At 31.4% G+C, this 72,089-nt stretch overlaps 1 protein-coding gene across 1 annotated transcript; it reads right to left on the bottom strand.

The window, feature by feature from the left end:
* Positions 1-23,283: 23,283 nt before the first annotated feature.
* LOC134716552 (QRFP-like peptide receptor) lies at positions 23,284-61,774 on the bottom strand. The gene is made up of 2 exons (XM_063579563.1): positions 61,410-61,774; positions 23,284-24,101 (listed from the first exon to the last, which is right to left on the bottom strand). Exons 1-2 carry the CDS (start codon positions 61,714-61,716, stop codon positions 23,284-23,286), a joined length of 1,125 nt encoding a protein of 374 aa, XP_063435633.1. The 5' UTR covers positions 61,717-61,774.
* Between the last annotated feature and the right edge of the window lie 10,315 nt (positions 61,775-72,089).

Raw genomic sequence — 72,089 nt, 5'->3', positions numbered from 1 at the left:
CAGTTTGGTGAGAAAACATATTAATAATTACAATTACAGAATAAGATTAATCGAATTAACTTTTGCCTGCTGGTCAACTACAGAATAAAATTATTCAAATTCATATGCATTTTTAAAATGTATTGTATTTGCTTGTACTTCTTATGGAAAATTAACGTGTTTTTATCTTTGTTATTTCTAGTATTGATTGCAGACGTAACTAAAATATTTTATCTTCAGTCTGACATAAGCTAATTCGTAGGTTTTATGCTGGTTTTTATAGTTCATTGAATAATTCTTTGTGATGCATTTACCGAGGCATTTACTTTAATTGAGAGTAAGGTGTCTATTTGTTTTTTTTCTATATTAGATCATTTATTTATAGTTTAGTTTAAACATATTTTATTATAAAAAACAAATGAATAATTAACATGTTTTTCAACTTAGTTGTGTATTCTCCATACTATAAACGAATAAACATTATATTTATATAGATAAATTATAGAAAAAGATGTCACATTGAAAGATATTGTTTTTGGCTATAAAATATCTGATAAATATTACTTTGGCTTTAACTTTCTTATAACTATTACTGGGTTTTCAATTTATAAATCCTACTATGGATCTGATCATAAAATGAAAAGACTTGATGATTTTTTTCTATTCTTTAGAGAATTTACAAAACGAATGTATTTTTCAAAGTAGTTGAAAGAAGATATTTTTTTAGTTAATGTTAAGAATCATTTATTAGATTGATGTTTTATTAATTAATATAATAGAATTGAAATTTATATGTATGCTTCACAAGGAGCTTAGACTTGTTGAAGACAATGTAACAAGCAACTGATGGAAATAAAGGAATTTTAAAAATTAAAAAAAAACAAACATTACATTTATATTGCAGACACCATAAATTTGTGATTTTCTTATTTGCATGAAGGCATGCAAAATAATTAAATAAATAGCAATAAGTGTTAGGATAATGTTTATAAACAAGAAAATAATAGAAACATCTCAATGGATATCAATTGTAGTTTATAATCCTTTCATCTATGATAGTTTTATTTATATTTATAAAAGATAGATTTTTTCTGGTCAACATTTAACTTTGTGGAATTACTTTTAGTAGTTCAATTTTTATGACATTTGATTTGAATGGTGTGACAGTCGGTAAGATATGAAATGTTAAGATACACAAAGGCCTCATCCACAAAGGGGCGAACATTCATTTTGATAACAATGCTTCTATCCAGTGTGATGTGTAAGTATTGATTCGATTCCCGATCAGTGAAAGTTTTAAAATAAGCCTTTGAAGATATTTTTTTATTGAATGCTATTGAAAACTTTATAACAACTACGTAAGTTTGTTTGCCATTTGCCATAATATAATTATACGGTTTGCTACTGACCCCCTGCGGATCCATAAGGGTGAGTAAAATCCACAATTATGTGCCGAATGATCCAAAGGAGATCAGTAGTGGACAGTGTAACGTATAATATATAGATAAACATTTTGGCATTTTAAATTACTCATGTCGTACGGTGACCTATAGTTGTTAATGTCTTTGTCATGTTGGTCTCTTGTGGACAGTTGTCTCATTGGCAATCGTGCAACATCTCATTTTAATAAGCTAGAATTGTGTATACATTATGATAGATAGTTTATCCGAACCAAGAACACGACGGATGTTATTATTAAACTGGCTAAAATTTCTTTTTGATACTGTCAATATAAAAAGGAAGATGTGGTATTATTTCCAATGAAACGACTCTTCACAAGAGACCAACATGACACTAACTTTTACAATTATAGGTCTTCAACATACTGATTTATCTAAATGTAGCGAAAAAGACAGGTCTGTGATCGACAACGTGATTTAATAAGTTGGATAACTGCAAAGTGCACGACGAAGGCAATATCAAATGTGGTTACTACCTGATAACTTATCATCAATCTTAATTCTGCTTCTTGCACATGACGTTTATTAACATTGATAACAATTGCCGCACATTATTTCTTTATATAATTGACTTACCTCTGTTTTAACACAAAAAAAGTCGTCATATAAATCATTGATTATTTTTTATCGTCTTTAAAAAATGAAGAAAATAAATTATTTTCTTTCATGAAAAGTCAGTGAGTTTATAAAATGTGCTTATTACACAATTCAGTTTCAAAGCATTCCGTAGTATTCCTCGATATTAATAAAATTAACGGTTCCAATTTTCCTGCAGGATATGCGCATTTCGACAATACATGTCTCGTCAGTGATGCTCGTGGCCAAAATATTTGAAATCCAAAGCTTATATAAAAGATGAAGAGCTATAATCCAAAAGTTTCAAAAAGAATAGCCAAGTCCTTGGAAGGAATCAGAGCTTTGAATTTTGTAACAGCAAATTTTAATAACACAGGAAGCCGTATTTTCATGCCAGTACAAAGTGGCTACTGGGCTGGTGATACCCTCGGTTACTAACATTCCACAACCAGAGTCATTGACCCTGTGGTAGTAATAAGAGTAATGGTTTCAATATTCCGGCACAAGATGCGCATTTCGACAATACATGTCTCTTCAGGGATACTCGTGGCCATAATATTTGAAATTCAAAGCTTATATAAAAGATGAAGAGCTATAATTCAAAAGGTTAAAAAAAATAGCCAAGTCCTTGAAAGGAATCAGAGCTTTGAAAGAGGGACATGCATTCTTTAATTTTTATCAATTTCTTACAATTTGTAACAGCAAATTTTAATAAAAAAAAATCCGTATTTTCATTCCAGTGCCAAGGTACTGGCTACTGGGCTGGTGTTACCCTCAGGGACTAACAGTCCACAACCAGAGTCATTGACCCAGTGGTAGTAATACAATTAATGGTTTCAATATTCCGGCACAAGATGCGCATTTCGACAATACATGTCTCTTCAAGGATGCTCGTGGCCAAAATATTTGAAATCAAATTTTATTATTAAAAGATAAAAAGGTATAATCAAAAAGGTTCACAAATTATAGCCAAATCCTTTAAAAGGAACCAGATCTTTACATGAGGGAGATACATTCCTTAATTTTCAATAATTTATAATTTTTGGTTACAGCTAATTTTAATAACATAAGAAATCCGTTTTTTTTTATGCCAGCACCGAGGTACTGCCTATTGGCCTGGTGATACCCTAGGGGACTAACAGTCCAACAGCAAAGACATTCACCCAGTAGTAGCAATAAAATTAACGGTACCAATTTTCCTGCACCAGATGCTCATTTCGACAATACATGTATCTTTCGTGATGCTCGTGGTCAAAATATTTGAAATCCAAAGCTTATATGAAAGATGAAGAGCTATAATCCAAAAAGTGCAAAAAGTATAGCCAAATCCTTTAAAGGAATCAGAGCTTTGAATGAGGGAGATACATTCCTTAATTTTTAATAATTTCTAACATTTTGTGACCTCAAATTTTTATAACACAAAAAATTCGTAGTGTTATGCCAGTAGGCTACTGGTCTGTTGATATCTTTAGGGACTAACAGTTCACCAGCAGAGGCATCGACCCAGTGGTAGTAATACCATAAACGGTACCAATTTTCCAGCACAAGATGCGCATTTCGACAATACATGTATCTTTCGTGATGCTCGTGGTCAAAATATTTGAAATCCAAAGCTTATATGAAAGATAAAGAGCTATAATCCAAAAGGTGCAAAAAGTATAGCCAAATCCTTGAAAGCAATCAGAGCTTTGCATGAGGGAGATACCTTCCTTACTTTTTCATTTCAAACTCTTTTAACAGCAAATTGTAATAAAACAAACAAATCCGTATTTTCATGCCAGTACCGAGGTACGTGCTGGCTACTAGGCTGGTGATACTCTCGTGGACTTACAGTCCACCAGCAGAGGCATCGACCCAGTGGTGATCAGTGGTAGTAATAAAATTAACGGTATCAATGTTCCTGCACCAGATGTGCATTTCGACAAAACGTGTCTCTTCTGTGATGCTCGTGGCCAAAATTTTTGAAATCAAAGCTTATTATCAAAAGATAAAAAGGTATAATCAAAAAGGTTCAAAAAGTATAGCCAAATCCTTGAAAAGAATCAGAGCTTTGCATGAGGGAGATACATTTTTTAATTTTTAATAATATTTTGTAACATCAAATTTTAATAACACAAAAAAATCCGCATTTCCATGAACATTCTCATTAAAAAATTGAAACCCAAGGAAATATAACTTCTGGGAACTGTGTTCAGCTATAAGACAAAAACAAACATGAACGGAAAAGAAATTGCCAACGTTTGAGATTAGACATATGGCTACTAGCGACCTGTGTGTATCATTTAGTTATTACTATAATATTGACCTGTATCTTACACCTCGCCCTAAATATTTATTTGATCAATTTGTTTGCCTCAATTGCTTCATTTTTTAAAAGACGTTTAGTATTTTAAGCGCATTATTAACAAGAATAATGCAACTATATAACGACTTTTAATGTGTAAGAAGATGTGGTATGAGTGCCAGTGAAATATTTCTCCGCTCAAGTCACAATTTGTTAAAGTAAACCATTAAATTTAATGTTCATTTAACTAAATTGTCCGTCCTTTACTGTCATAGAATAATGAATGTTATAAGATTATAATTTATTTGCGCGTTATTACTTTTAAACTGACCTATATACATATATATGTTCCGGACCATAAGAGTATCTGGACCATACGCGTATGGTTATGACCATATGGGTATATACTCATATGGTCCGACCATACGCGTATGGTCGGACCGTACGCGTATGGTCGGGGTAATCAACACGTATACTTTAAAACTCTTCATTAGGTGTGACCCTTCTGATTGTTACGTCACTAAAATGTCATTTTATGTATATTAAAAAAAAATATTTAAAAAAAACAGCTTCGCAGAGTTAATATTTCTTACTATTTGTAAATACAATTATAAAAAGATGCCAAAATTAAATGAACATATTGTACAAGGAATTTTATTGTTTAAAGTAGGTGACATCACCGGCAAGGATCATGATATTTTTTAAGACATTTTAAAGTAAAATATTAAAAGTGTATGTTTCTTTATTTTTTCTATTCCTTTTTTCTATACTTCTATCTAATCTTAATTATAACACGGTAAAATAGCATTTAAGAGCCATGAAATAGCCACTGTCTTTATCTAAATTGATCTGTGAAATTCATTTTACGATATTGGAGATCTAGAGTTTCTCAAAAACACCGTTGACACATCGGAATTGTCCGAGTCGATATCACTGCACGCAGCCAAAACAAGCAATCTCAGAAAAACTACATGTATGGTACCGTGTGAATTTCATTTTAAGTATACAAAAGCATACACGAATACAATTAGCGATGAAAACTAAGATCAACTGACTGTGGCATCAATATTTAATGTTTATGTAGCTTTTGACATGGAAAAATTAATACATTTTTTTGTAAACACATTTGTTTTTAAGATAAAGTTTATTGTATTATTTCTATTGTAAATTTGAAAAAAATACCTATATGGTCCAAATACTCATATGGTCCGGCCCGTTAATAACCAAACGAGTATAATACTCATATGGTCCGACCATACGCGTACGGTCGGACCATATGCGTATGGTCGGACCATATGAGTATACGCATATTGTCATGACCATACGCGTATGGTCCAAATACTCATATGGTCCGGAACATATACATATAAACGAGTCTAAATTAAAAACTCCTTTCAAACCTATGATTGCGTTGGATAAAAACTGCAATTATTATACGTGTGCATGTAAAACACATTTCGTTGCAGAAGGGTCTATATATATAGATTCTACCACTGCATCGATATAATTGAGACAGTTAAATTTTCAAATTGCCGAGCGTTTTAAATATTTAAAATTTAACTGTCGAGAGTGAATAAATATCGTATTACACGAAATTTGGTGGTGGAATCTGTTTCTCGAATGATTTTCTAACATTTTGCAGGCAAACTTATTCATTCTTTTCAACTGATCTGCACAACGAAGTGTTCTTTCTATGTGACGTCACAGGCATGGTCGTCTTTTCTTCATGCCGCCACAATAGGAATTTCAGAGGAGAGCAAGAAAATTCGACGTCATGATCGGATTTTAACCAATGAAATACTGAGATCGAACGAACCACACGTTGATTAAATATTTTTTTTACAATGGGTGCAGAAAGGGATAAATTGACGAAGATTTGAGAAATATATATATCATACATCTCCCTAAATAGTTATCATACTCAAAATGAGATTGCCACTTTTTATTTTATGGCTCAACCCATCATGTACTCAAAATGAAACACGTTGACAATTCTGCAGAAGTCTCGTAGACTTTATAAAATACAAGTAGCGTATCCCATGTATTAATATTCAATAAACCTAATATTCAAACAAACACGAGAAACTGCCAAGTATAAGAGGTGTATTTTATTAAAGTTAGACAACCACTGTATGAGGTTAAAATCCGTAATAATACCATAAAACATGAAAAAGTTGAACATATCTGAAGATTTAAAACCTACGCATAGAATAAACAACTGCCTAAAAGTAACATTTATACAATGTACATAGAGCGCGAAATAAATCCTTTCCAAAACAAGTACAAATTACTTTTAGTCGATTTGTGAATAAAAAGGTATGAGTTTTTTCTTGTCTTTATAAATTCAACTGCACCCGGAAATTCCTATCACATGAATAACTTATTTTAGATCCACCCAAATTCTTTTTTTTAAATTTTGATTTTATTTCTTTTTTCGTCCCTATTTAGATGATGTTTCTAAGATGATATTTAGACAATATACGTATAGTGTCTTGAAATATGAAATTTATTTGTATGAGGCTTAGAAACGGGAAAATGCGAGGTTCTACCGAGCATTTTCCCGTTTCGTGCCGAATACAAATAAATTTCATATTTCAAGACACTATACGTATATTGTCTTTATACTGAAATCGAAAAAAAAAATGAAAAATGAAAAAAACATGTAACAAAAATTGTTAAAAAAAGTGTTTGGAATTTCCCTCTTGGGGTACCATTTTGGGGTATTTCCCTATGAGCGTAGTCCAGGTGGTAAGACATTGGCGTATTAAGGAATTAGAAAGGGAAAATGAACTTAATTAATAGCATTTGATAAACATGATATATAAATAACCAATTTGAAGACATAAAAAGTTTAAATTCAAAAAAGTTTGACCATTGTTACTTTACGTTGTCATGGTCGTGACGTGATGTTGTTGATGAAATACAATAAGGAGGCGGGGCTTATAGGTCAATTGGGGTCATTGACGTATAAAGCTAACGTTTATACGTATAGCTTTATCTGTACAGTAAAATAGCTGATTGCAGTATAAAGAGTGATAAATTGCTCAAAACGTAATGATGCATTTAATGTCAAACATGTTTGTGTTCGACAAAGTGATTCAAAAGTCCATTTCAACCAGTGGAAAGTACAAAACGAAGATAATATAAAATGTGTTTTCATCTGTCAAGATACTTCCAGTCTCATTTCCGACTCCTTGACGTTACGTGTGTATTAATATTGATCACAAATGTCGAACTTGATTCCTTTTCAAACCAGACTACTTTTGTTTTACAAAATAAATCATTGCTTCAATCGTAGAATATTTCTTATTTCTGTTTCGGAAGGAAGTAAATGCATTTCAACATGCCAAGCACTTTAAAGAAAGGTTTTTAAAAGGTCAGTATGCTTGGCTTTAGTTTTTCTACTAAATTAAATGTAGAGTCTATAAACAACCAGGTCATAGTTAGTATTAAGTTTTGGATGTACCAATTTTTTTTTACCTCGGTCATTATGAAAGAGCTGAGACATTAATGGTCAAAATGCGTATCTTATGGAGTAAAAGTTAAATTAAAACCGTTTATGTTATTCTAACATTAACATTTCGTTGTCGTGTTCGTGCTTTATATAAATAAACTTATTCGGTATTCAAGAGGTTGCAGCTCCTACCCCGATTTTGTAAAACGTCGCCAGTCTCTCAGTAGAAAGTTGATGAACCAGGGGTATGTCAAAATTGTGAGTTTGTAATTGGGTTATGTTATGTATTTTGTTCCCATGAATGGAATTATGTTTAAGTGTGATGATTTACATGTTCTAACCGTGTCAGTATTTCTTATAAATCAAACTGTATATAAACCGAAACATCATGTACATATAAATAAAATACTGATAAATAATCTTCATTTTCACATGCAAATTGAAAAACCAAAAAAGAATTCAAACCACAAACGATACGACATAACCCTATGTCAACAAGAATAACACAGGCAACATCATAACTAAATACATGAATGTTTGCTGTATAAATACCGAGACATGTCGAATAGCACTGCAAGTTCTCACTCAAAACTCAAAACAATCATATTCGGGAAGGGGTCACGTTTTGTACTTATAATTAGCAGACCATACGACGTTGATGTTTGACCCTTACCTAAGATGTGGTGAACGAGTCGTTGAGTTCAGAGTTAATATGCAAACAGCTATCATAGATATTGATGTTAATAGGATATGTCGGTTAAGCTTTTTTGCATTAGTCTTTATCTGTCTGTAAGTCACAAGTGTTCATACAATTGTACAGGATTTCACATAATCATCATTGACAAAATAGATCTTAAACAAAGAGGAAAAGCAAATCAATTTACCTTCCAAATTACATGAAACAGTTGAACTCGTCCTTGTTCGCAGTAACCCATCGAATTAAATTATATAAATTGAATTGCATATCGTTGAAGATTTTGAATTATAAAGAATGAACTTCAATTCATTATTATATCACTCTTTTACATCATAATTAACATCAAACTCTTGTCTGTAAAGTAGTAGTAAGATGAAAAGGTCGGCATTACAACAAACCTGTGAGATAAGATGATCAGTCAACTAAGAAATAAAAAACATATGAATGTACACTTATACTATTCAAAAAGGAAATTGTATGCTACGTGGTATGATTAACGAGAGACAGTGATTGTGTTGTGAGGTTAACAATGTGTTCGCAATCCCTCATATAAATAGAATAGTTATCAAAGGTACAAGGATAATAATTTAGTACGCCAGACGCGCGTTTCGTCTACACAAGATTTATCAGTGACGCTCATATCAAAATATTTATAAAGCCAAACAAGTACAAAGTTGAAGAGCATTGATGATCCAAAATTCCAAAAAGACATGTATACAGGAAATTAAGAAAAAACGATCTTTCACTCGGAATCAATTAACACAAACTGCAGTAAAAAATCTGTTACGGTTTCAAGCCTAATTAAGCAAACGGTGACAATGCAATCTCATGAGATAGACATGTCTACAAACGTTTGAGTTTGACCTTATCATAACCATATTGAATTACTTCTTAAGGAAAGGCATTTGTGTTATAATATTTATAATAGCAAAATTTGAGCCTTCTTTTGAATAATGTGATTTACTGAGGGTATTGAAAAATAATCATAATTGAAAAAAGGTAAACATACTAATTTTCCAATAGATTACTTTATTACAAATAATTCTTAGTCTTTCTGTGTAAAAGTTGGTCGATTCAGCAACAACTATTTATAATATAACTTGGAATATAATATACCTTGTCTTACATTCATTTTAAGAAGATATAATACCGGTTTTATCAATTCCTTTAAATCAACTGATTTATTGCTTTTATAACGCTATCTATCTCTATTTGTCTCCCAAATAATGAATGATTCAATCTACAAAAAAAAAATATTGTACATACCCCTCCTGGTGGAGTATTAGCAACTGAAGGTATCATTAGCCAAGTAGCCAGTTTGTGATTTCTGGTTTGCAAATACGGATATTGCATGTATTGTTCTGACTGAAATTCGAAATTATAGAATACTGAACTTCTTTTTAGAACAAGAAATACATCTCATGCATGCACATCTTTATTTTCTTCTCCTGGTTGACTATATGTAGGTTCATTTTTGGTTTAGCAAGATCTTCAACATTGTTTTAGGTTTTAAATTTTCAAATATTTCTGGAATCGAGCATTCCTGAAGAGATCTGTTGACGGAAATTTATGTTGTCAATCTTACTACCACTGGGTTGATATTAATGACGTGTAAGCCACGCCCAAGAGTTGTTGTATAAGCCCAAAAGCATGCACTTTGATTCTTGAATGCAATTACGGATATTGATAATTGTTGATTTTTTTCAAAAACTTATTCAAATTAAGGAGAATCTCTTCTTTAAGTATACAATATATCATAACCATTTACCGTATACTCTTACATATAAAATATACAACTGACTGTATCTACCAAAAAAAAAGTAAATTAGTTTAAGAAAATTCATTAAGTCTGGTCACATTATCATACTTTTAAACAAGATCTTGTTGGTTTTGCCGTAATCTGCAACATATTACGATTATAACTGTTAAGTTACTATTTTCATGTCCAAATTACTACTGGCAGATTATTTAGTCTTTAGTTTTATATGCTGATTCTATTATGTGTCTGTTTGTCTATTCATTTTTTAGCCATGGCTTTGTCAATTTTGTTTTTTATCTTTCTGTTTGATTGTCTCTCTGGTATCTTTCGCCCCTCTTTTCCAAAGTTACACATATCGAATAAGTTTTTTGGAGTTGCAATTATCTTCCTGCAATTTCTGATTAATATAGTTTTGGAAAAGATGACATTTATAAAGGCAAAAGTAGTACACCGATGTTCCAAAGTAATATTTGGTTGAGAGAAACTAATCCGGGTTACAAACTGAAACTGAGGGAAAGACATGAAATATAATAGAAAAACAATGACACAAAAGAAATACTAAAATGTAACAAAAAGCCAAACGACATATCGGTTTCGTAGTAACTGCATTACAGTAGTTATATATATATCAATGTGATAAGGCAATGTCTGTTACACATATTAATCCACGAATTGACTTAATTAATATATAACTTAGAGTTAAGTGGATAATTGTGTCATTGTCAATCATACCATATTTCCTTATATTTATAAGAACAATAAATTAATCGATTATACAAAATCAAATCATACAGTTGCCTTGGTGCATGTCCCAATTAATCTCACGTAACATTATATGAACTGAATTGCATCTCGTCAAGGATTTTGATCAATGAATAAATAGTCGAATTCACATCGCAATTAACATCACACTTCCGACTGTCTTGTTGAATATATTAGGGTATACAACTATAATGAGCCCGTTGGATAAGCATCAACCAATCAGTCAATATCATGAGGTTGTATGTCTTGAAAATAAATATAAGAAGATGTGGTATCAGTAGGTTCAAAGATAAGATAAAATTTTGAATATTGAATTGTGTTAAATTGACTTATTAGTAGTGTTATTCTTTTAAGGATGTACACCTCTGAGGAGCCAAAAATTTCTAGAATTAAACTTTTTTTCTAACCCTGTTTTTTGGGTTCATATGACTGTAAAAAAATAATTGGTGAAGAAAAAATCATATGGTGGTGCACTTCTTTCTTTGCCACGGCCCTTTGAAAGTACCCAATTTTGATGATTTTCCCATTTTTCATCAGTTTTTACCTATTTTTGGGCTATAATCATGAAAAAAATCACATTTCCACAATTTAACTTTTTGTCATACTTTCAATAAAGATAAGGGGGACCAATCTGAATAAATTTGAATTACAAACACTATAGGTAGGTGTTAATATAAGAAAGTTTTATCATATTTTGATGCTTTTTTACCATGTTGTCAATTTTGTAAATTTGAGATTTTTCTCCGTTTTAAGTACAAATTGCATATTTATTCAACTTCTTTGTTATAAATGTTTGAAAACATACATATCTAAGAAATTTGAAAAGAAAAAGGGATGTGGGATGTACATGTTTCTGGTAAAATAATTTTTTGTATCCCTCACCCATTTTCTCAAAATTTTGGCTAAAAATACTGACTTGATTGGTAATAAAATTTGAAAAATTGATTACTCAAAAACTACTCGTTGAATATTTTTTCACATAGTTGAGTTTGATTATAAATTTTTTTAAATTCATTCATATTTTCCACTTGTACCACATGTTTTAGACATAATTCCAGAACGAGATTTCAACGAGACTGAACGAGACTGAAATGTCAGAAGAATACATCCTTAAGATGATAATAAGCAAAGTAACAATTTTGCAACTTCATTACAAACTATAAACGTATGGAAGCAATCTAACGTTCCGACCTTTCTTTCTAACAATGGCCATATCTTGTGTCCATATGTGGACCATACCAAAAGAAACCTAACTGTTTGTCATGTCTATCAACTTCTGCATAGATGTTTAAAACTTTAAACAGCACTATTATGATAGGTTAAAAATGAACCTCAACTTTTGACATTTTTATCTATAACGTCTGTTTGTTTTTCTCACATATTGTTGTCTGAATGATGGAATTATATGAGACTTTGATACAATGGAAAGGTTGACCTAATGCAACAACTTTTTGACATCTCTATTTTTTTTTTACATAAGAATAGATTGTACCAAGTTAAGAAAATGACAATTGTTTTTATATTCGTTCTCTGTGTTTAAACGTTGTGCCATTCGATCAAGGACTATCCATTTCAAGTTTTGCTTGAAGTTCGGTATTCATGTTATAGTACTTTAGCAGGTGACTGGCGATAGAAACACGGTCACATTGTTATGTTTCTAACCAGCAATGAAAACTGGAATAATTTTTTGAAATGTATGCTACAGGTATTCGATAGAAATGTTAGTATGCACTAGATAATTGATTTTATCATTCCAATTTTGAAACATAGCGTGCTATTATGTTGTCAACTACAGAAATTGATATCATATTTAGAGTAGGCGGATTGAAATGCAGCTTTGGATCAAAATATAGTGTTTTTGGATCCAAATTATTCCATCACAATATATTTTTCCAGAAATGTAAAGGAAAGAACTACAAAAATGCCAGTTTTAAAATCTTGACACTGCTTCAAACGACTCATCAGCGAGGCTTAAATAACAATGTTGAAATGTCAAATAACGTCAACTGTTGTAGAAGACTATGGACCAAACATTCTGTTTAACATTATTAAAAATTCAAAATTCAAAAGCTCTATTCACCCCTCGAATTACTTGTTAAACGTCCTTGCAGATCGACTGACAAATATTTCATGCATGTTCAGGACGAGCACATGTCAACAATATTTACAATGTGTTATCCACTTGATAGCGATTATATAGCGCCGAAGGGAGGAAAATTTGACAGTACTTTAGTGAACAAACGCGTCTGAATATTGGTATTCGTTTTGTATTTGATATTTTTGGTAAAATGTATTCGTCAGATCGCTGTATATAATAACATTTAATGGGTTGTTAATCATCGATAACAATTGTTACAGACTTTTACATTGTTTCAAGTAAGCCATGGGTCATCAGCCAATAATCTTACATCAATCGCTCACTGATTCATTCTGTTATCGTCATACGGCAACGCAAATGATTGCAAATTCTGTAAAACATTTATTTGAATACTTTCCTTCGCGATGAACGGCTAACTGTTGTCATATCTTGTTGCCTACATAAACATTGTGGAGCACGATCTGCTTACCCTTCCGGAGCACATGAGATCACCCCTAGTTTTTTGTGGGATCGTGTTGCTTATTCTTTAGTTTTCTATGTTGTGTCATGTGTGCTATTGTTTGTCTGTTTGTCGTGTCATTTTTAGCCAAGGCGTTGTCAGTTTATTTTCGAGTTATAAGTTTGACTGTTCCTCTGGTATCTTTCGTCCCTTTTTTAAGACACATATTGAAATAAAGTATTGCAATTTTTCATTAATAAGGTAAATTTCTCGAAAATTTCATATGAATCTGAACAAGAGTTAACATCAATATCGTCTTTAAATCTCATCAAAAGATATCAACTTTAAATTTTGATGGCCAGATGTGCATTTTGTCAAAGAAAGAATTTCAGTGAAGCTCGAAGCAAAGCAAAATCATAGAACGAAAATGAAAAGGGTTATCAGACAACATTTCCTCATGTATATAATTTGAGATGAAAACCTTGTGACCTGTAGCAGCTGGATCTGAAAAGTCCATAAAAATATATTATTAGGATGAGGAAATGAAATAAAAGTTGATATAAAAATTTCGTATAAGACAACTCTTCTTAAATGTATTTTTTTTAATATTCTGTTGCAAAACTAGAAGGTAAGTTGTTGTTTTTGTGTTGTGTTTGTGATTTGTATTTTGTATTTTGTTTGGTGTTCATAATGCATCCACAACATATACTATACTATTGATATAAAACTTTTGTCCAAATTTCACTCCCCTTAATTAATCATCTATTCTAAGTTCCCCACTGTTTATAAAATTAGTTTTGCGAAATTCTAGATTAAAACTTTCTAACTGAAATGAAGCAAATTAATAAGTCTATGTTACTCCTGTTTTCACAGTTTGTCTTACATCATTTGTTACGCTCATGTTGTCTAAGAGTGATCTTTGTCAAATTAAATGCCGTACGTTTATAAGTATTATAAATTTTTACTATCAAACATGCTTTCTTATTGTTTTGAAAAATCATCAAAATATTTACGCGCGTTTATGACTTCACGTTTTCAGAAGAAAAAAAGTTTTAAATTTTACTAGTACTCTGATTGTCATTTATGTTATTTGCACATTTTATTTTTAGCATCAAAAATCGTTTAAATTTAAAAGTTAAGTACTGTCTATATTCATAAGAGCAAGCCAGAAAGTGCTGAGGAAAAAGTGTGATGTGCAACTCTCAAAAACTTTCCTTTTTTCTATCATCATGGGAAACATGTACACAATATGCTATTTTCAAGTTAATCAAACATATAATGCTTTCACATATAGCATTTGTAATTATATTTTGTTATTATAGCATGTCCGTTATTCGTCAATTGAATAGACACGTATTGTCGGTTATATGTTGTTATTGTAGCATGTCCGTTATTCATCAATTGAATAGACAAGTAGTGTCTGTTATATGTTGTTATTATAGCATGTCCGTTATTCATCAATTGAATAGACTGGTTGCCGGTTATATGAAATTCTACCCAATTTGATCTGTTCCTTTGACATGCTCGTTTAATCAGTAGAACTGCCATTCAGAACAAGTTTTGCAATTCCTTCCTTACCATCATTTGTGGCCACGATGTTTTGCCTCAAACACAATAAATGTCTCTTCAGTTATGTTAGGGATCGAAATGGTATTTGGAAGGCCATATATATATGGCAGTCAGCAGGGTTAAAGAACATCAGTTGTTCAACATGTTATTCAAATGCGTTTCGTTTAAATATACTTTTTCATTTTTTTTTTGGTCTTTTGGAAATGTTGTTTGTGCTGTATTAAGACCCTTCTACAACGAAATTTATTTTATATGCACACGTATGACAAATTTCGGTTTTTTTCCAACGCAATCATAGGTTTGAACGTAGTTTTCAATTTAAACTTGTTTACACTTTTTCTTTTGGGCTAATATTATATTTTCCCTCCAGTTTATATGATCCGTTTATCCTAAGCAAGGGACCCTCCAGCTATCAATCAAGTACATGCTTTGTCTGGTCTTCACATTTCTAAACTATATTGGTTAATAGCTACATGCTTAGAGCAGGATTTGCCTATTTCGTTTTGGTAATTCAATTTTTGACAAGACTCTTTTTTAACTTTTACGCAAAATAGGAAAACTTTCTGTCAGGTAACAGCTGCAGTATTTGGATTTAAACAGGTGATTAACATTTATTCGTGTTGTTTCATACGTATTTTCAAACATGTCCTGAAAATGATATTGAACAAGATCTACGTAAGTGAATCATTGAATTGCCATTTCTGAAATTGAATTGTAATCTTCAAGATAAACTCAGTCATAAAAAAACACACGCTTATTGAAAATGTCATTACTTGGCTTACTTCCAATAAACTTTGCTCCAGATGTTTTAAATAAAGTGTAATTTCTAATTTGATAACCCGCTGAAATGAATATTGTTAAATTTCAAAAAAAAATTTCAATAGAAAAGATTGAAAAAATCAGTGCGAACAGTTTATCTAAACAGAACGAAAGCATTGATTTATATTCTGTCATTTAAAATATACTAAAAGATAAAGCCTACTTGTTTTAAAATGAAATATTATCAACCAAGAGAGCAAACTAATTCCAAAGGTTTTAAATAACAGACAGCATTGCTATGTAGTCAATAAAAGCAGATAACAGAAAATTGTTATGAAAAAAAATGAGATCAAGAATGATTTCTTATACAACAAATGTCTACTCACATTTTGTAAATGTATTTCGTAATGCTCAAAAACAAGCAATTAGGTAAAAAAAGAAAGGTTAATATCAGAATGAAGGAGGAATCTTATATTCTTGCTCAATTGAAAGATCGACCAAATCGCCTAATTTAAAATAGCATTTTCTAAAGAAATGAGAAACGTAGATACAAATGTATTGTGCGAGGACAGAAATATCAAAATGTGGAACACACGGATTTCCTAAACATATTAACCGAAAATAGTACCATAAAAATGCCCGATGTTACATAAAGAATTTTAACGCCCCAGTTGCAAACATCTATTTTTTTAGCATCAAAATATTCTCTGCTTATAGAGCTAAAATATAAACATATCAGTAATGCTCGTGCATGTTGAGACAAAAACGACTTTATTAACATGGGTGTCGTCTTTAAACAAAATTACGATTACAAATTAAGTAGAACGAATGTTTGAAATTGGCATAACACAATTTTCACGTTCACGATCTACGAGGTGTCAGTGTTTTTACTCACTAGAACATGTTTTGGCAGTCTTAGCTCTTTAGAAACCAGTGTATTACATCTTGAAAGATAATGAATTTGCATGGCGGGCAATGCATGCATAGTTTACTCTGTCAACATACCTGGTATTGCCCCTCATGTAAAGCATACGACTACATCAGTTTCTTTGTTTCATTCTAACCGATTTACGACAATTGAACATCGGTAAAGTGCTAACGCATTGATATGTTAAGAAGAATGCTAACCAACATCATTGTTTGTTATCTGTTCTTTATTGTGAATGAGGGAGATGTGATAGGGTTACCAGTTTTACCCTACTATACCAGGAACATTGTATTTACAAGCAGATACATGCAAATAACAGTTTAAACAAGGCGTCCGTCGGCAATAAGAAGACCTTAATTGTTAGTTATTGAGTATTATTTGTAGTTCATAGACATAGCTCCACTTCCTTATACAGTTTGAAGTGACAAATAAACATGAGTGCTTAAACTAGCTTAGTATTGTATAATTTTTCCAATTAAAGGTCATTAACCTTTTTAAATGTCACATAACTATATGCTTAGCAAAAAACAATTTCAACTTCCCCAGGCAAAGCTGGTATTTATAAAGTGTTGTTTCCAATTTTATTCTCAAATCCAACAGTAACTATTATGTTATTCTCTTATATTACACCTTCAGGGCATCTGCTACCAAATGTTTGCTAGTTAACTTGTGTAGACATCGACAAAGACAATTCCTTGAGAAAAGTTAAGATAACTTAAGTAGGGAACAGGTTTATAATGATCAGTTGTTTCTTCTTACATAATTGATCTTTCGAGCGATTTTGTGGTCTTACAACAGTTTAAAAGGTTCCAGGATTATCACTTAATACGCCAGACGCGCTTTTCGACAAAATAAGACTCATTAGTGACGCTGAGATCAAAATAGTTATAAATCCATTCAAATACAAAGTTGAAGGGCATTGTAGACCCTAAATATTTAAAAGTTGTGCCAAATATGGCTAAGGTAAGCTATTCCTGGGATAAGAAAATCCTTAGTTTCTCGTAAAATTCATAGTTTTGTAACAGGAAATTTTCAAAAAATTACCATAGTGTTGATATGCATGTCAACACCGAAGTGCTGACTATTTAGCTGGTGGTACAAAATCTATCAAAACTGATTTTGCAAGGGAATAAACACTAGTTGTTTCTTAATGCCGTCTTACATTTTTATTTTATACTTTATTGTAGTCAATGTGGTATAAACAGCACAGTAATCTAAAATGAAACTTTATAAAAGGATCAGGGTTTTGACATGGGTAGGCACTATATTTGTGATTATTGTTGCTGAGTAATAGCGAGGGCTAAACTACAACGAATGTAATGCCTATCATTGTTAAAACAACAATAAAGTATAGCTTGCATTAATTATTTATTTATTTCAAACAGTGGTATACTACTGTTGCCTTTATTTCGATTCTGATTATGATAATTACGTTAATTTGTATCTCCAATTTGTATAAGTGTATAGCACTCTTCCATGAACCTTCCTTTTTTGTTTGTATAGAATGAGATGAAACGCAATATGGTTTTTTTAGACTAGAGGGAGGCACTTTGACCAATCAACACGAACGTTCCTGTATCTATGAGAAAAATGTCAATTACGAATTGTTACACATTGTAATCATTGTATATGTATAGGTTACAATATGTGCATCATTTAATGGTTTGAACGTGTTTTAAGTGAAATATGTTTAATGCATGTTTATTTGATAAATTGTTTTTTGTCTGCAGTAGTCAGTATACGCATGTGCAAGCAAATTTAAATCGGTTTAAATGGGTTTTTTTCAGAAAGCGAAAGAAGCACGTCATATTAGAATTGGTCATTTGGTAATATCAGAGACATATAATACAATTGTATTATATGTCTCTGGTAATATATATAAATTTTAATGTCCCATTTGCTTCTCATAGATAAAATATCAAATGACTTTTAAAATATTATAGGGTTTTTGTATGAATATTGGGGATTATTGTCCCGAGTAGAATTTCATATTGCACGAGCTTGCGATGGAAATTTCAAATCGGAAAGTCCAATATCAAAAGCGTAAACTCATCAAACGAATGGAGAACAACTGAGACAGTCATATTTTTGATATATTCCTTATGTAGAAATTTGTGGGTTAAACCTATTTTTAACAAGCTGAACCTTTATGATGTTGCCTTTATAATACATTTTGTCATTCATATAGAGCATATTGTCAATAATTATAGATTATACTTGAACTAAAGTTATATAACTCCTTACAGTATGTTGAGTCTAATTCTTTTAGTGTTTTTCGGTTTGTACGAATTCAATGTAGCCTTGTCTCTTGTCTTAAGTTAAAAAATGCTGATCAGAAACATTATGTTATGTGGTAAATAAATGATTTATGTGAAATATCAATATATTTGGTCTATACTGGTGATAGTAAATAATATACTTTTAATGTGTTATTTCTGTTATGTCAAGTGATTTTCTCAGTTCTTGAATAATGATAGTGTTTATTTGCTTCTAATCCCTTAAGCTTTACTTATTACATCATAAGCATTTGTAATTAGCTAGCATTGTATGTGAGTTTCATAAACGCGGAAACGAAAAATGCAGATGGATTTGTTTTCGAAATATTAAAGGGACGTAACTCTAAAAGGTAAGAAATGCAAATATTTCTACTAGGTTTAAATTATCGTGTATTAGTTTAATAGCATTCGCATGAAAGAGAAGACGAACGTAAAAACAAACGGCCTTTAGTAACACTGTATGCCCTCTTTACTAATAAGTAACGGGGCATACAAAAAACCAAAGTATTGTTAATATTTTTTTCCCTCCTTTACTCTATTGAGATTGATGTTTGAATAAAGGTTTTCAAACTCACCTTTCAGCACTAATGTGCTATACGTGACGCTCTTTGTATATTGTTGGAGGAAACGGCAGTGTCCAGAGAAAACATCCGACATTTGATATGAAATCTGATACTCGTAGCACATTGAGACTGGGGTCAATGTTTGCCTGCTTTTTTATTTAGTTAAACATACAAGTTGTATGCACCGAAGGATTTTTTGACTTTGTATAAATACATTGTTCATTTCATGGGAGTTTGGCAATATATAATGACAATGAATAACAGACATTAATAAGCAAATAGTTGAATAAGATAATTGAAATTCATGTACTGATTAAGAAATTTCCTAATAAAGAAAAGCGTGTCAAGGGTGATTTAAATATTGAACAGAATGTGTTAAAGCTTTACATAATGTGTGATCGAATTTGTTTAAAGAGCACTAATCAATCAAGATCAGTACCGATGCACTGACTTCAGCGGAATGTATATTTACTAATTGGACAAACCGCCTACCGGTAGTGTTATTGATGAGATATAAATACAACGTTACTATGCCGAAAGCAATGCGCATGGTTTGATTTTATGTTTTAATCTTCATAAAGAACCCGCATTAAACAATTTTATTATAAAACCTATTAATCAAATAGAACGTAATATTAAATATTTGGAAGGCAAAATAAAAAAAAAAAAAATTCCAGACATTTGTTTTAAATACGGGTAAAGCAACCTATGCCTAGGGTAGGACAAATATAATTGTATACAAATAATCCTTTTAATGAACAGTAAATTTACAGCGAATAAACATGTCTATGATATTTCATGTCAAGGAAAAAGTGCTTCTTTTTTTATATTTACTACTAGCCTGTGATGACATCCACGTAATCATAGTCATGATGGTAAACACTTATCAACATAATTATGCATATGACAAACAAACCGAAAGGAAAGCAAGTATTGGCAAGCGGAAGAAAGATACTCTGTTATTTCAAGTGCTTTTTTGTTGAGTTTAATCACTTCAATCATGTAAAGTATTTGAGCATAAAAAATGTGTATACACACATGTAATACGACATTCATATTATGACTATAATACATTTACAGATACTGTTACATGTATGAGTTCGAATTAGATTATCATATTAGGTCGTTCAACCATGTAAATATAAATCTTTAAAAAAAAATAATACATCTATATACGAACTATTTTTGCTAGGCGAAACAAGTATCCAAACAGACATCCAGTATTGACTTTTCCCAAGTGAACTGTTTTTGCTAGGAGAATTTTTTTATCGCATTTTGAAATTAATGGAAAAAGAATGGAAATAGCTAAGAAAAATATGGTTTTGATTTACAATTACTTGGATTGACTAGCGTAACGTTCCAATGCCTAAATTCATTGTTATGTTCTTCTGGTATTTTGTATCATAGTGATAGCCATCTCTTTAATATACTAAATAACTCATGTCGGAAACAAGCCATAAACCAATTCAATGGTATAAGACAATAAAACATATATATACAGGATGAGTTGAATGTGGTATATTGAAATACTGGCATATTTAAGACTTTTAACCTCATTTTTGTAAGAAGTTCACAACAGCGTATTACAGTCTATAAAGTAGCAGATAGCCGCAGTTGAACTCGAAACTTTTACTGGACGTGTAATATCACTGCTGAGGTGTGAACAAAAAGGGTCCCTACCACTCTTTTGTCCTCTTTTGAAATATCAATGATAAAATAAAATCCACGAAATCATTTTATCAGTACACAAGGTACTACTCTTACAACAACAATCTATTTATAATCAAAGCAAGGTTAATGTGCTTTAACTGGTCAAGCAATTCGTAAAATGACAGCTGTCGCTCATTTCAATTTAAAAGTCTGTGATTTTGTAAAGTAATGAATAATTAATACAGGACCTAATTGTGGTTAGGACAAGTGAAACATATTCATTGTTTTCCCATATAAAGGCATTGCATAATTAGAAGTATCAATTATTTGACACGTTCCAAACAAAGATCTGATTATTACCATAACTTAATAGTTCTAAAAGGAGAAAAAAATTGTGACTAGGAACGCACCACAAAGAAACAGTGTATCAATTGTCAGATACATTCTGGGAAGGTGCTTTAATAATCAGATTCTAACATTAGAAAACCTTTGAATCATCTCGTCTTTAGTTACATTTTAACATGCATCTTTAATTTTCAGTTCCTAGATGATATTAAATATAACGTCATAAAACAATACATGTAAGAATGTTCCTCATTTATGGTATACTGTAGTTGTACTCGTTTGCGAACATATGTGTTTGTGATATTTCCGTATATTTTCAGATGTTTCAGGTGTTTGTTTGCTATAAATTTTGATACGCTTTGTACTTATTGTGTAAGTCCCAAAGTTAATTCTATCGCATAAGAAAAAAATCCAAAAGTAATGATATTGAGTTGATTATTTCAAAGAAACTCTTCTTATATTAATCTCTACACACAACAAACAACTACAATTGAATGTTCTTTTAACATTAAAGGCATATTATATTGAATGAATCATTTGTATATTTTGATATATATATATTGTTTAATCTCGACTGAAATAATTCTGACCAATTGATGACACTTTTTGACGTACTACTTTATATCAGTGAAGAATATTAATTTGGCTAAGGACTATACTTGTATTGCTTTGTTAAATAAATCTAATACTCCCAAAGTTTATCGAACTTTACAGTGACTCTTGAATAATAAATTATTTTCAGTGACGCCACAACCACTTCCCTACAGTTTTGAGTACTACTCTAACAGAAATAATCAATTAAATAAAACCGAATGTCATTGTGTATGTTTTGAGAAATTTCGAAAATCACTATATGCGACTATTTGTATTTCTTTTGTTCTTATAACGTGACTCTGTACATTAAAAGATCCCGTCCGTATGATATTGATCTATTATATGCCATTATGATATATTTCTATTATGAAGTACTATATACGTTGAACCACAAACGTCAAAACATTCAATTGCGTAGTGGAATCAACTGTTTTTGGATTCTTATAAATACTATATATAACTTTTGGACTAGTTTAAATCTCGGTTTATTTCTGAAATTTATTCTTACATACTTTCGATTTTTTAACCCTGTATGCTAACATTGCCTATGTAAATTTTAAAATAATTTGTATACACATTGAACGACAAATGTATGTGACGTATAAAAATGTCTGACGTCAGACACTTCAATCAATCAATGTATTCGTAGATAGAAGATGTGTTTGTGTTCTGTTAAATTGTTCCTTTTAGAATTGTTATACGATAATGACTGATGTACCCATATTTAGACTATTTTATTTATTGTGTCTGTTTAATTAACGCATCAATGTAAATATAACGGAATTTGATGAGACTGTTATTAAGGTGTGAGGGTTAGCGCTATAGAACCAGGTTTAATCCACCATTTTCTACATTTGAAAATGCCTGTACCAAGTCAGGAATATGACAGTTCTTGTCCATTCGTTTTTTATGCCTTTTGTTATTTGATTTTGCCATGTGATTATGGACTTTCCGAATTGATTTTCCTCTAAGTTCAGTTTTTTTGTGATTTTACTTTTTAAGTCAATAACCAGTTCTTTTTTGGTTGATTTATTTGTTAAAATGAATATCCCATAACAAATGTTTCAACAAAATGTAAGAAACATGTTCATTTAATTGTTAACTTCCTGTAAATCCGTATCTTCAGTGCCATAATTATGGCAGCAGTATCCGGTATAAATGAATGGACAAACTTGAAAGTTTTCGCTGTAATCGGAATAACGTCTTGTGTTACCAATATCTGGTGATGATTTTTCTGCCATACAAAAACATTTTCGTAACGTTGTCTTAAAAGCTTTCCTAAATTTGCTAGATATCAATCCATAAATAACTGGGTTCCCTGCACTATTCAGATTCATTAAAATTCTCGCAATGGAAATGATATTCGTATAATTAACTAAGCCTAAACTTTCCTTCGATTCGGTTGATCCAAACACTGACCAAAGAGCAATTATTCTAATTGGAAATAAAGATATGTAAAACAGTGCTATGATAGCTATTATCATTGCCACGATCTGTTTTCTATGTCGACTTGGACGATTTTCGTCTAATCTCTGAGTTAAATATATTGTTCTAAGAATGAAACAATAAATCACAGTTAGAACTATCAACGGTAAAACAAAACACGTCAAAAAAAGTAAAACAATGTAGAACTGGTGTAAAGATGTCTCTATTTTGGTTCGACAAACCATTACGTCACTTCCATCAAAAAATTTGGCTGGTTCTTGGTGAGTGAGGAATAGAAATGGCACAGAAATGGCACTAGCGGCAATCCATATACACATAATAGATTTCCCTGCTGTCACTGTGCCGACACAAGAACTGTTTTGCATTGCTCTACAAATGGCTTGAAATCTTTCACAGCTAATTACCCACATAGTAATAACTGAAGAATTTAAAGAGGCGTTTTCTAAAAATGGAATCAGCTTACCTGGAAAAGAAATTGATATTTACAAAATAATACCTACGAAATATTCTGGGGAAAATAAAAGTTGAATATTTTTTTTATATAACAAGTGTTTTTTCTAGGGTTTTTTTTCTGTCATTTAACAATTTCGAGTTTAAAAATCTTGCCAATTGATTAAAGTTAATAATGCTATCAAACGAATATTACAGAATGACTACAAATATATCTCTCTGCTTTTCAGACTCTCTTGACCAATATCGGTAAATATGCATGGTGTTAAAGGTTACCAAACAGGCACCTCCTGGCATTAGCACTGTGATAATTAATTCTTTGAATCAGTTGATGAACGTTTTCTTTCTCTTTCAAAATCGAAATTTAGATATGTTTATTTCGTTATATACTTTTGATAGCATACTTAGGCATGCATTTGTTTGAAAAATTTGAAAGTCGTTCATAGACGTCAATTATATTTAGTCTTAATTTAAACATACAAATATTGACATTTAACAATTCGGAGCCTTTTATAGCTGACTATGTAGTATGGGCTTCACTCATTGTTGAAGGCCGTACGATGACCTTTATGTGTAAATTTCTGTGTCATTTTGGTCTCTTGTTGAGAGTTGCCGCATTGACAATCATACCACATCTATTTTTTTTGTATACAAAATGGTTCTAAAACACCCCATTGTAACAAGGATAAAATCAGCATATCATTAACTTATTACAGAAAAAGAAAATTGATATAAGTTTGCTTTTATCATGTAAATAACAATTGAACTTTTCAGCGATAATTTAATTCGCGTAGGGTTTTTGACCATATGTGGATTCATAGAAATTCTAAAGAACTTCTGGATTATTTTAAATCTAGGTATATTTCGGAAACAAGTTTTAACATACTTTTGATGTTTGACCTTGTATGTGACGTTTACAATTTATGAAGTCAAACACGCGAAGCAATGCATGTGGTTTTTAGATTTGATAGATGCTTTTTGTGTTTTTTTTTAGATATTTGTTTGTTTTGACATTGAAACACAGTGATGACTGCTGTATCCGTATTTTGACTATTTTACCTACTATGTCTGTTTTGTTCACGCATTGTTGTAAATACAATGGATTTTGATGCGTATGTCATACAAGTGAGACGTTTAGCGCTATCCAACATTTTCAACATTTGAAAATGCTGGTGCCAGGTCAGGAATTTGACAGTTGTTGTCTATTCAATTGATGTGTTTTATAACATGATTTTGCCATTTAATTATAGACTTTTATTTTGAATTTTCCTCAGAGCTCAGTTTGTTTGTTATTTTACTTCTTATTTATAACACGAGTTGCCGTATATAAACCTTATCAGTTGTTTTGAACACATCAATCTTCTTACAAATTGACAAACTGACTATCAATCATGTAAATTGTTGTTTTTCTTTACGGACTTATTTTTTTTAATTGCATTATAAATTGTTTTAAATGAAATAAAAGATTTCTAGAAAAAACACAAACCAAAAGATATTTTGTTTTCAAATCCAATTGATGTCTCAAGAAATACAATACCATGACATTCTTAATTAGAAAACAAATGGGATAAATATTACATCCTGAATACATTAGCAAACATACATTTCAATTTGTAAAGTTAACGGACTTGTGTTATTATAAGTAGATTTTAAATAATATATAAAATGGATATAAAACCACTGGTAGTGATGCTGCATTTTAGAGAATCATAAATGCATTTGCTGAAAGGCCTTTTGTTAAAATAAATTATCGAAGAATTACAAATTTCAGTTACTTTTATATGTACTAGCTTATTGTGTTCATGTCTCTGTTACAAAAAATAATCTATATACGGATAATAATATGATACTACATCTCGTAAGAAATCTACCAACGTTCGGCCAAAAGACTTTACGACGTCACGTTTCCATTGACAGAGTGTTAGTCTATTATTAGTATATCTATAAATGAAAGCAACAACCGGTTGATTAAGGTTTCGCTCGTTATTCACTAAAACAGTATTGTACGCAACTATTTATATGATTACGAAATATTTCTGTATGCTTTTGTTCATTCCAGTATTTATCATTGAAACCTTTGGAAACTATTTGTAATGGTGTAACCGTTTAGCAGTCATTGACATTCAATCAATTGTGAAATCAATTTCTTTAAATTTTCAATTTTACTCAACGTTAATCATGGAGACAATAAAAGATTGGTTTATAGAAACATCTGAACTCTTATGCTGCACCATACAATGTATTAGAGTAAAGAGGGACGAAAGATACCAAAGGGACAGTCAAACTCGTAAATCTAAAACAAACTGACAACGCCATGGCTAAAAATGAAAAAGACATACAGAAAAACAATAGTACACATGACACAACATAGAAAACTAAAGAATAAACAACACGAACCCCACCAAAAACTAGGAAGATCTCAGGTGCTCCGGAAGGGTAAGCAGATCCTGCTCCATATGCGGCACCCGTCGTGTTGCTTATGTGATTACAAATCCGGTAAATAGTCTAATTCGGTAGGTCAAACTCATGAAAGGGAAGGGGATTGTAGTTACGACGTAAGAAACATATCCGATATCATTTGTGAAACGGTTATTCCATAACGGTCAACCAACTCGTGATGGCGTCCGTAAAATTTACGAAGGGATGATTTCAACTTCACCATTTGGAACTCTTGGTTTAATAGCTTCCTTGTGAGCAGTAACCCTCTATCAAGAAAATCATGATAGGAAATGCAAGCACGGGAATATCGTATCAATTGGGAGATATATACCCCGTATGCAGGTGCTGCTTGAATGTTGCTACTTAGAAATGGAAAGTTCACAATTGGAAAGCTGAAATCATCTCTTTTGTCGTAAGTTTTGTCTTCAACCGACCCTCATTGTCAATTTCTAGATGTAAGTCAAGATATGAAGCCGACTTAACTGTATCTGTAGTATCCTTTATCTCCAATTCGTTGGGTCAGATGTGATCCACATAGTCACCAAAGTTTGAATTGTTTAGTGAAAGAACGTCATCTATATAGCGGAAAGTAGAGTTAAAGGATATTGCTAACTTCTTATCTTTCTTTCTAAGAAGTTCATGCATGAAGTCAGCCTCATAATAAAAAAGAAACAAGTCAGCAAGTAGAGGGGCACAGTTTGTTCCCATTGGGATGCCGACAGTCTGTTGAAAAACACGTCCTCCGAACGTAACAAATATGTTGTCAATCAAGAAATGAAGCATCTTGATAATATCGGTTTCAGATAATTTTTTGTTTGAATCAGAATGATTCTTTACAAAGTAGGATTTATCCCTCCCTAAGACAAGATACTTGTATCTACTTTGGCCATTCTTTTTTATGAAGCAAAGTAATACCAACTCTTTTAATTTGTCTTTTAGTTTGGAATGTGGAATACTTGTGTAAAGAGTAGAAAAGTCAAATGTTTTAATACTGTTACAAAATGAAAGAGATTTAGATTGTATGTATTCTAAAAGATCTTTGGAATTTTTAAGTATCCACATCTGATTCACGCCACCTCTAGAATAGGCAGTTTCACAATAACTTTGAAGATATGTCCTATAATGAATGTAAGAATTATAATTTTTTTGATAAATTGTGTAATAATTGAAAGCTGATGGAGTACTTATATGTGTTATATAAAAACAAAAGGTATTAACATATCAAGGAACAGAGTAGTTGAGTTCAATGTTGAAATGAGTTTGACTTCTTCTGTTGTGTGTATAATAAGAGTTAGACGTCACATTTCTTCTCCTCTTAATTATATGTGCTGAATGTATGTCTTTTTGTGTTTACCTATCCACATATGTGTACTATTTGATATAAAAAGATCATTTTATAATTGTATGTGTCCGAAGTAAGGATTAATCTTCAGGACGCTCACAGTTCAAAATTTGTTAGCACATGATCAATAAGTAAAGACAAATTTTGAGAACGTTTACCTTTGTATGACTATGATGACCAATAAATATTTACAAATTGTAAACAAACACATATAAGGTCATCTTTTCCTATTAGAATTGGAAACTTGATTTTTTTAAAGATTGATGAATTGGATTGTTTTATTCCTATTTTCCAAGCGTTCACTAATCAATTTTTGACATTACAGTTTTTAAATGAAATGATGACTAGTATTTACATTTTAGAATCGGTAAATTTAATCATTCTTTACGACTATTTTTTTTTTATGTCTTTCATCATGCTTCTTCCCTTCACAATGCACTGTGTGATTGTCGCTTGTTAAAGATTGTTTGTTTTGAAGGTCATTGCATACGGATAGTTGGAGTCAATTTGAAGCAATGAAAGCAGAAACAAAAATGAAGTATGTATCTGAAGAGATTGATACAACAATTGATTTTGTTCAATAAATAGCATATGCACATTTGTTTTATAATAAAGATATTTAAGTTTACTAGTTGCTTAAATTCAAAGGTTTCTCAGCCATAAACGATGTGCTGTTTGTCTTTAACCGGCCGATAACTGTCGCACTTTTATACATATTTATACTTTTGATGACATACTAAGGTATGAATTTGTTTGCAAAATGTAATTGACTTTCTTTACATTATGCCTTGGGATGATTTAAACAATGTCGTTGTAAAACACCCCTTCGAGATAAAGGTTGCAAGGATAGAGTCACCATCTCCATAACTTCAAACAGAAAAAACATATTGGAGAAATTTGTTTTCCTTGTTTTTGAACATCTAAAATACAATCGAACTTTGCAGCGAGATGTTTTAATTATATGTAAGGATGACATATGTAATTTTTATAAAGTTGCCTCCGATAAATCAAGCTGATTCCAAAGAAGAAATATTGTCTTTCAATCGATTAACTGACACAATATTTGTTTAATTAGGGACTATGATGTATCAAATTCCATTGTAAATGTTTTATATGAAATATTCTCAAATTTCAAGAACACTGAAAACCAATACATGTTTTCTTCTCATTGATATTTGGTGTCTATACAAATATGATACCCCAATATTCGATTTCTAAATAAAAAATGATTGAGCCAACAAATGACATTTTTGTAGACATATACAAACATAAGTTAACACTAAACGAACGAATTGAAATACATTTCAAAAAAAATATTACCTTTTACATGAAATGGTTATTAAACCATCGGTAGTTTTGTTCAAATTATAAATAGTTGTATTGCAATAGCACTTATAAATGTAACAGCAGAAAGATATGTAAATACATTATAGCATGATCCTTTTTTAAATTACTTTTAGGTGTACAAGATACTAGTGTCCATGTCACTGTTTTTATTTATATATTTATATATTATCATTTTGATAATACATATCCCTTTAAACATAACGACTTTCCTCCCTAGGAACTCTACACGTCACGTTTCCATCAGCAGAGTCATAGCCTTTCAAATGTATCTCTTTTAATATAAATAGTACAACACAAATGACTTGTATATTATGTTTTCGCACGCTCCTTTCAGTAAAAAAGTATCGCAAATGAAATAATGTTCAACTATTCATATGATGTCAAAGTATATTTGGATGGTTTTTTTTCAATTCCAGTAATGATTATTGAAAACCTTTTAAAACATTGTAACAGTGTAGCTTTTTAAGAGCTATTGACATTCAATCGGTTCTGAACAAATTTAGAATAGAACTGGAAGATAAGGTCACACGCCTCCGGTAATATTACGAAGAGCTTCTTCAAATTTATCTGTGTATTCAATAGGTTTTGAGGAAAGAAGTATTTTTTACCGCTCCTGCTGCATCATATGATGTGAGAGAATAACCAATTGTGTCACGTAACGGATGTGATGAGATGATTATTTTTTATGAATTGTGTAAGAGTTTCCGATAAGGAATATGACCAAATGTATATCATATAAGAATCAGGAAGTAGACTTATTGTAATAAAATAGTTAAATATAGTTAGGGAATTTACAGGACATCTTCTTTATCTTGTATCATACAAGGAAGTTATTTTTATTTCTTCATTGTTTGAAGCGATGAGGTGAATAAGTGTTTTCTAATTGGCCAGTCCACCTATGTATAAAAGCATGTTCTAACAGGACACTTTATAATTGTATGCTTCCGAGGCATAGATTGACCTTCAGTAGGAACTCTCAAAGCTCAAAGCCCCGGATAAGCAAGTATGCAAACCCTTTATAAATGTCTAACTTTATATCACCAAACGAGATCTGAAAATGATAACCAAATCCATTTGAGGTCTTCTTTGCCTAAGGGTTTTGTCAAATGTAGCTGAATAATGTCTGGGTTTTTAAATTGAGAATTGAGACAAAGTATGTTTTAAATCATGTTTTTAACGAAACACTGATTACTTAGTGGATGATACAAATGTTCAAGAGAGACTTATGGTAAAACAAACCAAGCTGTATCTACCAAGTGCTTGAAAAAATATTGACATTTTATACATTTTAGGAGGTCAAAGTTGAAAACACTTACACTTCTAAAGCACATGTTTTGTATATTATTCTATAGTGGGTTCCAATAATCCATCTCTAATTTTAAAATCATATTAACGAGTTTCTTGGGAAAATAATGTTAAGGTAATTTAAAACAAAAGCATGCCTATAATTTATTGTGAAGTAATTCTTCTGTCCACGTGCTTTACATTTTTAACAGTTTCATATTTATTAATCAACAACAAACAAATGTCATTCTGTTATTGCTAATTAACTTTCGAGTTGAGCATTAATAACAAATCAACATATATAATGATGGAGCACGTGTTTCATAATAAGGGAGATAATGAATTGATAACATTAGAGATTTTTTTTTATATCATCCAATCGGCAATTGTTAATATATAGATGTGTTGAAATTCAGGATCGGTTAACGGCGTTGTTTATTTTTTTTCTTCTCATGGTTCAAGATAGATTCTTTCAGTTAGATTTATTAACGTTGTACAACGATTTACTACTGTTGCCTTCATCCTTTTCGTTTCATGTCTATTTAATTTTTCTTTCATCATGTTTTTGTTTCTTTTGCAATTAGGGAATGACCATTATACTTATATAGTGGTAAAAAGTAAAATCAAAAAAATACTGAACTCCGAGGAAAATTCAAAAACGGAAACACCCTAATCAAATAGGCAAAACCAAATTATAAAACACATCAAATGAATGGACAACATCTGGCATATTCCTGACTTGGTACTGGCATTTTCAAATGTAGAAAATGGTTGTTTATTCTTTAAAAAATAGTTTGACCCCAAATATGATAAAAAAAAACTATTGTTGTCATGTAGATGACAAAACGAAATTTATTGAATCCAGATTTAACTTCAAGTGTTAAATTTGTAAACAAACCTGATAGATAATGTCAAACGACTAATACCAAAAAAGAAAGAAGAAAAAGAAGATGTGATATGACAGCAAATAATGCAAGCCTTTATAAGAGACCAAAGGACACTGAATTAAACAACTATAGGTCACCAACGGCCTTCAACAAGGATATCTTTGCGAGGAAAAAAATCTGACTCTTACAAAAATCTTTCTCCCTTAATACTCTTGGTGATTTTAATTTTCTAAACTCGATTCATAGCTAAGGTCATTGTATGGTTTATAACAGCCAGTATGGTTAAAATTTGTAAAAATAAGCTAAGAAACATCGATAATATAATATTCACTTACAAGTATATAATTCGACCTCATTGAATTCGTATTCTTGTGAATTTCAATTCGACCCATTAGCTGGATATGGACTACGTATAAATTATGTGTGTTTTCGGTTATTAGAAGAAAATAAATGTCTGCATTTAATGTGAAACAAAGGTTGACACTTGCTGGTTTGGTCAACCCAAATCTCATTGTTATACAGGTAAACAGATATTTTTCTTATAACATGCTACTTTTGAAAATGCCTGTACCAAGTCAGGAATATGACAGTTCTTGTCCATTCGTTTTTGATGCGTTTTATTTTTTGATTTTGCCATGTGATTATGGACTTTTCGAATTGATTTTCCTCTAAGTTCAGTATTTTTGTGATTTTACTTTTTTCAAACAGACATAGACAAATTCCAATCCCACGAGATCACTATTAATTCATATTTATTAATATGTTTATATTATAACATGTGACCGTCGTCAGTTCAATGAGGTCATCAAGATCTCGTATAGATTAAAATACACGCGAAATTCTGATATATTGTATCTAGTATATGCATTGCTAACTGTGAATTTCCGACTTATTGTAACTTGTTTATGTAATTTATCATATAAATCAAATATGAGATTTTGAGCCAAATCGGTCAACATCAATTTGTACAGATGTATATAGTACCCCTTTAATTAATGAAATAACAAAGTATATTATATTGTGTATAGCGATGTTCACCAGGTATAACCAGTACAACAGATTTACTACAATTTGTCATACCCTATTCAACTAAATGGTAATACTTCATGCAGCTTTATGAAAAAGTAATATATCATTTTTTAAACCGGATTACCAGAGGTGATGCTGACATTATAACACTGTACCAAAGCCTGTCGACATAACTTTATTTTAATAAAGGAAATGTAACATTTATTTCCCAGGTTTTCCGGTTTAGATATTACTTAAATTTCCATTATTAGATTTGTAAAAATAAGTGCTATTCACTTCAGTCTGTGAACTCAGCAAGTATAAGAGAGCCGTGGTTTAGTGGTTAGTGCATCGGACTACTAACACAAAGGTTCCTGGTTCGATTCCCGTTTGGGATGAAAATTTCAGGACCTCAATTTTCGGCTCTCCCTTGACACCAATTGCGAGTATGGTCTTGAGGAAACGATGATAGTCCGTCGGACGGGGACGATAAATGGCTGACCCGTGTTAAGAGAGAGCCATAGCTCTTGCACGTTAAAGACACCCTTGTATATTTTTAAAAAGAGTAGGCTAATGCCGCTACAAGGCAGCACTCGCACCCGCAAAGTGGAAAGGGATTAATATAAGTTACAAAACTTGTTTCCCAATCCACTATAAATAAATATGTTTAAACTAAATAGGCTTTTTTCAAAAGTCAATTATTTTATTATATAACAACTCCAAAAGACTATGATTCTGTTGTATTACCATAAATTATAATAAACGTTGTGTGAGTTTTGAAATAAATTGCGTACAGTTAAACATACACTGATTTTTTTGTCATTATATTGACACAAAATTAGCTACAGCAATTTTCAGATTGAAATACAATTTACCATAGCTTTGTTTTATTACAATGTCGACATATTATATAAGATATAGCATAAAGTTAAAATATCAACTACTAAAGTGTTCAATTGTGTGAATACAATATGCGAGAAACGTTCGATAAACGAACCCAGCAGAACATGTACACCAATACTAAAATAGAAATCAATATTATAGGGTCATCTACCCTTTATATGGCGTGCTTGTAAACACCTTTTAACGGTAGGTATCATCTTTTCGTGTCTATATTTTTCCAAGGTCAAATCCAATCAAATACCAATTATTTTTGTATTTTTTTCATTGTAGTTGAGATGGGGCCTATTTGAGCAATTATAGCCGCGATCTAATCATATAACCTTAAGCACGCATGCAGTCAATCAGGCTTTGAAAAAAAGACATTAGTGTAATGAGACATCCATGAAATCAATCACTGAAATTAAATAAAACTGATTTATTGAAATTACAGTGACCCTAAAATTCACTTCAGACTTAATGAAGCTTAGAATAAATAATTAAGTGTGCTAAAGATATATTTTCTTAAAGGTCATATGAATTTATTACAAAATCATTAAAAGCATGGCAAATAGTATCTTATGTTATGACATATGCTATGATAAAAAATAATAGTCAAAATTGCATATCACAATGTATTCATCAAACAAACATACTATTCAAGTAACGACTTCTAATTTGTTTATTTATCAACAACTGTTCTGTTTTGTAAATGCCACAATGTCAATAAATAATAGTCAAATAAAAAGTATTAATTTTGTGAATTTGAGCAGGACTAAATAAAACTACAAATTATTTAAAGGTTCGGTCATGTCAGTTAATTAAGTATATGGCCATCCATATCTTCAAAAATGGATACTTTCAACCATTTTAGGCTTTGATAAATTATATATATCTCTCTTTTCTTAACTATTTGCCCAAAACATTAAAAAAAAAGATAGTCGTTTAAGGGTAATCGCTCCTTTAAAGAATTGATCAAGGATTTCCAATAATTTGACTTGTTTGTAGCTCCTGTAATATTTGAACTTTCAGGCCATAGTTTATATTTTTTCAAGACAAAACTAAAACACATAAGATATTTGTCAACGACTAAAATAAGGATTCGACAGATAATTTGAAATATGCTGACTTATTTGTCTTGCTGATAAATTTTGCTATCTGAAAATGTCTTTATATTTTTAACAGTTCTTTCGACCAAAAAAACAGAAACAGGGTCTTCAAAACATTAACTTTAGATTTTAGTATCTATCTTTTTATACGTTATATATTTTCCGATACAACGCAAATAAAATGATATAAATTATCTTAAACGGGCATTAACTACAAAAACGAGTTGTCTGACCATTCCGATTATTCGACTATTTCATAGATCCTGTCTTGTTGATTATTGTGCTTTATATCTATGTTTACATTGAAAACCAAATGTAACATTTTAAAAAGTCGTTAAAACTTGTCATTTGCAGATAATAACGCCGATAAAAATGAAGTTGCAAAAAAAATAAACTTAGAGAAAAATTCAAAATGGAAAGTACCTTATCAAAACGGAAATCAAAAGTTCAAACACGTTAAACAGATTGATAAGTATTTCTTTACTTGTTACAGACACTTAATTAAGTAAAAAATGGTGGATAAAAATTGATTTAATAGCTATCTAAACCTCTCACTTGTATGACAGTCACATACAATTTCATTAAATTGACAATGATGTGTGAAGATAACTACGAGATATTACAGATAAAAATGTAAAAAAAAACGGATACAACTGTCAACATTGTGTTTTCTAGACGGTAGCTGTTTATTTGTAGCTGCTGAGAAACGGACGATGACAATTAGAAAATAAAAAAATTGACGACTTCAAGTCTGAATTCTGTTATCTGCGTCGATATAAAGATGTTCTCACTCAATAATAGCGAAAACACTTCTAGTCCTTGTACTCATAAAAAAATAAAAGATAATCGATCAAGTCACGAAAAATATAGGACACTTTAATAAGGCTTACGTTTATACTATATAACTGTTCGCAAAATTCAATTCAACATGACTTTATTGTGACAAACCATCATATTGCAATAAAATAATTAGTAAAACCATACACAAAACGAGTTAAGATAAACGAGTATTGCGTCTTTCTCCTTCGACAATCAGGGTAATCTAAGTATATCAAAGAACAAAACTAACTGTTCAGAAGTACTAAAGTGTTTGTAAATGAAGGGCGAAAAATGCTAGAGGGACAGTCAAACTCCTTAACTCCTTAGTAAAAGATAGTTCAGAAAAATATCACAATTTTCATAACTCATTTAAATGATACTCTTTCATTCCTTATGCAAACAGAATAACACAATCATACTAAACAGCTAATGAACAGTCAAAACATATAAATAAAAAAAAAAAAAATCTATTTTTTAACCAATTTGTAACAGTCATAATTTATAACGCTTATCTACATCTCTTTGATACAGCATACATAAACGTCGCTTATGACATAGTCTAAATATGCTTTATACACTAGTAACACAATATCTCTACGGAAATTCATATTTTAATAAACCACGGAAAATAATCATATAACTGGTAGTTTATACATTTCATACATACATATATACACATAACAGTCATACAGATCATCTCTCAAGAGGCTTTCAAGACAACAAAAATACATTAAAGAGGTATCGTGATAAACTTATATTACATTAACAATATATTGGAGTATGCCTTAAGGGGATCTCAATATAACATTCCAATTTATGACTGCCTCCTTTTCCACACAGTAAGATTCACAAGCAAAACACAGGTTTAACTGATTCACATATTGAGGAATAATATTATAAAAAGCTTTGCACGGATAATACTTAAAGTAAATATAACTGTTCAGCCTTTAAAACAAAATATATTTCAATAATTGTTTAGTTTCATATTCACTTAACACAAAACATTTGTATAAACTTTATTGTGTTAAAGTCTGCCTTGTATAATACACCCGGGGTTATCGACAAAAATCATGGGTTCAGCTAAAAGATGCACTAAAGTAATATAGTATAGTAGTTGGGGATGACGCATGCACGGATTTGTATATCGAAATATCATACATTGTAGTAGTTGTTGTTGTTGTTGTTGTTGGGGGGGGGGGGGGCATTGCAGAACTTTTTGGACTTCAAGCGATTTAGTTTTGTTGATGTTATGTTTTACACACATTTGTAAATATAAGTGGAATTGAAACTTAAAAAATGTTAACAACAAACTGAAGATCAAAATGCGAACTTTCTTTTTTATAAATCATACTAATAAAATTTTAATACAACTAGTGCATGACTTATAGTTATCAAAGGTATCAATCTTATAATTGAATACGTCAGACACACATTTCGTCTGCATATGACTCATTAGTGACGATCAGATCAAAATAATAAGCAAGCTAAACAAGTAAAAACTTTGAAGTTGATGACCCAAAATTCCAAAAAGTTGTGCTAAGGTTATCTATGCCTGGAATAAGAAAATCATTAGTATTTCGACAAATTCATACTTTTGCAAACAGTTTATTTTAAAAAGTTACCATATAACTGATATTCATGTCAATACCAAAGTGCTGTCTACTACACATACTTCACAACCTCAATTTAAATAATCGTAATCTGATATACCCTACAGTACCCTTAACGTATCTTTACCTTATTATAAACTTTGTAAATAGTTATCAAAATTACCAGGATTATAATTTTATACGCCAGACGCGCGTTTCGTCTACATAAGACTCATCAGTGACGCTCAGATCAAAATAGTTAAAAAGCCAAATAATTACAAAGTTGAAGAGCATTGAGGATCCAAAATTCCAAAAAGTTGTGCCAAATACGGCTAAGGTAATCTACTCCTGGGGTAAGAAAATCCTTAGTTTTCGAAAAATTCAAAGTTAAGTAAACAGAAAATTTACAAAACATGACCATATAATTGATATTCATGTCAACACCGAAGTGCTGACTACTGGGCTGGTGATACTCTCGGGGACGAAACGTCCACCAGCAGTGGCATCGACCCAGTGGTGTAAATAGTTATCAAAATTACCAGGATTATAATTTTATACGCCAGACGCGCGTTTCGTCTACATAAGACTCATCAGTGACGCTCAGATCAAAATAGTTAAAAAGCCAAATAATTACAAAGTTGAAGAGCATTGAGGATCCAAAATTCCAAAAAGTTGTGCCAAATACGGCTAAGGTAATCTACTCCTGGGGTAAGAAAATCCTTAGTTTTCGAAAAATTCAAAGTTTAGTAAACAGAAAATTTACAAAAAATGACCATATAATTGATATTCATGTCAACACCGAAGTGCTGACTACTGGGCTGGTGATACCCTCGGGGACGAAACGTCCACCAGCAGTGGCATCGACCCAGTGGTGTAAATAGTTATCAAAATTACCAGGATTATAATTTTATACGCCAGACGCGCGTTTCGTCTACATAAGACTCATCAGTGACGCTCAGATCAAAATAGTTAAAAAGCCAAATAATTACAAAGTTGAAGATCATTGAGGATCCAAAATTCCAAAAAGTTGTGCCAAATACGGCTAAGGAAATCTACTCTTGGGGTAAGAAAATCCTTAGTTTTCGAAAAATTCAAAGTTTAGTAAACAGAAAATTTACAAAAAATGACCATATAATTGATATTCATGTCAACACCGAAGTGCTGACTACTGGGCTGGTGATACCCTCGGGGACGAAACGTCCACCAGCAGTGGCATCGACCCAGTGGTGTAAATAGTTATCAAAATTATCAGGATTATAATTTTATACGCCAGACGCGCGTTTCGTCTACATAAGACTCATCAGTGACGCTCAGATCAAAATAGTTAAAAAGCCAAATAATTACAAAGTTGAAGAGCATTGAGGATCCAAAATTCCAAAAAGTTGTGCCAAATACGGCTAAGGTAATCTACTCCTGGGTAAGAAAATCCTTAGTTTTCGAAAAATTCAAAGTTTAGTAAACAGAAAATTTACAAAAAATGACCATATAATTGATATTCATGTCAACACCGAAGTGCTGACTACTGGGCTGGTGATACCCTCGGGGACGAAACGTCCACCAGTAAACGTGTTATTTGTTTGAAAACTGTCATCGCAGTAGCATTTTTTTCTGGTATAATACAAAACAATCTTGAATGCTACAATTAGCACACTATGATTGAAATAATGCCATTTTATCTAATATAGCTTTTTAAAGTCTCTCTACACTATGAAGCTAATCGTTTAGTATGAATCGAGAGGTCCGCTCGCGATGTCCAAACACAACTATATTTTGCTATATGGCTTTTTTATCTGTCAACCTTAATTAACATTCACTGTTACTAAATAGTTATTTTGGTCTTTTTTTCTCAATCCCTTATCAAATACGTACAGGTGAGCATATGAAAAGAGCACAAATGCCAAGTATATTGTTATTAATGTATTATTGTCATTTTGTTTATTTTCTTTGGTTACATCTTCTGGCATCAGACTCGGACTTCTCTTGAACTGAATTTTAATGTGCATATTGTTATGCGTTTACTTTTCTACATTGGCTAGAGGTATAAGGGAAGGGTTGAGATCTAACAAACATGTTTAACCCCGCTGCATTATTGCGCCTGTCCAAAATCAGGAGCCTCTGGCCTTTGTTAGTCTTGTATTATTTCAGTTTCTTGTGTACAATTTGGAAATTAGTATGGCGTTTATTATCACTCAACTATTATATATTTGTTTAGGGGCCAGCTGAAGGACGCATCCGGGTACGTGAATTTCTCGCTACATTGAAGACCCATTAGTGACCTTCTGCTGTTGTTTTTTCTATGGTCGGTTTGTTGTCTCTTTGACACATTCCCCATATCCATTCTCAATTTTATCATAACAAAAACAAAGTCAGATGAACTACAAGATAATAAGAAGAAATACAATAGATTAGGCGAATATATTTAACAACATAACGTCTATTCATTACGGATAACCCTGCACGGCATACAAAGAACTGAATGACTGTAGCTATAGACTGATTTAACATTAAATCAAAGAATTTATAAAAAAGAAGATGTGGTATGATTGCAAATGAGACAACTATCCACAAAAGACCAAAATGACACAAATATTAACAATTATAGGTCACCGTACGGCCTTCAACAATGAGCAAAGCCCATACCGCATATAGTCAGCTATAAAAGGCCCCGATAAGACAATGTAAAATAATTCAAACGAGAAAACTAACGGCCTTACTTATGTAAAAAAATGAACCACTGAATTACAAGATCCTGACTTGCAATTGGGACAGGCACATACATAAATAATGTGGCGGGGTTAAACATGTTAGCGAGATCCCAACCCTCCCAACCCTCCCCCTAACCTGGGACAGTGGTATAACAGTACAACATAAGAACGAACTATAAACATCAGTTGAAAAAGGCTTAACTCATCAGATAGACAAAAAATACAAGTGGACGTGGCCGGGTACTTATACATCCCGAAACAAAAAGACACAATGAACAGATCTGAGAGTACTTGCAGTTATCTGACAGCTAGTTCAAAGCCATTAACATGCATGTAGCATCTGCATACGGGGTATATATCTCCCAATTGATACGATATTCCCGTGCTTGCATTTCCTATCATGATTTTCTAGATAGAGGGTTGCTGCTTACAAGGAAGCTATTAAACCAGGAGTTCCAAATGGTGAACTTGAAATCATCCCTTCGTAAATTTTACGGACGCCATCACGAGTTGGTAGACCGTTATGGAATAACCATTTCACAAATGATTTCGAAATGTTCCTTACGTCGTAACTACAATCCCCTTCCCTTTCATGAATGTGACCTACCGAATTAGACTATTTCCCGGATTTGTAATCACATAAGCAACACGACGGGTGCCACATGTTGAGCAGGATCTGCTTACCCTTCTGGAGCACCTGAGCTCACCGCTAGTTTTTTTTGGTGGGGTTCGTGTTGTTTATTTTATAGTTTTATATGTTTTGTCATGTGTACTATTGTTGTTCTGTTTGTCTTTTTCATTTTTAGCCATGGCGTTGTCAGTTTGTTTTAGATTTATGAGTTTGACTGTCCCTTTGGTATCTTTTGTCCCTCTTTTAACAACTAATAAAAAATCATGCCTCGTATTTTTACGAAAAAAAACAACGAAATCCGAATTGATGTATTGTAAACAAATGAAAATGAGGTCGCCATATCTAAAACAAATAGCAGTTTATATGTTTAATTTGAAATTGTCTATATAATTCTATTCATTATAATGACAAACTATGTATAAAAAGTCCTTGACACAATTCAACAACAAAAACAAAAACAGTTCTGTCATCATAATGCTTTGTGTCTGTCACATTTCATGCAAAAGTCATTTCAAAATAATAACCGATTATCATTAATTCTCAAAATCATGTTTCACTGATCGTTATTGTTAAGGAACTCTTTAACAAAACATTTCATTTGTCACCAACAATTAATCTTTGTCATCGAAATGGTATTTGTTTTCATTTTTGATATATCAGCAATATGTTCTGTTTCAACGAAACTTCACTTGACTGAAAACTTTTTGAATATGAAAATGATATAAAATAAAGATCTCGTTTCAATGATAAATCATAAAGGGACTTTTTCAACATTTTTGAGTTGACGAGGTATTACTTTGATATTTGATTTTAAAAAATCCATATCTGTAAGAAATAAAAACAAGGGGATGTGATATGATTGTCAAGGAGACAACTATATACCAAAGTTCAAATGAAGTGGATGTTAGCGAGTATATTCAACCATGACATATTCAACAATTAAACCTAAACAGAACATGTATGGTCGGCCACAAAAAGGCTCAACATGAAGATATGAAATAATTCAATTGAATAAAATAACGGCCTTAAATATATTAAAACTGCTAACGAAAAACAAAATTGACAAAGATGAACCGACTTTATATGGTACTTCCAATCAACAAGCCATGGCGTTGTCAGTTTATTTTCAATCTAAGAGTCTGACTGCCCCCTTTTTTGTACAATGTGATTGCATTGCAGCTAATCAGATTTCGGTCAAAAGATTTTGTTCAATGCCCTTAGTTTATGTTCACATGGTTGAGAATTGTCTCAATTCTAATCAAACCACATCATCTTACTTTATACAACACCAAACATGACAAATGTACGTGTATAAAGAGCATTGCACATATCTCACTGAGTGGTTTATATTTACACAAACCAACTGACAAAGAAGTTATAAACTAGGATTAACGTAAGACTTTCAATTATAAGCACGATCACTAAGACGCTTGATGAACGTAAATAGTGCAGGGATACAGGCGACCCCCTCTATCTGGTAAATGACGTCATAAAGGCGTGCATAATTGACGAGTTTTTGCCGGTGACGGATGAACTCGAAAGTGGTCTATTGTGCTTGTAAAGGTGTACAGTATGTACATTAGTTGTTGAAGGTATACATAACATGCTTTTGGCAATATAATCTTCTTGATATTTTATTGTTTGATAAATAAACAAAAACAACAACTACACTGTACACCTTTACAAGGACAATTGATTAACGTTTAATGCATAGACAATACTATGCTTATAAATTGGTACGAACATCATGATCGCGTTTGTCTACATAAAATACCATTTTGAAGTTCAATGCAAATACAAAGCTACACACAATAACAAACCTAAAATTCCAAAACAAATTCTCAAATAGTTATGAAACGTACCAGGATTATAATTTAGTACGCCAGACGTGCGTTTCGTCTTCATAAGACTCATCAGTGACGCTCATATCAAAATATTTATAAAGCCAAACAAATACAAACGCAGCTTAATCAATGTTAGCCTGTGGGGTTAAAAGCTTTGTTTTTTAAATAATTACAAATTTCATAAACAGTTAATTTACAGAATATAACAAATCCTTAATATCTTTTAGTCAATACAAAAGTGCTGACTACAAACTCATTATCATCGTCAAAGTTACATTACAATATAATAAAAACAAAATATAACTTTTAATATAGAAAACAGAAGCTATGTGTGGATTTAGTAAATTGAGTAGGGTTTTTTGGTGTGCGTCTTATTTCTTTATCCCATTCAAGAATCATCTGTTGGTTGCTCCTATAACCTTTTGTACTGTTAAATTAGTTTTTTTTATTCTTGTTATCTCATTTACTGATCATGAGTGTCATTCTCTCGATGATGTACAACATATTCATAAAGATCTTTTGTAATGAAATTTCGCATAATGAAAGAGGAAACCTCAATATGCAAATCTAATATTACTTTGGACGGTAGAAATTGGTATTTAGTAAGTGGATTAATAAAAGGTTGTATCTAAAGGGGAATACATTATCAACAAAATGCTAAAAGACATATTCCTATTACTTAAGATAAGTAGTTCAGTCATTCCATAGAGTTTGCCAACATACAACGATATATAAGGAGATGTGTAAAGAAGTGATACTGACAGGTTTAGATGAGAGAGGTTAAGCTAAAATAAAAAAAAAAATGAAAATTCTTTTTAGATAGAAAATGTCTGTACTGAGTCAAGAGTATGACAGTTGTTAATCATTCGTTTGATTTGTTTGAACTTTTGGATTTGACATTTGCTTAGGGATTTTCTATTAAAAACTTTTTTCAATCTTTAGTATATTAATATTTTATTTTCAGGAGATAATAGCACTGAACCTATAAATGTTCATTGCTAACCCTATTTTCATTATGCTTTATTTTCTTTTTTAAACACAATTATTACATTTAAATTTTTATGGTCTTTATGACGTTGTCTATTATCGTTTTTTATGATAATTATTGTAAATACCATGTAATGCATATAAGTTGTCTTGTGTTGCGCCTAGATTCATCCCAATGTTGACGATACATCATTCTTACCTTTTATATTCCCTACAGCTATGAAAATATAACTTACGCATAATCATATTTTGTAAATTTGGTGATTTCTATTTTTTTGTATATGCTTGTGATGTCATCAACTCTTTAACATGTTTACTTCATTTAAAAAGAAAATCAATATCTAAAGATTCATAAGGGAGGGTCAAAAGATAACACACTGATAGATTGAATGTAGCATTTTGAAATCGCTCTGAAACCACATTAACATTTTTACTTCATTTTTAAAAGCAAATTCATATCTAAAGATTCATAAAGGATGGGCAAAAGATACCAAACAGATAGATCGATTATAGCATGTTTGAATCACTCTGAAACCAAATAACCAACCTTCAATACTTAAAATCACTAAGATATTTTACTCTGATACTTCGCTGTCTCGCGTTAGTGTTGATCACATTGAATGCGGGAGATGGTGGTTGCGATCTCGATCTGAATCAATCAAATTATATTAAAATACTAGGTAAATGCGGCTTTCTATTAAATCTAGTCGATTTATGAGTAAAAACATAATGGTCAGCTCGGAGTGAGAAGTATGTTTTCGAACAGGCTTACATGTGTTATCTTGTAAACTAGAATTTTTAAATACCTATTAAGTGTGTCGTTCTTATCAAAAGCATAGTTCATATTCACACCATATCAATATATTCTCGTACGTTAATCAGAACTGCAATTAATTAATTGATTTATGAGTTGAATAATGCAATAGTTGGGTTATGCCTTTAAAATCTGTATGATTTACTGTAGTTATTCTCTTTTCTTGCCCTTGATTCATATCTGATATTGGTATGTTCTTTAGGTATTTGATATGACCCTTGGTATTCTTGTTCTTGGCGTAGACTTATTTCTTATTGTTTTTGATAGGCCATTTTATAGTTTATTTTATTTTCATGCATTGAAGCAATTGACAGCATTTTTATTCGGGTGACAGTTCTTGTGTATTTAATAAGATTGTGTGTTCAAAAACAAATATTTATTTGGTCATAATGATTGTTCATTTTAAAGATGATTGATTAAGATTATTATGTTAAGATTACCGGCGCAACATTGCAAAATACAACAATATTTATAGTCAATGAGAAAAAAAGAACATATTTCATTGTAAATGAATGATCAAAAGTATCAAAATTGTGCTAAAAAAACAGAATTTCTAGACAAATGCACAAAAGACGAAAGCGTTATTAGTCAATGAAACAAGTGATAATCACCTGCCATTCACTTCACTTGGTAGATGCATTTTCCGATTGAAAAGGAAACAAAACCTTCTACTTGTCTGGCCGTCGTTTATAGTTCCGTAATCTTGACAAAATTGTATGAGAAATCGCAATAGATATCAATTTCAATGATACTTGACAACAGTGCAAATCACATCACTACTTACTTAGACATTCATACAAGTATCGTATAAATCAACGAAACTCGCCAACCAGACGTTCGTCATCAAAAAACGCATTCTTCTTCTATTTACATTCCAATTTTAGTATACACTTTCTTGATTAAGAGAAGATTTTTTGAAATATAAATGCAAAGGTCAACCAAAATAGAAATAGCATTGTTTAAAAACTCTGGTGTCCGAATCGCAAGTCAAGACCACACCATGATGTTTTAAGGTGAAACCCCGATATAAAGATACATGAATAACAAGACATGTCAAAAGTCATACTACCAATATAAATATAATATCTCGAAGACCAATAACGGTGAAATGAAAAGATACCCAACGTTAGCATCTCGGGAATAACCTGTATTATTGGTGAAATGGACACTGAATAATAATTTATTAGGTTTGATACTCTCCGACTATTTTTTGCAAGCACTTGCACATAGAATGGATAGAAGCAATGTAATCATACGCGAGTAACATTTTTATGCAAAAATGTACTGCTATTTAGGATAGGCAGTGTTATGGTTTAATCGTTTCAATTGTCTCGTTTGTCATTGATAATTGTGCGAAGATGACAATTGTTGTCAATTACAATGCAAATGTCCAAAATTGTGGCACAGTAGTTGAAAGGTGATATTTCATTAAACTAAAAAACAATGTTGATTATTGTAACATCTGATATGATAAAGACCAAAGTAGAAGTTTAAATTTCGTTAACCAAGTCTTAAAATGTAAATGGAAACAACACATCCTTGGAATGTGTAAAATATCTGCTTTTTGTAATCAATTTCAAGTGATTGTAATTAGCTATTGAAATTCCAGGACGATCAATTTGAAAAACTGTATGCTATGGTTAAGGATTAAAATGAATGTGAATGTGAATTTTACCTTAAATATGAGAAATGGATTTGTCTTCAAATAAATAAACAATTTTTGAAAATATTTATTGTTTATAAACAAAAACGAAGTAGCAATACTTGAAATATTAACAGTTAGCATGCACAATTGTAATCTAAAATTGTCTGTGTGCATTATTGGTCATACTGATGCATCATTCTAAACAGCAGACATATTAGTTGTTACTCTGTTTCCTGTAACATTCAGTAGAAAATCATTTTAGACAAGTTTTATTTCTAGAAAACTGATATTGTTATATTTGTCATATTCTTACCTATTTATTGTACACATACAATTTATTTACGTTGTCAATAATGTGTGCATTTTAACGCTCTATAACTAATATGATTTTTTTCGACTAATCGTAACCTGAATGATATCTATTCTAAAGATATATTTAATGGTAATCTTCTTATACATATCAAAGATGACGAGCCAATCCTTTAACTTGTAATCTTATAACTTCATGCGAAGGTACAGTTTATTTCAGCTTACGTCTTTTTCGTTGGAGCTCATTTGATCGCGATTGGGTCAAACTCATACTTAAAACAATAATGCCTGTACCAAGTCAGGAGTTTGACAGTTGTTATCGATACGTTTTATGTGTTTGCGTTTGAACTCTCAGAAGTTTGTTCCATTTTGAAATATGCTGCATTGACATTTGCATTTTGAAAAGTAGTAGTGCGTATCAAATTTCCATTCTTGGATATAAATATTGTGTACGAGAAATCACAATACAAATTGCACAGCTTTAGTCACAAAATGAATATCTATGGAAAATTGTCTAAATTTACAGAAGCGGAACCGCTAGTAGTCGGTACATGGATGTGTTCAGAAATTTAGTACAAATACATGCAGCTATAATATTGTTCAATTAACTGGTTTGCTTTTGGACAATAGCTTATTTCTTGAATATGATTTAAAATTGTAATCTTTGAAACAGAAACAAACATTTTTTATATAACCAATAATTGACCCTTGAATGTGTTGAAACTAATACAATGATTATTATCTTTTATAAGACCATGACTATTTGCAATATGTTTCTCTTGATGAATCATATGTAACAGGATTGAAATCTTATATTTACGTCAGACGGGCATTTCGTCTACAAAAGACTCACCAGTGACGCTCGTATCAAGAAATGTTTAAAAGGCCAAATCAAGTACGCAGTTGAAAGCATTGATGAACAAAGATTCCTGAAAGTTTTGCTAAATACAGCTAAGGCAATATATTCATGAGATAGAATAGTTATCAAAGGTACCAGGATTATAATTTAGTACGTCAGACGCACGTTTCGTCTACATAAGACTCATCAGTGACGCTCAAATCAAAAATATTTGTAAACCCAAACAAGTACAATGTTGAAGAGCGTTGAGGATCCAAAATTAAAAAAAGTTGTGCCAAATACGGCAAAGGTAATCTATGTCTGGGATATGAAAATCCTGAGCTTTTCAAAAGTTTTAAGTTTTTGTATACAGGAAATTTATAAAAATGACCACATTATTGATTTCCAGGTCAACACCGAAGTATTGACTACTGGGCTGGTGATACCCTCGGGGACGAAACGTTCACCAGCAGTGACATCGACCAAGTGGTGTAAATAGTTATCAAAGGTACCAGGATTATAATTTAGTACGCTAGACGCGCGTTTCGTCTACATAAGACTCATCAGTGACGCTCAAATCAAAAATATTCATAAACCTAAACAAGTACAAAGTTGAAGAGCATTGAGTATCCAAAATTCCAAAAAGTTGTGGAATTTTAGAAAAGCGTTAGTATTTCAAAAATTCAAAGTTTTGTTAATAGTTAAATTATAATTATGATCATATCAAGATAACTCAGGTCAAATAAGAAGTGCTGACTACTGATCTGGTGATAACCTTAGGGAATTAAAACTTCACATGCAATAGTTCATGGATTTCTGTGTCATAGAAATTTAGTCCGAACATCATTTATCATAATCAAAATTAATGTGCCCATTATCTTGTTATCTAACGTATAAGGTACCAGAATAACAGTCTATTGGAAAAATGACTTGCCTGTTAAAGACTAGATAATTTACTGCAATAGATTAATGAACATTTACAGTAACACATATATATTAAAACACCGACAATTAATTTGAGTATTAGAAAATGCATTAACGATAGTATGCTTATATAGCTCGACAAAGACACTTTACAAATGTTTTGTCAAAGTAAGATGAATCAAGTCCATTAGAATCAAACCAATTGAAAGGCCTTATTATGCAAGTCTCAGAAGATGACTACAATTAGAAACCGAAGATTTTAAAACATCTGTGTCAAATACATCTTATATACATCTGATTGTGTGTAATCATTCAAAATTTCACTTATGATATATATCAAAATATTTCTTTGACATTTTTTACCAGCACAAATTTTCTAGCTCTTAAACATATATTATTTGATAAAGTTACACTGAAAAAGTTAAGCCTCAAGTAAATAGACTAAGAGCTGTGTATGTTTTATGAACATTGTGCATGTTTTAGGTGTGCATTTTTTTTTACACTATACGGTTTAATTAAACATACAGGCAGGGTTAACTAGTCTACAAAGTCAGGCAATCCACGCTAAGTGTTTTTATTTGATGGGTGTCTTTCTTTCAGTGTCTTTTAATGAAGAATCTGTTGATTGTTCGTATAATCAGTTTTACTATCCTTTCTCTTGGAGATAACCTTGTCATCTGATTTGAGCATTCAGTGTTGTTAGCCAATCGGCTTTTTTTTTCTATTAACTTTGTAAATCAAGGCAACCATCTATTAAATCATTGGGGAATCAATGACAACTGTGTCTGTGATAAGGAAAATGCAAGGTAATTAAAACGCACGCTCAAATCCCTGATGTATATTATAGTCTACGTTAGCCTAATCCGTACACCGGTCAGTCATCACCATAAAATATTACAGTTTTGAAAGCCATGCTGTATTCATTCGTTTATATAAATGTATTAACTAAGACTTTCAATTGTTATTAAATAGCACATTATGAAAAGGGACAAATCTATATATCAATCGAATATTAGTTTAGACGTTACATATTGAAATTTCTTAGAGCATCTATAATAGGACGCCCCTGGTGGAGAATAGATAATCAACAAAACGCTTATACAAAAACAAAGTATAACTAAGAATACCAGATACGTATTCCAGAGACTCGATGCAGTTAAGTTAAAACTGTGTATAAGGCGATGTTGTATGTATTGACACTAACAGGTTCTTGCAATCATACAGCTTACACAAAAACAGTAATAAGTACAGAACATAAACTTTTACCTAACAGATAATAAGAAATAACAATACAAACATGACTGAAACTAGAACAGATACTGAAACGTAAGCACACTTGATATCATATACACTTAACAACCACCGATAATCTTTCCTTTTTAAAATTTCAACGTCAATATAATTAAAATACAACAATTCACGATACAGTTACACTGGAAGTTATGCCAACTCAACGTTAACGTAAAATGTTATTTTACTCGACGTCAAACTGACATCGGCTGATTTTAATCATAAAGGTAAAAGCGTGTATTCATCTTTGTTAAAATGGTATTTGGTCCTTTATTGTGTACGAAATTATTTGTACATATTCTAAATGATATTGTTTTTGTTCGACGGCATATTCAATAATGTTTACTAACATCAATTTAGTGAATTAATAGGGGCCATCTGGATCACGCCTCTGGGTGCGGGATTTTATCGCTGTATTGAAGAACCATTGGCGACCTACGGCTGTTTTTATGCTCTTTGAAACATTCCTTATTTCCTTTCGCAATTTTCCTCTTTAAAGAATTGTTTAACATTATGATTAAGGAATGAAAATACTCAAAAATTTCTCACAAATATGTTTGTGATACTCTTTTGAACAAATGAATTTGGGCGGGTCTTTCCAAAGCGCAGAAATGTGTAAGAAAAAGTTTTAAAAAATTCCAAATACTGAGCTCCAAGGTAAAGGTTAAACGACAAATACCTGATCAAGTACATGTAGCACAATCTAAAGCTTATACTCCTCAAACAAATGGAAAACAACTGGCTTATTCCTTACTTGTACAGGCATTACCTTATTTAGGACATATTTGGTTCAACCTGGTTGTTTTGTTTCTTATTTGGTAGACAGTCACATAACATTACCCACAAGATTCTAAAATTTTGAGTAAAAAAATAAACTTTCGATCAAATTTGTTTCTAAACGTAGCACCTGAATTGAAAAAAATATTAAACGAGTGAAAAAAGCTTGTATGCAACTTCTCGTTATCAAAACTATACCGAATGACCTTTAATTATGCTAATATAACAATTTTACAAAATGATACAATATATATTATTAAGTTGATAATTGAAAATAATTTGAGGAGCAATAGCAAATTTCGTACAGTTTTTGATTTCATAAAAGGAAATAGAACTAGTACCAGGAATTAGCTCAGCGATGAAATTCGGAAAAAATAATTTTATATGTGATTTTTAAAATCTTATGCAGGTTGTCCGTTATACATTGACTGTTGAATTGTTTTGTAAAATCTAAACTTACTGTATTTCATGCGATGGGGTTACGACTGGAAAACAAACAGCCTTGAGTAGAAGAGACACTCTGTGTTCATTATAATACTGCGTTAGATAATGATGGTCAATTTAGTAATTTAATCAGATAAGATTGGTCAAACCTTCAAAAGCATTATTTGTCGTGTTTGCCAGTCTTTGTTCCGTTATCAAATTACATCGTTAGAGAATGTTTTATTAATTGAAGAAAGTGCCTGCATTAGTATTCTGAAGTCAGCTCGTGTAGATAAATGATCAAATATAAATAACTCTCTATATTCATACAAACAAAGAACCGACTGAGCAAAATAATTGAGTGACAAGTGTATTTCAGGAGAGCATGGAACTAATCCAAACACAGTATTTCCGAATTTGATATTAAACATAATTATATATTCGTGGCGTTTTCTTTGATACGGTTGATTAATGTTAAGATCTGCAAATGTCATGTTAAGTATGGATGTTGTCATGTATGGGGCAGTGAAATATCTGTTCATGCACTTACATAATCCTGTAAAGTCATTCGGTTAATTTCTATGGTGTATATTTAAAGTTACATACTGCAAAAATAGTAACTTGTTCGCTTTGTTTGTGGTGAACACACCATTTTACAATCATTTTCGAAAATCTCTCGTTATCGCTTTTGGAAATAATTCTGAAACCATGTAAATAATCTTTTAAAATTATATCACTTAAAGTTGCAGAGAGAAAAGATTTCTTGATTCTTATACTTAAAATTTCTCGCGTTAGTATTTATCACCTTGAATGCGGAAGATTGTGGTTTCAATCATCAGACAAGTCAACCCAATACCATGATAAATAGTATATGCTGTTGTTCTCTTTGGTCCGTTTGGTGTATGAGTAAAAGCAAAGACTAGTCGGCTCTAAAGGAGATATATGTTTTCGGTGAGGATCACATATGTTGCCTTTTGAACTACAAAACTCAAATTTAAGATCAGTGTTTCGATTTAGTTAAAAGCAGGTTTCATATTCAAACCATTCGTCATTTTTTGGGTCCTTTTTTACAATTTCAAACGAGACGTCACTTAATGCATTGAAATCTAGACTAACTCGGGTGTGTATATTCTTTGTGTTGGATTATGTAATGTATCCGGTTGTTTTCTGTAATTAGTTAATACCTCAGTTTTATCATGTATATTTTTTATATAGTCATTTTATAAAATTTACTGTTTGCAAAAGTATAAAGTATTCTAAATAATAAGGATCTTCTTATCCCAAACAGAAAACCCAAGCCCTTTTCGGCACAACTTTTTGGAACTTTTGGCCCTCAGTACTATCCAATATATTCTCCTATTTATTTGTATTGTAGTCTTGTAATGTATTGATGTTATTTTTAATGTTATAGTTAACAAGGCCATTAAAGCGGGAGGTTTGGTATGCCACAAAAACACATGCAACATTCTATTTTTTCTCATGGTCATTGTTATAATATAGTTCGTTTATGTGTGTGTTACATTTTAACGTTGTGTTTCTTTTGTGTCGTTTGTTTTCTCTTATATTTGAGTGTGAATTCACATTTTTATAAGACGTGTCACGGTACTTTTTTTTTATCTTAAATTCATGTATTTAGTTATGAAGTTATATTTGTTATTCTCATCGAATTTTTTCTAATGTTTATTTTGTTTCTGTGTATGTTACATTTGAATGTTGTGTCGTCGTTCTTCTCTTATATTAATGCGTTTTCCTCGGTTTTGGTTTGTGACCCGGATTTTTCCCTATTTTCCTCTCGATTTATGAGTTTTGAATATCGGTATATTACTGTTGGACACATACATCAACATCAGGTTTATTTGTAAACGTCTAGAAATGCATGGTATATATGCTGACCATTAATCTGCAATACAACCCTTTGTCCATTACTTGAATATTGCTCTTGTAGGAATCTTGTTAAATTCTGTGTTGGTCTTGAATTGTTTGTATATGTCGTTGTTGTTATTTTCCTGTCTTATTTGCTTTAAGCTATTGATAGTCCTATTATTGTCATCCTTCATTTTCATTTCAATAACACAAGTATAGCAGAAAAAGCCGCGTGATAGTTTTGGTGAATTGCATAAGCTTGAGAGTTTTGGGCAAATATGACATTAGACTAGCCTTGCAATCAAAATCAAGCCACTTTTTTTCTTAAAATGACTTGTACCAAGTATGGGAGTTGTTCTCAAATACTTAGCTTTCATGTATGTTAACGTTTGTTTTGATGTTTGTTGTCGAAAGTCAGTGTTCCTGTTGGTCCGTTATTTTCCTCTTACATTTTATGTGCTACACCGGTTTAAATTTATAATCCGGATGTTCGTCGTATAGATTGATGCCTGTTAAACAGCGGTATACTTCTTTTGCCTATATTCATGATAATGCGTATCGACCATTTTTTTTTCTTTTCGTTATCTTATTATATATATTTACAATAATTATATGAATGTTAAATGTTTGACAGTGCAACCTTTTCCTTCTTAGAAAAACTATACTAAATAACAAAGTCGATTGATATTCAGTAGTAATAAAAGAAAAAGTATAAGAAATACCAAACTCCGCGGCAAATTCAAAAAGGGATGTTCAACACAACTGACAAAATTAAGCGCTATCAACCAACAGAACAAGTTGAAACCGATTGTCTTTGTCCTGACTAATCAGCTCAGACATTTTTGAAGAAAACAGTTGATTAAACATGATTTTATATCTAGGTAAACCTCCCATTTGTATGACAGCTGTTTATAGTTTCTTTTAATTGACATTTCTGGTTGAGAAATTCAAACAGACTTAAAGGTTGATATGGCAATGATTGGGAACCAGCATATTTACATCGCAACTGACTATCATGTTTTTTTCATTTGCGCCAAATTATTTCAACAAAAACGATCTGATAAAATTTAGATTTTTATATTACTCAGATTAACCCAGAGAGTGAAAAGAGACTTTAGATTGTGATCGTATCATGCGGAACTTAATATGCAATAAACATACCATTCCAAAATGTCTTATTCTGCCTCCCCGTGAGTAGGTGTATTTTATCAATAAAGTATGTACAGCGTATATCATCCATGATGTAAGTTTAAGAAGCCAAAAGTTCCAAATGGTGAAGTTAAAATCATTCCTTCGTAAATTTTACGGACGCCATCACGAGTTGATTGACCGTAATGGAATAACCGTTTCACAAATGATATCGGATATGTTCCTTACGTTGTAACTACAATCTCCTTCCCTTTCGAATCAATTCATGAATGTGACCTAACGATTTATACTATATACCGGAATTGTTATCACATAAACTACACGACGGGTGCCACATGTGGAGCAGGATCTGCTAACCTTTCAGGAGCACCTGAAATTACCCCTAGTTTTTGGTGAAGTTCGTGTTGCTTATTCTTTAGTTTTCTATGTTGTGTCATGTGTCATGTACTATAATTGTTTGTCTGTTTGTCTTTTTCGTTTTAAGCCATGACGTTGTCAGTTTATTTTTCGATTAATGAGTTTGACAGTCCCTCTAGTATCTTTCGTCCCTCTTTTAATCATAATAATAAAAAAAATATAATACCATATATATATATAATGGAGCAAATGCAAAGCATCATAATTTAATTGTTCAACAAATGCAACACGAACTATAGCCAAAGGTGGAAGAAATCTTCCAAACATTTAACAAAAATGCGCATTTGTTAGGTATTTTGTGAAAACACTTATATTTTTTGTTTTGCTATATACATTGAATCTCTTCGTAAAATATAATTTTGTTGCACACTTATGTAAACTAATGACCCGTTACGATTAATTTGAACGGTTCTATGTTTAACTACGCAGACTCTAGATGAAAGGCAATGTCGTTAGATATTATTTTTAAAAAGAAGTTTGTTTTTTCATCATTTGCATCCAAATATCGCCATGTGAACCTTATGCACTCTCTATGTGATCACTCGTACACAGTTACCTTCCATAACGACGCCTCGTTAACTTTGAGCTTGTATAATGTCTCAACTTCTATTTCTGTAGCGGTATTTGTCGACTCTATATAGTATTTGATTATGACAGCCGGTAATAGCATGTTACTTTTTTTTCTTATAGTTGTGCTAGCCTCTTACATAACTATGAGTAAATAATCCATATGAAAGTAATAATCTTTCAATAAATGCTTTTTTTAGATAGATGTACAAAGCTAACTGAATATTCAATATAGTGTGTTTGACGTTTCGCTTACAACTGATTTTTCATACGGTCATTGATAATTTGATCATGTCTTATTTGTATATCTGATGTTATTTGTTATAAAAACAATGTAATGTATTTAAATTTTCTTGATGTAATGTATTTGAATTTTCTTGATGTAATGTATTTAAATTTTCTTGTTGTAATGATTGTTCTTTAAAAATCCCTTAAAGATGAGAATGGAAATGATTTCAAAGAGACATCAGCCCGACTAAAGAGCAGAAAGCAGACGTAGACCACCAATGGGCCTGTCAATTATTTTGTATTCATATATAACGTAACGGTACCCAAACTGCAACGAGTACCCATATTGCACCTATTTAGCAAAAATAGCAGTTGAAATCTCACAAGACCTTACAAGATTTCCTAGACACTAACCAAGTTGTATTTTTATGATCCGATAGTATACACGTCTTTCAATATAGGTAAATATATTTAGCTATAATACACAAAAGGTTTACAGTATTTATCAACAGATGAAGTGTTTACTGAAAAAGCAAAATGTACTGAAACGTCGCCATGCGACGTCATCAAACCGTCATATTTTTAAAATAAGCAAATACAATATGTTTCGAGTATCCATTTCTAAAAAAATGAAGAGTCAGCATGGAAAATTTCCAATTGTTCAAAATATTTGAAAAAAGTAAACAAAAGCTCTGTTATTCGACTTTTGACGATGCAAATTTAAGCATGGATGCAATTTGGGTACTCCTCATTACAGAATCATTGATGGTTTGGAGGTTAGTTCAGACCAATTTTTCAATGATTCCATATGAATTGAAAATCAAATTGATGTTCCTATATAAGAAAGAAGTATACGGCTACAAAATAAACACAAAATGGAAATGTTTGTCTTGATCATAACAATACGTAGTTGAAAAAACTGTCACAATAGGTGCAATTTGGGTACCGTCACGTTATACAATCTTCGTTAACAAAGTGCAATTAGAACATCAACACATTCCAGACATTGACGATAATTGCATTTCCTTCCACCCATCTAATATGACATGTATTGTATTTTCAAGTATTGTGATTTTAAATTATCCTAATTGGTTTGTTTTAAGACACCTTAATATGAATTATTAGCACATGAATTGCCCTAAAACCATCAAATATTGATACTACTTTTATGTAACCTTTGAATGAAATTTCAAACGACATAAATATGAGTATTTTGCATGTCTTGTTAACACACAAAAACAACGTATATTAAGGTCAGCTTCTAATTCATGCATAATAAACCTATGGGAATTTGTGCATTAGGTTTATAAGTCATAAAACCTTGAAGAAAATCAACTGGAATTGACCTTCCGTAAAGCGAAAGTAGTAATTGTTTTACTTATTTATTGGAAAAGTACATAGAACCATATATTTTTGTAATCAGTATCAAGTAAACTATCAAGTGAGACTAAAATTGGCATTTTTCACACTGGAAGGAACAACTTATCTCCCTTATTCAAACAAACTTGTGCAGGAACCTTTTATTTTTTTTAATTCAACGTACAATAAGCTATCATTTGATACAGAAAATTACATTTCAAACCGAGTTTTAATATTTTTAACATCACAATATATCGTATCGAATGGAAAGACCTTCAACTGTTCTCTGAACAATTAGTCTTCTATATAAATTCCTTCATTTACCTCAATCTCTTATTTTTGTACAAACAAACACTGACAAAAAAAGGAAAACAAACTCACTTACAAAACAACAACTAGATTCAATTGACACTCCAAAACCCCATTCCCAACCAGAATATCACTCTAACATCACAAACTTTGTCCAATTAAGAATTTACTGAAAACGATATTTAAACTCAAATTTATAAGAAGAAGTCGATAAATTTTTTAGACGTTTAATGATCAAATATCTTCATCAAGTTAAAACATATGATAAGTGAGCATGACTATACGGTATAGATTGTTTTTATTGTCGTAGGCTGTACGGTTGCCTATAATTTATAACGTCCCCCTCATTGGACTTCTGTGTAAAGTTGTTCCATAGGCACTCGTATTACATCACTCTATTTTTGTTATAATGAACTATCTTTGTTTGTATTACCGCAATGTATTTACTATCCGAATCTGTTATTTCAACAGTAATATTCCATAATAAATATTTTGTAGCATGCGAATTGCATTACAGAAATTTAGAAAACTCTTTAAAATGGTATGTATAAGAAACTATTAATATGGAGTATATTCTTAATATCTAACAAAAATGTAAGCAAAAAAACATGATAATGTGCCAAGATGTGTGAAAAATCCAATCATCCAAATTTTAACAGATTCTTTTTAATAAATTACAGATTATTTCCCGAATCATACTTTAATAGAGGGTTGCTGCTCACAATGAAGCTATCAAACCAAGAGTTCCAAATGGTGAAAGTGAGATCATCCCTTCGTAAATTTTACGGACGCCATCACGAGTTGGTTAACCGTTTCACAAATGATATCGGATATGTTCCTTACGTCGTAACTACAATTCCCTTACCTTTCATGAATGTGACCTACCGAATAAGACTATTTACCACATTTGTTATCACATAAGCAACACAACGGGTACCACATGTGGATCAGGATCTGCTTACCTTTCCGGGGCACCTGAGATCACCCCTAGTTTTTGGTGGGGTTCGTGTTGTTTATTTTTTAGTTTTCATATGTACTATTGTTTGTCTGTTTGTCTTTTTAATTTTTAGCCATGGCGTTGTTAGTTTGTTTTAGATTTATGAGTTTCACTCTCCCTTTGGTATCTTTCGTTCCTCTTTTTTAATACTTTTGATATCTTTTAAAGAAGTTCGATTAAGTTGATAAAACATTAACACTTTCTAATAAAGGTAGATGGGGTGTTTAAATTATAATCCTTAGAATTTGCCAAAATGTAGTTTCTATCCTGGTTGTTTAAGAACATTAATAAAAAGGGTGGGTCACTAGACTTATTTTCACGCTAAGGTTGTGCAAAATTTTTGTATAGATTATGCATGGAAAATCCAATTTTTGGTCATAAAATGAAAACTACACCATAGAATTTTGAGATATATTATGAGAAGATAGCTTCAATATTATTCTTTCAGTTAAGAAGAAGAAAAAATGGGGTCACCGGACTCGTTTTCTTGCTACATAATAAAATGGGTAAATTCTTAACACATTCTATTGTAAAAGAAACACTATCTGAATTATCTGCCCTTGCATTGGAGTTGTCTCCTCTTATTTGGCAAAGTTGGAAAACATGAATCCAACAAATGTATTCGTTTTTTTTGTAAAATACAATTATAAATATGATAAAACATGGCGTTTTCTATATTATAAAGAAAAATCTTACACACAAATTACCTACTAATCTCAAAATTTGCACATTTGATAAAAAATATAGACCTTGTTTTCTGGTATTTCAATATCCGAAATGGAGGAAGACACCTTATCTACCTTAAGTACCATCTTCCTTTTTCCTCTGCAGGATTTAACAGGTGTACTGATAGAAAATTATTTTAATTTACGATTTCGATAAATCCATCTCATAATGGTTTTAAATATAAGACGCAACACCGATATGATGAATGTTATACAGTCATATGTCTTCATTGGTTGCATGGTCTATGTAGTCGTTTTATGTAGTAAAATTAACGGTAACAATTGTCTTGCACCAGGTGCGCATTTCGACAACACATGTCTCTTCAGTGATGCTTGTGGCCAAAATATTTGAAATCCAAAGCTTATATAAAATATGAAGAGCTTTATATAATTAAAAAGGTAAAAAAAAGTATAGCCAAATCAGTGAAAGGTATCAGAGCTTTACATGAGGGAGATACATTCCTTAATTTATAATGATTTCTTATATTTTGTAACAGCAAATTTTAATAACACAAAAAATCCGTATTTTCTTGCCAGTACCAAAGTACTGGCTACTGGGCTGGTGATACCCTCGGGGACTCATAGTTCACCAGCAGAGGCATCGACCTAGTGGTAGTAATAAAATTAACGGTACCAATTTTCTTAGCAGAGGAACTGTTACTACATTCTGTGTCACTTTAACCTATATTTAACATCTTTGTGTTTCAGTTTATTTTTTTAGATTAATGATATTGAAATGTTATAATCGTGAAATTCTTCATGAGTTACATCATAAATGAATGAATTTTAAATATCTATTACACATTATAGGAATTGATTTTACTAAAAATAGATCCATATGCCTCACAGAAAATAGTAAATTTGAAATTTAAAACAAGATTGGTAAGGACGATAGATACACAAAAGTGATATCCGTTTAAAACAAACACCGACACAAAAGAGGATACAAGAACAAACTTATAACTTAGAATGAAGCAATAAGAGCCAAACAAATCATTACAATTGTCAAGCTTTCATAACTTGCTGTTTTCAATTTCAGAATTTTCTAATATTGTAAAGCAATTCAAATAAGCTAAAACGAAAACAAGGAAAATGCTTAAAACAACAAGATCTACAAACATGTCAATGGACTATATTAACAACCATTCGTATTCACGCTCAAAATCTGTAAATTGTTATTCGGATTAAATTAACTCAAAATTGGAATTAGTTTATCCATGGTAAACGACACTTAATTAAGAAGTTAGATACGTTAAAAGAAGCCGTATAAACCAACATAACAAATAAATGACTATAGTGATCAAAGGTACCAGTATTAAAATTTAAAAATCTAGACGTGCGTTTCGTCTACATAAGACTCATTAGTGACGCTCAGATAAAACAAAATATAAAGCAAAATAGTACAAAGTTTAGAAGCATTGAAGATTCAAAATTCTAGTGCAAAATGCCAACAACAGATTCACAAACATTCACAATAAAAATTTCTTAATAGGATATTTGTGACTTATGTTTACAATGAAGATGTCACACCATAGCGGAGTAGATATTTTACCTAAATATCTAACACAATGAGAAAAACAGCAGCGACAGTGATGTAACTCTAATAAACAGATATAGGAAGACAGGTATATATGTTATGTGTGTTTGACGTTTGAAGATTGGTCTGAATTGAATACTGTTCATCTGGTATCATTTAGTGAATTTCGTAGGAAAAACTAAATTCCCTAGTCCGAGAAAATTTGTAAAAGGATAATCATAAAAATCCCTGTTAGAATGTTTACAACTTTAATATATGTGCAAGCTTTCTGTGAAGTTGAAGGGATCCGGGTTAAAATCTGCAGGAGGAATAGATTACACCTATCAATTACAAGTTTCCATTATTGCCCGCCTGCCCGATTTTCTCAAGCCACAAGCCGGCCAAATGTGCTTCATTTTTCTAATATATGTTTTCAACTAGTGAAGAGAATCCGTTTAATGCCAGATACCATCTTAACCTTGTAGTGAGGATTTTGCATCGTGTTGCAAACATCACAGTGACTTTTTAATGCAAAACAATAGTAAAAGCGATTTGCCTTTGTTTTTTTCTGTATGTATTTACTGATATAGTGTCATTGATACATATAATTTTTTTTCTTTTAGAAAATGATGCATACTTGATGCAAGTTTCAAAAATAACTCATGTTAATATGATTATGTCGTATGTTCAGCTGCAAATACTGTTTCATAAATGTTTTCAAATGTAAATGTACTATTCTAATTTCATCGGTTTCACCATTGTAACCGTTTTTCCTAGTTTATTTTTGTAATTCATCAAGACATTGTTTTGAATGACATAATAATCAGAACGGTATTCTAAGTGTTTACTGTAGAATACCAATAGTGACACAGTGAAAATCAACATCGACGGCTGAAGGTGTTTTCTGACTTATTACCGTTGTTCGTATCATTATTTTTCTATCACTAGTACTGAATGCGATGAGAAATTGCTACCATATAGTACAAAAGTGTGTTACATATCGTAGATAAAAATTATAAATACATTATTTTGTAATTCAAGTATTGTTATGTCTTTACATTATGGATTATTTCCTCATTAATTTATCCCCTCATTACATTTTGAGCGGTTTCATACTGTTTATTTAACGACTACAAGTCTAATTAAAAGACAATTTCAATTAGTGGCATGTTTTGTTACATTTATCATCGATGCAGCCCGATAACACATTTTAATTAAATCATTGAAGCGCTCACATACATTTATATGGACTGTAGCGATAGAATATATACTAATGCCGGGCAAATATGATACCGTATTTTCAACAAGCTTACTTTGAATGGCAATTTCTTCAAATAAAAAAAATATTGAACGGTTGGAATTTGTGAAAATAAAAAGATGAGGAGGTTAATTTTAGTTTAATTAAGGTTGGAATATACAAGTTGTGGATGAAGCATTTATTTTTGTTTACTCAATCAGTTGCCTATACAATCCTTTTCCAAATGCATGTTTACTTCCAATATTTAAAAGTAACTGCAACGAGAGATAATTTGACATTTCTTCTTCTTCGTTTTATTTGCCTCGTTAACCCTTTACATATATATTTGATCACTTTGTCTTCATTAAGTCTTCAAATTGACACTTTTTTCTGTTATTCTGTTCCATATCCATTCTATGATTAAGTGTTTCTCTGTCATTTTTCGTCTAATATTATTTGTCGGTTTGAATTTTCCGTCGAAGTATGTATTGACAACTGTTAATGTTTGTGTCATTTGTTCACTGTTTAACAACCATACCATATTTTCATATCTATACATTCCTTAATTATACAGTTTGTTAGAAATTTTTCAAATTTAACAAGCATCATGATTTAATAACCCCTTCATTTTTCGTTTTTCTAATATCATTTGACATGTTAACCTATGTCTTATCATATTATCGGTGTCATATCTTAAACTTTTTTTTATTCATGTGCAATTTATTAGTCTATTGTAAACGAAACGCGCGTCTGGGGTACAAATTATCAGTAGCTATGATGAGTTCATTTTAATTGCTTACTATTTTTAAAATGCTGTAAATAAACTCGAAGCACATGTGGTGAGTAATAACATATATAGTAATGACATATTTAATAAACATATGTTCAGCTTGGTTGTCAATTTAGTGTATAGCACATACTTTTATATTATATAGGTGAACTAAAAAAAATGTATGCACCCCAAAAACTTAAGAAAGGTAGTTTTTGTTATTCTCATTTTAACGTCTTTACTTGAGCTTTCTCACAGTTTGTATACTATATCATAGATCAACAAAATAACTTACATAAGGTTTGACCAAGAAACCATCTGTCCTTCCCATAGAATTCAATCATTCCAGCTGGTTGACATATTAGTAACACTAGAAGATCTGCTACGGACAGACTGCACAACAATATATTCATATGTGTTTTCATCGCTTTATTTGTTATCACAACTGTCAATACAAATATATTTCCTGTAACTCCTAGAATAAAAATAACAGCATTTGCAAGACTTACATACCAGAATATATACGGCGGAAGATAATAAGTTCCATTTTCTTTGACAGTTGTGTCGTTTAAAGTTTCAAAAGTTTTAATAGTTTCCTCCATGTTTATTTTAAAGATTTAATGTCAATTATGCTTGTAAAAAATAGCTATCTGTTTTACATACTAGGTGTAACATATAACTTCCAAGCAGTCAACATATTGGTTTTGCTAGTAATTCGTAAGGTTTTATAAAAGCATATCGTTGCGTCACAATACGGAATCTTTCCATCAAATGAACGACGTATTATTGATTCCTATGTTTTCATTTCATGGATACTCCAGCCTTTTAACACAAGAGAGTTTAAGGAAGATAAATCAATTTAACTGAAAGTCTTAAGGGCAATAAACAGGTGCAATAGTTTTGTTGGTTATTAAATGAATAGGATACAAACCCTATGTACCAATATGAAATATACTGACTGACTTTAAAATCGGAACACTCATTTTGTAGCATTTTTTTACCAAATCATGTTTGATCCTCGCATAACTACTATTCATGCTTATCATACATAAATCAGATATGTTGAAAAACAGAACCCAAAATGTGCCAAATAGAATTGGTTGACCTTTCTGATAATCATTTTGGCGTGTATTACAGACAGTCATTACTTTTGACGGTGACACGTTTATTGGAAAGGGGAAACCCAGGGTTTCAGGGTATACATGTACCACAATATTTGAACGTTGAAAATGAACGAACATTTTTCGAACTGACATTTTTTTGGGAATAATTTATTTCAATACTGAAAAAACACATTAAAGCATTTTACTATTAAGTTTTTTTTTTAAGTTCTTCGAAAGTAGCAATCATTTATTCATCAGATTTCGTAAGATATTTTGTTTTGTGAGTCCTGACGTAAATTTCATCTTTATCTTTTTATTTAGAAATTGATTAAAACTGATTAATATTCATTATAGATGTTGTAGTATAATCAATGAATCTTTTTGCAAACACATGTCAATAATTATTCTACTTTTGAAAATGTTTCAACTATTGGTGCAATGTATTTTACCATTTTTTTATATCGAAAAGATGTTGTTCTTGGTTTTGATAATTATGCAGTTTTTAATTAGTAATTAGCATGTAAAATACGATCCAATTAGATTATCTTTTATTAGATTACAGATCTATACCATCTTAAGCATTGTACCCTTGGCTAGTTTTCATCTCAATGATTGAACAGCCAAAACAGCTACTAGTAACTATTAGAAATATGAGTAAATTGAGATGTGTGTTAATGTGTGATGCAGTATCATCCAAATACAATAACAACAAAGACAATGTTTTGAGGGCATGATCTTTCTTTGATATGATAGAACGTTTACTTTAAAATATGACTTACCTATAAATCATACCAAGTAACAGCGGTCAATATCAATTAATGAATTTAAAAGATAACATAAGTAAGTCTATCAAACCCTAAATTTCGGAATTACACCAAAATCACAAGTCTATAAGGATAATTTTCTTCCTAAGTTGTGAGAAAAAAAAGATACCAATTATGAACAGAAATGTGTTTTATTCTTAAAAATAGGCATCTTAAAAAACTACAATCACATGCCTACATACAGAAAAAAAAACGTACCAATGTATTCCTAAAGTTACGAAAACAAGTCTTTAAAAAGTCATTCAAACTTGCCGATCCACTGTATAATGCCCTTATTGCGAATGAATATTATATGTTTCTCGTGCAAACGTGAATTGTGTTTTGCGCTAACGTAGAAATTTGTTGCGCAAAGCTAACGCGCCGGTTTACTCTATTTTTACTATCAAGTCTTTTGTGGACTGATGTTTACAAGTAGCACCGTCTTGCATTGTAGTAAATTGTAACTGCTATGTATTGTCTATGCAATATACATGTTGCTTCCATAATTGTAAATGTAATTAGTCACTTTGATACTTGCTTTACTTGTACAAATGTACAGGCAGAGATCCCGGAATTTTCAGCAAAGTGAGAATAAAAAAAACTAATGCATAACAGTTGTTGTCGTTCTAATGCATACATAACAAAAACGTAATAATGCACTAATCCTTCGAAAATGTATAAAATTACAATTAAAATAAAATTCCGCGGAATTTTATGCAAAACACAAAGTCATACGACTGATAATTTTTAAAAGAAAGATTATTTCGTTACTTGTACGCTTTAAATTCTGATGATATCTCATTAAAATGCAGTTTTATAGGTAAGTGCTATTTCATTTATTGTTCTGTTGTATTTTTCAAACATTTGTGGATTTTAGAAAGTTAATATGGTGACCACTCCTTACTTACGACCTGTTAGGTGTGCATTTGATGGTAGTTAAAGTAGCTAATACACAAAAATGTATAAGTGGCACTGATTGTTGTCTGCCTTTTGGTCGGGTCGTTATCTCTTTGGTATATTTATCATTTCCATTCTCGAGAATATTTTGCTCAGAAATTATAAGGATTAAACTCATTTTTTTTAGAGGTTATTGATGCGTAACCTTGTGTTTTTACTCACTTAACATAAACATCATTCGGACTTGGATTCAGTCATTGAATTAATCATTACACACCAATAACCTCTAGAAACAATGTGTTTAATCCTATAAAAAAAACTAGAACTAAAATCCACATGAAAAGAATGCCATGCTTTTATAATATTGTTACGCAATATAATTTTTTTTTTTTACAGTTATGATCAGTTATCATTTTCCAAAGGATGTTTTTTGTATACAAGTGCCGTCGTGTTATGGAAGATTATGCACTGGTAGTTAATTTTCCGAGAACTGTGTCTGTTCAAACATGAAGTAATCTGATTTCTGGGAAATCAATTGTACTATAGTTACTAAAATAATAGCGACTATTGAGATATCATATATGAAATCCTATTGTATTAAACAGAATTTGTTATTTATATTTACCTTAAGGACATACATTTACCAGGTAATATTTGTAGCAACTGTACGTAGCAATTGAAATTATACTATATGGGGACAAAGTCCCAAATAACAGTAGAAAATTCAATAAAAAAAAAAATCGGGAAAATTTTCATTGTACTAATGAACTCAAAATCGTTCAATTTTTTTTTATGTCATGTTTTGAAATCCCGGACCTGCGCAGACACTTACAATGTTCTTCCTTTTTCCGGTCTCGTTTATATGAATTTTTGAGTAACATATATATTTATCAATCAAGCATAAATAGGAAGGAACGCAATACCAATTTCATTTTTAATAATTCCTTGAAATAAAAAAAAACCGTTACCTGATGATTGCCTTTCTTTGTTTACATTGCATGTGACGTCATAACTTAAATAACGTCACAACTAAAATCACTTACAACAGAATCAGAAACGGAACGTTACGGTATTTCCGTTCTCTTTTTAACATTGTTGCCTTAAAAAAAATCATAGACTTCGTCCCCATTTACAGGTTATTCCTGCCTCATATTACGGAAGCATGACATGTTCAAACAAGAAGGAGAAAAATTTGTTAACAATTAACAAACGCACCAGACAAAATGAATACAATTTTGAATTATAAGATATTAAATCAGTTTAAATCAATCCATCATATACAAATTCTAAATCATAATAACGCGTCTTAGCTTGGAGCTTAATACAATGAATGCGAAAATATAACGTTGGAAGTATGAAATACAGCGGATATAAGGTAAACGTAAAAGGGAAAAAAAGGAGATGAGTCAAAACGATGTTAGTATGAGAGTTCCCGTGTGATAAAAAGTCATTCAAACTCACACTTGAATATTTCGTTGATTTGAAAATAAAGATTTTATACCAAAAGGATGATTTTGACTCCTCCAATCCGACTGACTCCGATGTCACGTGTCAGCATGGTGCCAAATTCTTGGAACAACTAAGAACCAATGCAATGTTTGTTCATGTCGTTATTATAGATAGAACACGAATATAAATGTTAAACGAAGAACATGTTTTCCCAAAGCTGATATACAGACTTTTGTTAAACTGTTAATCAAATTTCGACGAAAATAGTAATATCATCCATCCACGAAGAAAGATATACATATAAACCAATTTATCCAAAGTATTTGGAGGGTGTGTTGATAACCTGATGTTTGATACATGTTCTGCTCCGTACCATATTAAGCTCGACTTACTTTTTAAATTCAATGGTAACATAATCTTCATGTCTCGGCCTTTTATTACGGTATGGGTTTTTCTTATTGTTTTCCAAAAGAGAGGCGGACATTCAAACTCATATGTAAAAAATAAATATACAACGCGATGGCTATTGAAAGACCAATACACAAACAGTAGTGCAGGAACCCGGTAACAGGTATAACTCAGTAAGTCTTACAAGGATTGTGTGTGTGTATTGGTTTGTGTTTGCTAATAGAGATATACATCTCTACTAATGTATTCTGTAGAATATATTGCTTGATAATGTGATATTGTCAATGTAATAGTATGATGCCTTCATCACTGAATGAATAAGCTTTTAGTACTTCGAGAGACCCAGACGTCACCAGCTGTCAGTAGTCAGTAGATTGTTATTTGCATAATTTAAGGTACAATCAAATTAATTGTAGATTTTATATTGAAGATAATCTGGAGAATTCCTACACGTCGTAAATTATACTTCAAAAGACTCGTCGTAAAACAGTTATTGATATTTCAACAATTATTTATATAGTAAACATAAAAAGAATACCATGCTTCGGTGTAGTTACAAAGGAAAATATCATAGAACTCAGTTTGAACAAACATGTATCAATGTCAAGATACATGTTAATTCATTTTTATAACAGTTACTAAAACGGTGAATAATGGTTGGATTTTGTAATGTTACTCTTATTGAATAAAACAGACTCTGAATTATAAGTTACCTTGGGAGCCATCAATTTCTTCCATTGAAATTGTGAAGAAAGATCAGTTAGTTTAGCAACAAGAAATTGATAGGATACACAACATTTACCACAATTATCAGTTTTGATACAGAAATAGATGATTACTTTATATACAAATTTCATAAATGGAAATTCGTCAAAGCTCGAATTTTAAAACAAAGAAATCGAATATAAAATATTGGAAGCATAAATTGAAGCGTATACAAATTGTTTAGAGAAATCAAATGAAAGCAACACTGTTGGTTTACAGTTACTGATAGGTATGGTCGTTTATTTCAAAATGCCCACGATTATTAGTTTATGTCTTTTAAAGATTGATATTTGGTTGCAAAACGTCACGGGTTAAATATTAAATACATGTACATATCCTTGTAATGCAAATAATTATGAAGAGATTGAGTAGGGAACGAAGCCATGCTTACAATTTTGTTTATACCTCGTGGTTTGAACATAGTTTTGCGAGGCAGTACTAAGTTGACCAAAGAGTGTGAAACTTTTTAGCAAGTATAATTCACATACAAGTATATAAAAGTAAAAGTGTGCACCAGTAGCTTGTAAAACGATTCACTTACTAGTAAAGTAATTTGCATGCTGTACTGGAAAACAGTCGAATTCGATCATTGTTTACATAATAAATTTTAGGTCTGATACGAAAATTGTACACACGGCAATCTGTCACACTAGGTAAGGTTTTGAACAGACAAGGTTACATCCATGACGTTAACTTCCTTGTCTGCTTAAAATGTCTGACCCGGAAAGCTTTCATATATTTGTCTCTAGGTCAACTTTTGTTCAGTCTAGAATTAAACGCATATGTAGTTCTAATTATATGGACTTCAAGTTATTTGGACTATACTGCATTCTGTAGACTGAATTTATGATGATAAATATAAAATCTGTCATACACATAAGAATTTAAGTTAGTTTTGCAATCATTTTTAAATGAAGGCAACCATAGTATATGGCTGTTGAATAGTTATCAATCGATTCAACTGAAAAACAAAACGGGTCAAAATCAAAAATCGAGGAAATTACATCAACTATAAGAAGAAAACAACAGGACCACAGAAAAACTCAAAAAACTGTACAATCTATTAAAAAAGACAAGATACATAGAAACGGACTATTTGATAATAACTGCCATACGCATAAAGACATGTGAGAGTTATTGTCATTTCTGTAATATTCAGTAATAGTTATACACCGAGGGAAAGGTATGTCTGGATAAGAAACCCCGTCGGCCGGAGGCCGTAGGGGTTTCTTATCCAGACATGCCGTATCCCGAGATGTATAACTAACTTACACCCTTATTCTAATCTCTATATTGTTAACATTGATTATCAAATGAAAAAAAACCCGATAGCATATATTGAATTGACAATATCAAACCATAATTTATAAGATTTTTTCGTTAATACATGAAAACCCACTAGTAACCTTTTTTGGTTATCTTCGTTCATACTTTGACAAGTGAGTATGTTTTACAAATGTCAAGGTTGTTTTGCATATTCCAAATAAATCCTTGGGTTGATATGCATCAGCAGGTCAAAGTTGACCGTATCGTGTATTCATATAAAAAACAAATATACGTCATGCTCCTTGTATGCAGTTGTCAATATGGAAGGGTATGAGACGGACGACATTTCTTAGCAAGCATTGGATTTGGTAGATGAGACTAATTTAAAAGATAAAGGCAATATTATAACCCAAAGTACTTACCTGTATCAGTTTAATAAAGGTAATCATAACTATATGTTCTATCTTACGGTTTTATGGGGGAAAAGCCCCCTCTTCTCGAGAATGAATAAACATTCTTATCGGTCGTCCCTCTGTCTATATCACTCTGTTCAGCTCTTAATATTATTTCGTATCATGTCTTTGTGACGTCAAATACGTTGACCCGGCCTTAATAACTTTGACCCGGACTTATCAGCGACGTCATAATGTTTGAACCGACGTTAATAACTTTGACCCGAACTTATCAAGTCATCTTTTGTGTGCTGGCGAAACAAAGAAAACACTTCCGAAACACGCAAATATAGCCCGATAAATTGATTATCAGATTATCTGCATATTGATATTGTAAAATATCAGCTGCTTGGCATTATATGAAGGCTTTGTGATCTCGTTCGCTACGCTCACTCGACAAAAAGCTTCATATCATGTCTCGCAGCTGATATTTTACGATATCAACATACAGACAACCTGATAATCGGTACATATTCGGAACTACAAAGGGATAAGTGTGTCTGCAATAGAAACCCGACGTCTAGGCAAACTCAGAATACAAAGATACAGATTTAATATTTCGTAGCTCTCTCTTTTGCGGAATTAGGATCCAGCTGGGGTTCCCAACTCAAAAGAAAGGGGCGAGGGTTCAAATAAGTCAAATATATTGATCTTTTAAATCTGGTCCAACCCACGGAACCCCTACCCCGGATCGGCCACTGGATAACGGGGGGGGGGGGGGGGGGGTCGAGAGTTAGAATCCCCCTTTTTTTATAATAGAAACATATGACTGGGATAAAATAATATTACTTTCAGCAAAGGAGTAATTGAAGGATTTTTTTTTAATTTAAAATAAATGCTTAATTTTTTTTTCGCTATTGGAATTTCCTTAAATGTTTTTTTTCTCAATATCTTGAAACAATTTGTAGTGAACACTGTAAGTAATTTCTTGTGTTCATGCTATTTAAAGAATACTATCAATTTCTATTGTTACGAATAACAATGGACTTTAATTGCGGGATGTAGAAGCAGGGGTTTCCAGAAACCCCGCTTGTCACAGCCTGTGGTCAAAATCCATTGTTATTCGTAACAATAGATCTATTCAATTTACACGTGTTTCAAAAATAGAAACTATGAAGTATAACAATAGAGCTGGGGTGTAATTACATTGGTTAATTAACTCTCACGTTTTGTAAATAGTTTTTTTTATAGATACTCACAGGCCAAGTTATCTACATCTATTTATGTTCATAGTCATAAGAAAGTACGAGGCAAACAATTTTATAGAAAGTTATATGGATTTTTTAAAACATCTATTGAAAACCTTCTAAAACTTGACACTGATATTGTTTACAACTTACCATATATATCCCCATTTCCAGTCTATTAGACATAGCGTACTTTTTATATCGCTTGTCAATTGTCAAATAAACAATAAAACCATTCATTTGCAACATTTCAAACGCTAAATTTACAATGAACCAATAAATTAATGGGTTTGATGCACCATTTTTCTCTGATATCTAAGAACAAAATCATTGCAAACAAACAAATATAAGATTGATATGCATCGTTTATATAAATTTGATACTACATTTTACAAAAGGTTGCGACTATATATGTTCATTTTCGATTCAGTAAACCCAATTAAAACTAAAAGATATAACAAAAGCAGATAATATTGATAGCAACTGATTTAAGTACTGACTGAATAAAGAACTTCGAGTGTGTATTATGTATCGAAAATTGTTTTTCGTTGCTTTTCAATAAAAAAAAAAGTAACTGTAATGAGAGCGATGTATTATGGAATAAATCAATGGACTTTAATTCCATTTTACAGAACATCAAAAACAAGGCGTATTACTTTACTTAAAGTATTAATAATCTTTATAATTGCTCTTTATATCCTGATTTTATATTTTTTTATGTTCTATTTGTACATAAGAATACAAACCACTAAACATATTCGAACTGCGTGCCTTAACTTGGATACCTCCATGTGGAAAGAGCAAGGGTGTTTTTCAAACTAATTAATTAAGCAAGAGATTATGTTGCATAATTGACTTCATAACAAGTGATCTACAGAACAATATATATGCTACAAAATATTTGGGAAACTTTAAAGCTCATATTTTGTTTACTGGTAGATTGCTTATACCATTGATACGTGTTTGAAAACATCAAGCCATACAAGTATCAAATGTTCTTACACTGCCAAATTTATTTCATCTTTGCTAGCCAATAATGAGAAAAATTGATGTACGAGGTTATGAGTTTCCTTGGTTTCATTCGTGCCTGGCTTCATCCAATCAAAAGACGTCTATAACATAATCAGTTGTGAATGGAGATAAGGGTAAATAAACTCAATGCCGATTGTGCCTCAAGTCTTTATCTCCAAAAACAACATACGACGATATTTAGTGACAATTGAAATTTTTTTAATCAACTTATAAAAGTTCTTGTGTATGATTCATGTCTCATGCACAAGAAGTGTAATGTCACTGTTTGTATTTTGATTTTTCATAGCTTTATCATTGACCAGTTAAAGTTCTCAAAAACTATTAAACAATAAATAATTTTTATAGGACTTTTACAAATGGCTTATAATTATACATGGAAAAGATTTATAAAAAGAAATATAGGGGTTCATGGGCAAATTTTTTTTAGACATTTAAATGGGTAAAACCAGAGGATTTCGAAAATCTGACAAAAAGTCCAAAACATGACAAGCAAACATCCTTAACTGCTTTTGATTAATTCTTTATATCATGTATAATGGATAAGCTACTATTCATGATGTCGCTAAATGTTACTTTTTTTAATATAGAGAGTACTAAAATCTCTTTAAGCCCAAAGAAAGGAGAATGCTTCTTTTTGTAAGTCTTTCTTTCACTCTGTAGGAATAATATATCATAATAAAGAACAAGCAAATGAACAAAGGAGTTCATATCATTTTTATATAAAGACCCATCCTTCTCTTCTTTGTTATTTACCTATAAAGGACAATGCATATATAAATTTAATTTAAATGCAGAATATCACAACTTCAAATATATATAAACGTGAAACGAAAGATACCAAAGGGGTATTCAATCTCGCATGTCGAAAAAAAAAGACAACTCCATGGCAAACAATTTAAAACGACCAAAATGACATTCAACAGTATACAAAAAAAAACCTAAAGACCTAGAACCACGAGCCAACATCAACAACGAAGTTTCATGTTAAACTAAACATCTTTCTAAAGTTCTTTAATCCGTACTGTAAAAACAAGTTTATATGTCAATGATGTTTTTTCAACAAGTGATGACAATCATATGTGGATTTTAACATTAATCTAAGGATCTGTTTAAAAATGTGTAATACCAATCATAACACTTAACAGTTTTGCAATAACATTTAATAAATCGTGTTCATCTTCCCATATACCAGTGTTATTCCTAAATATAACGTAAATATAACCCCCTGATTGTGATCATGGGACCTTTTTACTTGGAAAAAGAAAGACGAATGATACCAGAGGGCAAGTCACACTCATAGATCGAAAATAAAAGACAAAGTTATTGCTAAAAAAGAAAAATACAAACCGACAAAACATAATACACATGACACAACAAAGACATCTAAATACTAAGCAACACGAACCCCACCAAAAAATGGGGGATGATCTTAGGTGTTCCGGAAGGGTAAGCAGATTCTATGTTTTGTTTTCTGTACTTTTATTTGTCTGTTTATCCTTTAATTTTTAACCATGGCGTTGTCAGTTCATTTTCGATCTATGCTAGATATAGGAAGATGTGGTGTGAGTGCCAATGAGACAACTCTCCATCCAAATAACAATTTAAAAATTAAA

The sequence above is a fragment of the Mytilus trossulus genome, chromosome 4 (assembly GCF_036588685.1).
Source record: "Mytilus trossulus isolate FHL-02 chromosome 4, PNRI_Mtr1.1.1.hap1, whole genome shotgun sequence".
NCBI classification, from domain to species: Eukaryota; Metazoa; Mollusca; class Bivalvia; order Mytilida; family Mytilidae; genus Mytilus; species Mytilus trossulus.
The sequence above is the reverse complement of the archived record's forward strand: the minus strand, read 5'-3'. Positions and strand labels throughout refer to the sequence as shown.

Bases quoted from the DNA above. Each gene is read 5' to 3' on its own strand.
- LOC134716552 (XM_063579563.1), bottom strand. From the start codon at position 61,716: ATGGAGGAAACTATTAAAACTTTTGAAACTTTAAACGACACAACTGTC. The intron at 24,102-61,409 runs GTAAGTTATTTT...TTTCTTTTCCAG, and splicing joins GTTTCTTGGTCAAACCTTAT to GTAAGCTGATTCCATTTTTA.